The 72,089-nt window shown below is 39.5% G+C and overlaps 1 protein-coding gene across 1 annotated transcript; it reads left to right on the top strand.

The window, feature by feature from the left end:
- The first annotated feature begins 30,353 nt into the window (after positions 1-30,353).
- On the top strand, positions 30,354-31,620 carry LOC124612762 (U1 small nuclear ribonucleoprotein A-like). Its single transcript, XM_047141155.1, has one exon. The coding sequence runs from the start codon at positions 30,549-30,551 to the stop codon at positions 31,290-31,292; it is 744 nt and encodes a 247-aa protein (XP_046997111.1). The 5' UTR covers positions 30,354-30,548; the 3' UTR covers positions 31,293-31,620.
- The last annotated feature ends 40,469 nt before the right edge of the window (positions 31,621-72,089 follow it).

The raw sequence follows: 72,089 nt of genomic DNA, 5'->3' as shown, positions 1-72,089 counted from the left end.
GGATAAAATGTGTAGTTTGATTTATTTTATTACTTTAATCATTCACTTAAACGTATGTTAGTAAATTGTGGATTCTAATATTACAATAAATAATTGTTCTTAAAAATAAAATGGGATATAAAGTATGTGAATGTGTAGTACTGCACAATTTCACTTGACTGTACTATATAACTAGTACACTTGTACAATATGTAATCAACAGGACCAAATAAAAAATCAAATCATGTTTACTTTAGTGCCATTGAGGGGTGTTAATTCAGCAAGTGAACAGCATCTGAAAGAAATACAAACTGTACAAAGTAAAAATCACAACTCAAATATGAATACACTGTAGGGTACCAACAGGTATCAGATTGAAGAAGATGGCCCTTTTATGTGTTTGTCCGTGGAATCAACAGCAATGTAAGTAAATATCATCCCACTGCTTTGGGGAAATTAATGTTCACCTCAAGCTCTGAAATAAACACAAAAATCACCAATTTTATGGTTGACAGAATAGGATCCGAAGCAATCTGTCACAAGGGAGGCTTCAAATAGATTTGTGGAAGACAACACTCTACATCACAAACAGATGATAGCATATACACCAAACAACAGGACTCACAGCCAAGGAGTTATGAGAAATATAGACACTGATTTGTCAGAATATGAGCTGAAGGAAGCTATACAGTCTACAACTTCAGTTACATATGTAGTTTTATATGGGATAATCAAAGGATTAAATCACTCAGGCACAATGAGTAACATTCCTTGACAATCGTGTGTTCTCACGTTTGCATCACATTTCTTGTTATATTATGGTACAACTTATGGTATGCAATGTACAGTTACATGATACATTCGACTAACGAGGTAGTGCTTGCATATTTTAGATACGGTCACTTATTTAATCTGTATCGGGTACAGGTAACCATGAGGCAATAGAATGTATAATTCAAATAACCTGTTGTGTTGATTATAAAGGAAATCACACTTCGGAGGACAAAATCTGTCCCATGTACAGCAAATAGCAGAAGGTTGAAAAAACTTCAACTACCCTCAACAACTCATTCAAGGGAGCTGAAGAATATGTACATCACAGACCATATAATGTAATGGCAGGAAACCACTGTAGGAGTAGATTGGTCTGGGACAAGGAATTTTCTCTCCCTCACTACACACATCAAAGATTCAAGGTTTCACAGTCTAATAGACCAAAACCTACAAAGCCTATCTTGATCTATGTACGAAGGTTGGACTTAAATAGTGGCAACTGTTTATTCACAACTGATGCAAAAGAGTTACATGTTTGCACCTGTTACTGTCCTTCAAGTAGTCACCAGCATTGTGTAGAACCCGATGCCAGTGATGTGGAAGGCTCAGTACACCATTAGTAGAGCTTGTTCTGTTGATGTTGTGAATGGAGCGGTCTACGGTTGTAGTGGTTCTCGTGTATGACTGTTATGGTTTTATCCTAACGCATTATGTTCCTCCATCGCAGACCATCAATGCACAGCATCACTGCTCGTTTTTGGAGCATCACCTACTTGCGAAACAAGCGGCGACACTTTCTACACAACCCACCCATCATTTTGCACAACAACGTGTGGGCGCCTACAGTGCAAGCTGTGGCTGCTCTGTTCAGTCGTCGGGACTGGGAAGTACTGCACAATACACCATACTCCCTGGACTTAAGTCCTTGTGACTTTGATTTGATTCCAAAGATGAAGGAACCAATTCTTGGCATTCGCTTCAGAACTGTTCCAGAGATTCTACAGGCAGTAGACCACTCCATTCACACTATCAACAGAACAGGCTCTGCTAAAGTGCGCGTCATTTATGTTGGCGGCCGAGTTTAGGTTCGTTGTGCGCATCTGACGTCACAAAACACAGTCAGCCAATGAACAGAGAACAACGTTGCCACATCTCGACTGCAATGCAGAGCATGGACGAGTGTCTTCAGTTTTAGAAACGTTCAGTCATAAATAAAGTAATAGAACAAAAGCAATGTCTTGATAGCAGACATTCTTTTATAGAAAGTTTGGAAAAAGCATTCTTTATACCAATTGTTTCATATTTTATTAATTAATTAAACCAAACAAGCAATAAGACTCCTAATTCAGGCGATAGCAAGGGTAGGTGTTTGTATCGCTCTCACGAACCGCTTTTTCGCAATAAAGAACAGCGGTAATTGTTTATTTCCTATTGTACTTCGATGAGGCGTGAGTAATTCGTAGTCATACCAACAATGTTTGTCAATATTTTGCGTTACGTATTATAGTCCTCATTGCGTTATGTACTCACTCATGGCGGTATGTAGTTAGACGAGGTGCGTTAGCATAACAGTTAAGGTGTTGGGCTGCTAAGCGAAAGGTTCAACCTTGTGTGGTGCTTAATATTTTCATTGTTTAAAAACAATATCGAAGTGCCTTACTTCACGAATTATATTCGTTTGAATGCAATTTTTTGAAATTACTAGTGCTTTGTCTCTTTATTAACCCTTTCACTGCTGCAGACACGTGCTCGCCGCATTCCGCGCTGTGCGCGACTTTGTCATCACTGCACTGCTCGTCTGTGCAGACACATGGTGTTCCCACTGCATTGATACACTTATCATTCGATTTCACAAAAACTATTTGGCCCACAAATTTGATTTTTACACGTCTTCTTGACTGATACCTTCCCCCCATAAATGACTTAATTTTGTTTCGATGTTCAACGCAGTTATTATGCATCATTAAATATAGTAAACCATTGCACGAAATTTTGAAGAGTTTGCAGAGGTAGAAGTCCATAGCGTATACTTTCCGTATGGTCGATTTTAGTTGCCACAATGTTGAGAATGAAATGTGGACAAGATACCTAAATTTCATATAAAATTTACTGTATACTCTATGGACTTTTACCTCTGCAAACTCTTCAAAATTTCGTGCAATGGTTTACTATATTTAATGCTGCATAGTAACTGTGTTGAACATCGAAACAAAATTAAGTCATTTATGGGGGGAAGGTATCAGTCAAGAAGATGTGTAAAAATCTAATTTTTGGGCCAAACTGGTTTTGTGGAATCGATTGATAAGAGTGTCAAAGCAGTCGGAATACGATGTGTCTACACAGGCGAGCAGAACAGTGACAAAATCGCGCACAGCGCGGAATGCAGAGAGCACTTCTTTGTAGCAGCGAAAGGGTTAATGCGGCCGTGGTAGCTTTACTTCATGAACTGCGCGCTCCCCCCTAAACGTAAGCTTGCGAACTACGCTATACTATGGCGCTGCTTCTATTGGCGCGTGCATTGTGTGCAACTGGCAACGCAGCAATCTCCCGCGTCTGGGCGGGCATGCACGAACCGCCAAGATAAGAGAATTGAACTATAACAGATACTATGCCTTCCACATCGCTGGCAACGGGTTCTACACAACGCTGGTGACTACTTTAAAGAACAGTAACAGGTGCAAAAATGTAACTCTTTTGTATTGGTTGTGAATAAGTAGTTGACACTATTTAAGTCCCAGCCCTCGTAAATGTCCCCGCTTCTCCAGTTTCACAGAATCCTTATGCTCTATGGTCACTTGTCTCTATATCTCAAGAGTCATAAACATTTAGTCAACAGCACCGATCGAAAAGCTGCTGTTCTTGGAAATAGCGCAATGAAATAATTAATTCTCAGTACGAAAATAAAGGAACAAGGCAGCGATATTTTAACCATGTAAAACACATTACAGTATGTTGTTAAGATAACATCCCAGATTACACAAAACACTGTCATAGAGGCCCATTGAATTCTGTGGAGTACGCTTTACTGTGCACATATACACATACGAAATAAATTGTTCATGCGTCGCCAACAGATATATTAAATTTAACAACACAGTTAACTACTTCTAATAAAGACAATATAGAGTGTGCAGATAACTAGAATATAGTTGCACCAGCTTTATGCAGAAACTAAAACTGGACAACAGTCAGAGAGATGCATCTACACATCTCAAGATGGCCCTTAATATGCTGTGACGAATTGTAGGTAAATGATTTTTTATGCGGAAATCGTGGAAAAAGAACTGAATAATTATAATATCGTCACTGTGTCTATTAACAAACGTGATTCAAGACACAAACACCAGTTCATTTCAAAGGATTCAATTTAGTAAAGACAAGAGCAGCACTCTTAATTAAGAACAACTTCAGTTACAACAAAATAAAATTTAACTTAAAATCAGAGGTTTGAAGCGGCAGTGACAGAAATAGAAACCTCAAATGGTAACTTCATTATAACGTACATGTGTCAAATCTGGTAGGGCCATGACCAGTAGCAAAATCTGGCATCAATTGTTTAATGAGCTTCATCCCCCTTCCTTTTCTGTGGAGACTTTAACTCATACCACTCTGCTTGGGCTGATTCAATTGACAATGTAAGATGATGTCTCCTCTTTAGTGCAACTGGAGATCTAGATCTGATCGTTGTGAGTGAGGGATTGCTGACAGTGATAGCTTCTCCTTTTAAACAATCATCTGGAATGGACTTGAGTTCGCTCTCACCTGATCTCCATGCCATTTCTAAGTGGGAGATTTTAAGGCATCCTGTGGAATGAGACTGTTACTCAATTAAATTAGTATTGGACCTCAAAATAAGTGTGAGAAAGAGTTGTTACTCGAACAGCCCATGGATAATAAAGGAAACTTGTTGGATAAATACTAAATACTACACAGGAAGCGCTTGGAAAACAGACTACATAATGGATGCCAAGAGAAGCTTAAGTCGCACTTATGACACCCTTAGATACAGCGTGAAAAAGAAACTGCAGTACCCCCATGATGAACAGCGTTTTACTTTGCGAAATCATGTGTGAGTGCTCCAAAGCTGTGGCTAAATGAATGTTAGCCCTAGCCAAATAGCACAAGAAACAGATGCTGGAATGATTTCTGGAATACAGAAGAATAGCTGCCTACAATAGGAGATTGTTTTAAGAAAAGAAAAAGAATGCTTGGATTAACCCTATACTAGCTTAGATAAGGTCTCTAACATTTTGGAGGTCTGGAAGACAGTCGCATCTCTAAAAAATCTTAAAGAAGTTGTCTCTCCAGTAGTGGACCCCCTGTAGTTAGAAGAATTTGTGATTCTAGTGTCTCCTCTGAACTGACCTGAAATCCCAAGCTCCATTCATCAGTCATGTATTGGAAGTAGTTATGAAACTTTCTGTGAACACCTATCCAGGAACTGACCATTGTTTATTATGACATCACAAAAAACCCACCATAGGACACTTTAGTTCTACTTCTTGGAAATTAAATGAAACGTGCGGAAAAGGGGAACTTATAGAGGAATGGACTATGCAAACTATGGCTGTATTGAAACACGAGAAAGACCCCAAAATTCATACATCATATAGATAAATTAGCTTTTCCCCTTAGTGAATACTCTTAAAATATTTGTCAAAAATCGTCTTGAGCTATGGTTAGAAACTAATGAACTGGTACAATGGTCTGAATTTGGCTTTATTAATGGCTGAGGGTGATGGACAACATAAATATTCAATGCACTGACATTTTCCAAGAAAATAAATTCTTAATATCATTATTCTTATACACGATATCAGCTTTGGATAATTTCCAAGTCTCAATCCTTTAAGAAGCGCTGACTCAAATTAGACTTTCAGTCAGCTGGAGATATGGCATTAGTACTTTCCTCATGTAGGTATCAGAACCAATTTATAGAATCTTTGGTCTTTCTCAGAGACATGACCCAGGGATCAATTCTTAGCCCCTTGTTACACATAGCAATTCTTAACCCCTTGTTATACGTACTTCACTCTTGGGATCTTGCAGAAATTATTCCACCAAATATTCATATACTGAAGTATGCTGATTACATTGCTTATACTCATTGGCTTCAATGGAGAATTCCGCAACTGGAAATATGATAAGGCATTAACGAAAAAGATGATTGATCTGAAACAAAAGCCTTTAAGTCGCTACTGCAAAGACTTCAGTTACTTTTTCAAGACGACATGTGAACCATAATGAAATTTATGCAAGGAATAATTCATTCAATGTTAAAACTTCTGCCACATTGTTGAGACTATAGTTCAATATCAGGCTCAGTTGGATTCCTCACATTCAGTCCATTATTTACGCTTGTCTCCCAGTCATGAACATCAACAGATCTATAACCAGAGCCTAGTGAGGCGCCAAAAATCAAAGTTTTATTGACCATTTATCAGGCATTTATTAGAAACAAAATCGAGTATGTTTACATGGTATATGGGAATGCTAGCATAAAGGGTATCTGTAAAATGAATCCTTTACAATTCAGCTGTATCTGGATTTGTATTGTAGTGGGTGAAGTCAGCTTCATGAAATTAGTAGAGGAACTGGAAATGTCTCTTCATTTTAGGTGCCAATGGCATTCTGGCAAATATATACTGGAAAGGATAGCGGTAAATACTACTTGGAATTTGGTGTGCACAGTGGCTGCAGCCTTAAATTGATAGCCAACACATATTTCTGTGAAAAATGGAGTGAAGCTCTCCATATACACATTGATAGTTAAAGAATTGCTTCCAAACATAACATTGGGTGTGAATTCTTGTTTCCAAGAATGGGTCACTACAAACAGTATGAGCTTCCATCATCAGTCTCTTCTTATCCATTGAGAGCAGTGGTAGTCATGAAGGCCACTGATTGCTGTTTAACTCGAAACAACGAAAGGATTTAGAGAATTACCCAGTCAAAAGCATTCTCAATGCCACAGAAATCAGTAACTGGGATAAACACAACAGTAAACTTGTTATCGATATAGCTAGCGAAGTAATGGAATTCTCTGGAACAAATATACTTGAATGCACAGGATACAATCACATGCATGTAATTTGCATAACGAAACTGTAGATCAGTTTGCCAAGGAAACTGCTATAACTGGAACTTACCTATATACCCGGTTATCTCCCACCCACTCCTTACATCAAGCACAAATGGACGCCAAATCCAAGTGGGAAAGGTAATTTTGTAATATCAATTGTAAACGAAGGAAAATATTACGGTTGGAAGCAAGCTTTATGCCCTGCTTTCCTTAGTTTCACAAAATGTCAGTACTCTGCAGAGCTACTTCTGCAATCGCATGGATCTGACTCAATCAAAGCAGCTTTCCTTCTTATTTGTTTTGTCTATGGATCAGAAATTCAGATAATTGTGATTGCAATAATTCAGATGTTGGAGAAGTTAACCATTTCATCTTCGCTTGTATTAGCTTCCATCAACATAGAGGACACTTCCGGTCTAAAACTAGAAATCTTAGGGCCCCATTCCCAAGAAGCGTTACTAGTCTTCTAACAAAGAATGATAGCGCAGTTCATAGATGTCTGATAAGATGTTTTTCACTCAGCTATTTCAAATCTGACCACCAAACAGTAGAGAAGGTGCAGTTACTATTTTTAAAGAGAGTGATTTTATGAATTTGATTGTAAAACTTAATTTGTTCAGAGAAATGTAATTGTATGCTTAGAATTTTCGCTTTACATTGTAATATGTTCATTTCTATGAAACCATTTCATGGGCAGTAAAAACCTTCCCTTCCCATGTCCTCCAGGGACTTGACATTCCCACATCTAGCTGGTACTGACATCTGTACATTATAATGAGAAGTATGTTAAAAGCTCCGCTGCTGCCAGCAGTCTCATTGACAACAACTGACGGTGCTTTATGCATGCGTTGTGCTCAATATGGTGGGAGGCAGACGTCGTTTTGTTGGTACTTCATTTTATATATAAATCTGCAGCCGACTGCATTTGTAAGTAATGTCACAATATCCAGAATGAAATTTTCACAGTGCAGTGGAGTGTGCAGACATGAAACTTCCTGGCAGATTAAAATTGTGTCGCAGACCGAGACTCTAACTCAGAAACTTTGCCTTCAGCAGGCAAGTGCTCTATCGATTGAGCCACTCAAGCACGACTCGTGACGCATCCTCACAGCCAGTACCTCGTCTCCTACCTTCCAAACTTCACAGAAGCTCTTCTGTGAATCTTGCAGAACTACACTCCTGGAGGAAAGGATATTGCGGAGACATGTCTTAGCAAAACTTTGGGGGATGCTTCCAGTATCAAATTTTCACTCTACAGCTAAGTGTGTGCTGATAAGAAACTTCCTGACAGATAAAACTGTGTGCCAGACTCAGAATCGAACTCGGTCCAGAGTTTGAGCCTCGGTCTGGCATACAGTTTTAATCTTCCAGGAAGTTTCAACTCCACAGTACTTTGAAATGTTATGCAACTTTCTTAATGTTAATACATGAAAGAAAATTTATAGTAAATTCTAACACATCAAAAATATGTTGTGTATATACGGGAATATTTCTTCTGCAGTCCAGTTTCTCTATACATGTAGAATTGTTTCACACTATTTAGTATAAACAATATGACTGTCTATTGCAATGTTATTGGGCATATCCACTTAGGTTTGGTATTTCTCATTACAGAATTACTAATGCGAGAGGAAGATGCGGTAAAGTATTTTTTCTGACTTCCTGGAGATGAGGCAGTTTCCGAAATTAAATCCGAAATTGTTTCAGCAAATTAGGAACATAATATATTGAAAATCCACCCACATTCTCCTCCTGCTTTTCAAAAATAAGTGCCTTCAGTAGTAGGTAGTATTTCAGTTAAGTTAGTATGTTTAGCCTATGCAGATTTTCCTACAGATTCAACAGATATTCAAACTCTGAGTGATAAGAACGAAAGTTCTAAAACTGATTGTGATGAAACACTGAATCATTATTTTAACATTCATTCAGTTAGGGAACGTTTAACATTGTTGATGATAGCATTCACTAAAACAATGATAATTTACTTTTGTAACGGCGCAAATATGCGTCGCACAGTGTAGGGATTGTCGCATTTCATTTTATAGAAGTTATTTCTTTATTCTCTGTCATAACATAAATTACGATAAGTAGCAGGGCAGATGTAAGGACCTTTATAAAGCAGAGAATAATATGATAGAGTACCGAGGGCACATATGCCATCCAATGGTAGCAGGGTAAACAAAGGCAGCTCGCCACTGAGATGCTGCCATTAGCTTACGAAGTACGCAACCAATAAACTCTAAATGTGTTATATATGTATAGCTGTAAATAATGTTCTTCCATATTAATCTTTAAATATTGTTAAGTAGATCTTAGTTTTAAAAGTATTATCTACCTTTGTAATTAAAGGTGTAATGTGTCATTGCTTTAGGCTTAAGTTAAAATCAGAAGGGTGAAGCAGGAGGAACGTTGCAAAAAAAAGTTCCAGAACAGTCCGCGTTGTGAGTTGGAAGGACTGAGAAGTAGAGTGTTGTATGATGCCCACGTAGTGAATTGTGTGGTGACTGAAGTGAGTGTAATCATTGTTAAATGGCTTCAGATGGACGGGAAATTATCGCAACTCATAATTCCACAGAATTCAGCAGCTGTTTGTCAACCAAACAGAAGTGGAAATGTTATTACGAAGACCAGTGAGAAGTCGTTGTTTGCTGTGAAGTAGGAGACATTATACTGCAACATTACCCATTGTACCGGCAAAATATTACAATGTGAATTACGACTTGGAAGCTACTATGTAAAAGCTGCTAAACTAACCATCATTAGCAAAATCTCGACAGAGGCTGCTATACATTGCTCAATGCCACAAAAGGACTGAATATGTATTTCTGTGGTGAAGTATAGTGTATTTTAATTTTCATACTAATGGACATATTGTAAAAGTCTTGATTTGTTGTCCTCTTGTACAAGTGAATACAAGCTAAGTGTTTAAATATAACAAGCATTATCACAATGTTGTTACTTCAGTAGATGTTTAAAGTGTCCTTTTCTCATACTGTGATATTTAATCAGCAACATTTTCAGATCATAAGATGGGTATGCATAGGCACATATAAAGTTCTTAACATTACTATTGCCATTTTACACAAAGCATCAGATTGCGTACTAAATACCAGATATTTTTTATGTTGTCAAGCATAATAAAAGCAGTTGCAGAAGAAGACAACAAAATTGTATTGTGCACATTTTCATTACCACAAAAAAAGTCATTACTGTGGTCTTTAGAACATACGATTTTACTGATTCATGGCATGAGACAAGCTAAATTTGCGTTTCAACAAAAGTGCAAGAAAGTGTTTGTGTAATGTTGCATTGATGTACTATCATTTTAAAAATTCTCCACATCGACAATTATCAGTGTAAAAAACTCATTTTCATTCAATGGTCAATTCTGAAGAAAGATAATGTTAAAATAATATGTTCATTAGTTACAAAAAATTACAAATAACACCATCACAATAGCTATGTATCTTCCATGGGTTGCAAGACCTTTTCACTCAATATTTCACCGTTGTTTACCATAAAAATGTGTCAAGTTTAAAACAGATTGATTCTGTACTGATGAAAATATCTGTTCATGCTGTAACGAAAGTAATACATGAATAGGATCTATATTGTCCATATGCAGTGTATGTCGCCATTTCAAAGTGGTTATGACTTATATTGTGTGCTCTCCTCCCTCTTGTGTAGATACATGATGAAAGAGCCCCCAGATATGGTAAAGTTAAAATTTATTAAAAAGTGAAACAGCAATTACGACGGAATAAACACTGACTATAAGTGTTGGCAATGAAATTACTTATATATGAGCAGTAAAGCGCAGACAGATGACAATATAATAACATTCACTTTTTTGTACATGATTTTGTTTCACTCTCGCGTATGTAGAAGTTTGGTTAAGATGTATCACTGGGAGTATGACGGGCTCAGAGAAAGCTTTTGACAATGTTGACTCGAATACTCTCTTTCAAATTCTGAAGGTGGCAGGGGTAAAATACAGGGAGCGAAAGGCTATTTACAGTTTGTACCGAAACCAGATGGCAGCTACACGAGTCGAGGGACATGAAAGGGAAGCAGTGGTTGGGAAGGGAGTGAGTCAGGGTTTTAGCCTATCCCCGATGTTATTCAGTCTGTATAAGGAGCAAGCACTAAAGGGAACAAAAGAAAAATTCGGAGTAGGAATTAAAATCCATGGAGAAGAAGTAAAAACTTTGAGGTTAGCCAATGACATGGTAATTCTTTCAGACACAAATGGCTCTGAGCACTATGGGACTCAACTGCTGAGGTCATTAGTCCCCTAGAACTTAGAACTACTTAAACCTAACTAACCTAAGGACATCACAAACATCCATGCCCGAGGCAGGATTCGAACCTGCGACCGTAGCGGTCTTGCGGATCCAGACTACAGAGCCTTGAACCGCACGGCCACTTCGGCCGGCTTTCAGACACAGCAAAGGACCTGGAAGAGCACCTGAACGGAATGGACAGTGTCTTGAAAGGAGGATATAGGATGAACATCAACAGAAGCAAAACGAGGATAATAATGGAATGTAGTCGAATTAAATCGGGTGATACTGCGGGAGCAAAATAACTGATGATGATCGAAGTAAAGAGGAAATAAAATATAGACTGGCGATGGCAAGGAAAGCGTTTCTGAAAAAGAGAAATTTGTTAATATCGAGTATAGATTTAATTGTCAGGAAGTCGTTTCTGAAAGTATTTGTATGGAGTGTAGCCATGTATGGAAGTGAAACGTGGACAACAAATAGTTTAGACAAGAAGAGAATAGAAGCTTTCGAAATGTGGTGCTACAGAAGAATGCTGAAGATTAGATGGGTAGATCACATAACTAATGAGGAGGTATTGAATAGACTTGGAGAGAAGAGAAATTTGTGGCACAACTTGACTAGAAGAAGGGATCGGTTGGTAGGGCATATTCTGAGGCATCAAGGGATCACCAATTTAGTGTTGGAGGGCAGTGTGGAGGGTAAAAAATGTAGAGGGAGACTAAGAGATGAATGCACTAAACAGATTCAGAAGGATGTAGGTTGCAGTAGGTACTGGGAGATGAAGAAGCTTGCACAGGATAGAGTAGCATGGAGAGCTGCATTAAACCAGTCTCAGGACTGAAGCCCACAACAACAATATGATGGGCTATGAGTGATTCGTATTATATGTGTTTTGCACAAGAGAAGACTTAATAACAGCATTAAGTATTTGTATTAAAGTGAAATAAAACCAAGCTAAGAAGAATTTGTTCATATTTTATATCATCTTGAAAGGCACTGGTGTTCCCTGGAGTTGGGCGCCTGCATCTACAATTGAAATGGAGGAAAAGAAGTCCACGGTCATATTTTTGTAAAATTAACAGAGGGATAAGATTTTAGAAGATGACAAACAATTAAAATACACTCCTGGAAATGGAAAAAAGAACACATTGACACCAGTGTGTCAGACCCACCATACTTGCTCCGGACACTGCGAGAGGGCTGTACAAGCAATGATCACACGCACGGCACAGCGGACACACCAGGAACCGCGGTGTTGGCCGTCGAATCGCGCTAGCTGCGCAGCGTTTGTGCACCGCCGCCGTCAGTGTCAGCCAGTTTGCCGTGGCATACGGAGCTCCATTGCAGTCTTAAACACTGGTAGCATGCCGCGACAGCGTGGACGTGAACCGTATGTGCAGTTGACGGACTTTGAGCGAGGGCGTATACTGGGCATGCGGGAGGCCGGGTGGACATACCGCCGAATTGCTCAACACGTCGGGCGTGAGGTCTCCACAGTACATCGATGTTGTCGCCAGTGGTCGGCGGAAGGTGCACGTGCCCGTAGACCTGGGACCGGACCGCAGCGACGCACGGATGCACGCCAAGACCGTAGGATCCTACGCAGTGCCGTAGGGGACCGCACCGCCACTTCCCAGCAAATTAGGGACACTGTTGCTCCTGGGGTATCGGCGAGGACCATTCGCAACCGTCTCCATGAAGCTGGGCTACGGTCCCGCACACCGTTAGGCCGTCTTCCGCTCACGCCCCAACATCGTGCAGCCCGTCTCCAGTGGTGTCGCGCAGGCGTGAATGGAGGAACGAATGGAGACGTGTCGTCTTCAGCGATGAGAGCCGCTTCTGCCTTGGTGCCAATGATGGTCGTATGCGTGTTTTGCGCCGTGCAGGTGAGCTCCACAATCAGGACTGCATACGACCGAGGCACACAGGGCCAACACCCGGCATCATGGTGTGGGGAGCGATCTCCTACACTGGCCGTACACCACTGGTGATCGTCGAGGGGACACTGAATAGTGCACGGTACATCCAAACTGTCATCGAACCCATGGTTCTACCATTCCTAGACCGGCAAGGGAACTTGCTGTTCCAACAGGACAATGCACGTCCGCATGTATCCCGTGCCACCCAACGTGCTCTAGAAGGTGTAAGTCAACTACCCTGGCCAGCAAGATCTCCGGATCTGTCCCCCATTGAGCATGTTTGGGACTGGATGAAGCGTCGTCTCACGCGGTCTGCACGTCCAGCACGAACGCTGGTCCAACTGAGGCGCCAGGTGGAAATGGCATGGCAAGCCGTTCCACAGGACTACATCCAGCATCTCTACTATCGTCTCCATGGGAGAATAGCAGCCTGCATTGCTGCGAAAGGTGGATATACACTGTACTAGTGCCGACATTGTGCATGCTCTGTTGCCTGTGTCTATGTGCCTGTGGTTCTGTCAGTGTGATCATGTGATGTATCTGACCCCAGGAATGTGTAAATAAAGTTTCCCCTTCCTGGGACAATGAATTCACGGTGTTCTTATTTCAATTTCCAGGAGTGTATATAAGGTGATGGATGCAGAAAAAGAAACGATGCAAAGTAAAGTGAATGAACAATAACACAATTTCGTACATGCAGAACATTTCGTAACAATGCAATTGTACTAATATTCATTTTCCTTTCATTAACCATTTTTTATTACAAAACAACTGGTGACCCGTGACAGGACTTCAGGACACCGGTTGTAAGTAGGGTTTGTTAATTACTGTTTTAGTAAGAAATTTGTATGAAATTGTTATTAGTCATAAAAACTAATCACATCTATTTTCTGTTTGCATGAATCAGTACAGCGAGAAAGTAAAGGAAAAAAGCAAAAACTGAGGAAAAATTTTGGAATGTAATAAGAGTTGGTCCCAGGATACATAAAATTTTCCATAGTTAACTGGTTTGTTGGGCGCAGCAAAGGTAGGACCGCTAGACAAGTTGCTTGTATGGTTATTCTTGGTAGCGTCTCTTTTGATGTAGATAGAGACCTTTTTTCATTACTCCCTTACTTGAATTTTATTGTGGAAAATTCACAGGAATTTTCCAGTGTGATACACATTGTCATTAAAACATAAAGAATTGCAACACAATAGTTCGAGTGGCATAGTAGCTGTAAAACTGGTTATGACATAAAGTGTATTAATAGGCATATGAGATTTTTCCATCTTTTTGAAATTTTTATTTTTTGCATATTCAAATCGACGAAAAATGGGATGATGCGAAAAAGCAAGTAAAACATGAAGTACTTTCTGAAGTTAACAATAACATTACAGAGTCAATATAGAAGGTAGATTCTTTTAATGACATCATGATATAGTAGAACAACATATAAATAAAATCACAGGCATGAACACAAACATTGAAGCCACACATAACCAGCTGTGTTTGACAGTTTAAAAGGTAACCACTGTCGTTAACAAACTAAACAAAGACTATGAAGGTGTACTTCTAGCTGTAGAATAGCTTACTTTAAGGGCAGTAACATTAGAAGTTGACTCAACATGTGCTAAGAAGGAGAGAGAGAAGATTAATGAAAATCTAAGTTATACCATTAGTCAAGCTAAAGCAGATATGTTAGATAAGAGCAATACCATTACAGAGAAGTTAGTAACCGATTGTAAGTTATACACAGATGTAGCAGAAAATGCTATTCAAAAAAATAAAATGAAATGGTGAAGAAGGTAAGCATTAGTCTACAGGCCACAGAAGGTAAGTTCTGCAATCTTTTAGAAGAAAATATTAACGGATCTCGAAATATGCATGTAAATAATACACAGGCTACAGTGAACAAACCACAACCTGTCTGTATTTATACACAAATTGCCACGAGTCCTACGGCAGATACCAATGACAGATACAATGCAAAATGTAAACTTACCCACAACTCCTATACCTGAGCAATCACCAAATGGAATTACAGGTAACTACAATAACAACATTAATACGACAGAAAATGCCACGAGTCTATCAACTATTCCTGCAGATGGTTTGCTGAGACATCGACAGTTTCTTACATTCAGCACCAAAGGTAAAAGAATGAACCTAGTCGTATTTATCAGTGCTTTTCGTAATGTATTTCCATGCAGCTGGATGGAAGCACAGAAAATCACATTTGTCGTGGGATATACGCAAGGTGACGTTCTTTTATGGGCAACTGAAGTGGCCGAACGTTGCAGCATTTATGTATAATTTGAACGAGCTTTCCTCGAGAAATACTGGTCTGAGACAGTACAAGAAAGATTCAGACGCGAGGTTTTTAATCCCACTCCACTCACTGGCAAATATTGTAGTCTATGTGGATACTTTGAAAAATACCTGAACAAGACACGCTACTGGACGAACCCAATAGCACAGGTATACGTATTAAAAATTATCAAAAGCCGGTTACCATCGCACATTACAAAAAAATTAGTCACAACGCCAAAGCAAAACACTGAGTACTTTCTGTCAGTGCTTGATTCCATCGACTTAATCTATGAGGACAGACCTGTACCAAATAGAACAACAGAAAATCAGGCACAGCAACAAAATAGTTGCGTAAGTCAGTCAGTGGAACATGATCTAAACACACAGCAGGGATGGTGCATCCAACAGCAAAGTTACATACCCAGAGATAACAAGTATGGTAACAGGAACGGAAAAAACAAACGATTTAAAAGAAATTTTCGAAACAACTGGAGTAATTTCAATGCACAAGCGAATTACAATCCACTATCACAAGGCCATATGCCGAACATAAACAGAAACAGTCAACCACAGTAGTGGCCAACGCACAGCCACAATGCCATGCCTTACGCTCTATGGCAGCCGACCTTTGGGAAGCGAAAGAACGGCACACCAGCTTTTACTAGTAACAATACGAGCATTCGCGAAGGAATGTCGTGAGCAGCTTACAACACAAATTGGCGAAGTACCCACACTGTGCAACTAACTAATATTACTCCAAGCAGTGAATTAAGTCGCACTACGCCATCAGAAAACCCCAACAGGTCGTGGTTAAGTCCCATACTATTGACCTCTCAGGGAGTGGGAGCAAAGCAAATCTACAAACATGTTTCATAAGATTTGACAAACAGGGTGTCATCAAGCATGATTTTTATCAGCATTAGTTAGATACAACGAATAATATCCAGGAAGAACAAGTATAACAAATCATTAGGGTGAAAATATTTAACATTGACACACAGTTAATTTTAGATACAGATTCAACTACCAACTAATGTCAAATGCATTTTTCTGTGAATTTAAGAAGAGAGGCAAATTTCCAACATTTCCTGTCGAAAATTGCAAGGTGCAAACTGCTACAGGCAGTAAGACTCAATTGGTAAAACATTAGATACTTATTCCCTTACAAACTGAACATTTTGCGGTGAAATGCAATTTCCTTATCATTGACAATCTTATAGTTAATTGTTTTATTGGCATGGACATGTTTTTAATATACAATACACAGATCAACATAGGTAATGGTAAATGTCGGTTTTATGTGAAGGATCGGATTTTTTCCATTGATTTAGTAAAAACACCTGATAAAAGTGACAAAAACAAACCAGAGTCAAATGCAATAGTACAATATTCCTTTATAACGGTATATTTCACAAACAAATATGATACTGAACAAGAAGCAAACATCGATGCTAGTTACGAAATGGTAGAACAGAAACTAAGTGAATCACAGATACTAAATGATATGCAACGACAAGAACTTTGTTGTTTAAGTATGCAAATGTTTTCAATAAGTAGCCAAAAGTAATCAAAGACTATGAATATAAATTTGAAGTTTACCCACATGAAACACTTTCCGTAATGATATATTCTATTCCATGAGCAAAACGAGAGGCAGTAAGTGAAGAGATCAATCATACAATTAAATGGGGAATTCTGCAACCTTCATTTTCACCCTGTTGTAGTCATATATAACCGGTAACTAAACCAAACGGATCTGTAATATTAGTTATCTATGCTAGAGGTATCAATGAGATTAAATACCAGTACACATAAGACCAGACAACTTGGACGAACAGCTATTAAAATTTTACAATACCAAATACTTCAACATATTCGACCTAAAGTCGTCCTACTGGCAAATACAACTCTACGAAGAAAGTACAGCATTTGATTGTGGTGGCAGAAGTTACGAATTCTGTGTTCTACCTTTTGGACTGAACATTAGGGCAAGCATGTTTATATCTGCACTGGACGGGGTCTTAGGACTGGGACTGCTTAGTAAAGTCACTGTTTATGTAGACGACAAGGTAATTGCCACACCCACTTGGTTAGAACATATCAGGCTGATTGAACAGGTACTTTGACGATTTGCAAATTACAGATAACAGCCAATTTAAAAAAGTCTTGTTTTCGTAAGGAGCAAGTCAGATTTTTAGGACATATTGTGTCAGAACAAGGTATGTTACCTTATCCGAAAAAAACTTGATCCTATACGAACTTGTACAGCTCCAAATTCGTATCACAGCAATAGATGAACACTGACACATTACTCAACTTGCTACAAAAAAATAGGCCTCGGTTATGGGATGATAAGTATCAGGAGGACTTTAATGACATTAAGTAGGGATTAGCAAATGCAAACATTCTTAGCCACCCTGACATGTCCAAAGATTTTCGTCTAAGCACAGATGCCTTATCTCAGGGCTGGGGGCATGCTTGTTCCAGATGCGAGAGGAAGAATGTAAGGAAGTACCTAAGGTCATCATTATTAGAAGCAGAAAGGTCTTACCTTGTGTTAGAATTGGAACGTTTAACTGTAGTATGGCATTTAAAAATTATGAATGTTTTTTCTGGGGTAAGAATCTCAAAGTTTACTGTGACCATCAGTCACTGTAATTTCTTTTAAGATGCAAACTATTGCACTGTATATTAGCTAGGTGATATCTATAATTATAAGAATTCAGTTTTGAGATCATATATATTAAAGGAAGTCAAAATGTTATTGCAGATGCCTTGTCTGGGTTAAAATAAGGTTTGAATGAATTTAGTGAATTAACAGAGCAAGACGCTGAGTACAATAGTCTGATTACCATAAATTTTGTAAGCAAATGAAAATTACACAACAGCAAGATGGCAGATGGTACCTTAAGCCAGATGAAGGTGGAAAGGTAAGTAAATGGTATCAGGAGTACAAGGGCGTTTTGTTTCATAGGAAACATGAAAAATCTGATCAAAAGTAAGGGAGGTGTACGACAAGTACTGGCACATATCAAAATGTATGCCATTAAAAATGCAACAGCCACAAGTATCAGAAAAAGAATTGAGGAAGACTATTTGAGAAGAATAAGTAACCCAAAGGTACTGTTGAATGATAATGCTTCAGATTTCGGTGGGCAAAAGTGGAAACAGTGTATGACCTCACAGTGCGTAAAACATGGGTTAGTAAGCTATTTTCACCCAAAAGCAAATCCAGTTGACCGAGCCTTTGAAGAATTTAACCAGTTGATTAGGACATACGCCCTCACAAACACACTTGTATGGTAGAATACGTAACTCCTTTCACGCAAGTTGTCAAGAACCTTCCAGATTCTTCAACAGGTTTCATGCCTTATGAACTGATGTTCCAGACAAAACCAACAAATGAGTGGGAGTTGCCCATACCAAAAGTACCCTCTACAGAAATGACACTACAAGACAAAATCAAAAAAGCCATGATTACACTCGAAAACAGGGTCAAATGTAGAAAGAAAATGTATAGTAAGAAACTGAAACAGGGTACACAATTTTTTGAAGGGCAACGAGTTCTCTTACAGATGCACCCTAAATCGACAAAAATTGGCAAACTGAATAAGAAGTGGCAATTACTCTATTCAGGACAGTATATAATTTCCAAAATACGTTACCCTGGAACATACAGATTAGTCTGTGAGAAAACAGGGAGAGACAAGGGTCTCCACCCTCACAAAAATATAAAAGCCTTTATAGAATGATGAAGTAAGGAAACATTTTTCTTTCTATCAAAAGATAATTGTACAAAATGTACGTAACACTAAGAGTAACTTTTTACAGAAAGTATTTTAGGATAAAGTAATGTGTATAGGTAAAAGTAATTCTTTTGATTTGTAGAAGTAAGTATAAAATCAACAGGAATGAGAAGTAATACACCACTTCTCACAAAGTGAAAGTATAAACAGAATTAGCTTATGGCTCAGCTGTGGCTGCTCAACAATACACCTTGAGGTCAATAGTAGGAGAGGAGGCATTGACCTGTATGCATGTGTGACAGACTGGCACAAGGTGCAACCAAATAGGAATGTGATATGTACAAGTACCTAACTTAAATACAAAGTAAACGGAAATACTAAGCAATCACATCTACTGTCTAACAACTAAGGAATTTATTGATACATGTACACAGAGGTTGAATTAAATACTAATTTATATACAACATACACTCCTGGAAATGGAAAAAAGAACACATTGACACCGGTGTGTCAGACCCACCATACTTGCTCCGGACACTGCGAGAGGGCTGTACAAGCAATGATCACACGCACGGCACAGCGGACACACCAGGAACCGCGGTGTTGGCCGTCGAATGGTGCTAGCTGCGCAGCATTTGTGCACCGCCGCCGTCAGTGTCAGCCAGTTTGCCGTGGCATACGGAGCTCCATCGCAGTCTTTAACACTGGTAGCATGCCGCGACAGCGTGGACGTGAACCGTATGTGCAGTTGACGGACTTTGAGCGAGGGCGTATAGTGGGCATGCGGGAGGCCGGGTGGACGTACCGCCGAATTGCTCAACACGTGGGGCGTGAGGTCTCCACAGTACATCGATGTTGTCGCCAGTGGTCGGCGGAAGGTGCACGTGCCCGTCGACCTGGGACCGGACCGCAGCGACGCACGGATGCACGCCAAGACCGTAGGATCCTACGCAGTGCCGTAGGGGACCGCACAGCCACTTCCCAGCAAATTAGGGACACTGTTGCTCCTGGGGTATCGGCGAGGACCATTCGCAACCGTCTCCATGAAGCTGGGCTACGGTCCCGCACACCGTTAGGCCGTCTTCCGCTCACGCCCCAACATCGTGCAGCCCGCCTCCAGTGGTGTCGCGACAGGCGTGAATGGAGGGACGAATGGAGACGTGTCGTCTTCAGCGATGAGAGTCGCTTCTGCCTTGGTGCCAATGATGGTCGTATGCGTGTTTGGCGCCGTGCAGGTGAGCGCCACAATCAGGACTGCATACGACCAAGGCACACAGGGCCAACACCCGGCATCATGGTGTGGGGAGCGATCTCCTACACTGGCCGTACACCACTGGTGATCGTCGAGGGGACACTGAATAGTGCACGGTACATCCAAACCGTCATCGAACCCATCGTTCTACCATTCCTAGACCGGCAAGGGAACTTGCTGTTCCAACAGGACAATGCACGTCCGCATGTATCCCGTGCCACCCAACGTGCTCTAGAAGGTGTAAGTCAACTACCCTGGCCAGCAAGATCTCCGGATCCGTCCCCCATTGAGCATGTTTGGGACTGGATGAAGCGTCGTCTCACGCGGTCTGCACGTCCAGCACGAACGCTGGTCCAACTGAGGCGCCAGGTGGAAATGGCATGGCAAGCCGTTCCACAGGACTACATCCAGCATCTCTACGATCGTCTCCATGGGAGAATAGCAGCCTGCATTGCTGCGAAAGGTGGATATACACTGTACTAGTGCCGACATTGTGCATGCTCTGTTGCCTGTGTCTATGTGCCTGTGGTTCTGTCAGTGTGATCATGTGATGTATCTGACCCCAGGAATGTGTCAATAAAGTTTCCCCTTCCTGGGACAATGAATTCACAGTGTTCTTATTTCAATTTCCAGGAGTGTATTTAGAAGCAAAAGTAAGCATTATGAAGAAATATAAGATACGTTAACCTAAGAAGGAATGATAAAATACCGTAGGAAATGTAAAATAATGCTTTTTGCAGGGTAAATCATCATAAAGGGTAACAGAATAAACAAATGTCTATGAATTTAAACGAAGTATGGAAATATCTGCGGGCCGATGTAATAACCAACTGCATCAGAGGCCTCCAAGCTAAGTAATGCTATTAGTTTTAAGTTAGTTTAAGTTTTTTTTTTTCAGCGACCAGTGCATCGAGACGGTGCAGAATTAGAGAAACAGAGCGCATCTTGAGTAAACAATTTAGTTATAAGGATATTTATACAATGGTCATAAGGCAAATGAAAAATGAAAATACGCATTGTCACAGTATAGCTCTGTGACATTTACCAGTACCTATTTCTGCAAACTACACATGAACATTTAAGCATGTGATTTTACAAAATCAAATTAATTTGTATCGTGTCACATGAAAGCATAAATAATGACATTTCCATATATTCGAGAAAAATAAGCCTATGGTGGTTGAATCTCCTTCATAATTAACATTAAGCGACATGTGAATTGCACTAGCACATGAAGAAACAGCATGACATTACATTAATGATTAGTCGGTACACATTATTTCTTTGTAATAAGAGTTCCTTGTCAACTACTCCATTATTGTACGAGTAGCATTTCCTCATGAATCCTTGAACCAGTAGATTAGTCTTTCCTTTCTTCTCTTCCAAACAAAGGAGGCAGTGCCAAGTGTAGTTAGGCCAGCAAAGCATAATATTTAGTCCTATTTTTAATGTTTCTCTCCCTCCTCTGCCTATGGAAGAAATGAGCTCCATAAGTTATAAAAGCCTATCTATAAAATGAAGTATAAATCTATCATATGCATGTATTGTGTCATTATAATGTGTCATGTAATTAGTTTGTGTATGTGGTATGAATGAAGAAAAGATAAAACTAACAAAAAAACTGTAGTAACAGAAACCAGTTAATGAAAAATTTATGACATTTTAAAAATTAAGAAATTTATGTTCGTAGTACAAGCAATGGTTGGAATGTCAGCCATAGGTATAAGCTATCATGTTATAGATTGTTGTAACTCAATACTTGTATGGATTTTCATTGAAAACCAAACTCTATGTAAAGGAGTGAACTTTAAAGACAAGCAATTTACATAATGCTTTGAACGAGAATATGAATTAACATACACATGCAAAGAAGGAATTTCTGAGTATTGCGTATCACAATGCTTGATTTATTAATAATTGAACTATAGTTGTGCAAGCCAGTACTTACCTGAAACTTCCTGGCAGATTAAATCTGTGTGCCGGACCGAGACTCGAACTCATTCTAGAAACATCCCGCAGGCTGTGGGTAAGCCATGTCTCCGCAATATCCTTTCTTTTACAAGTGTTAGTTCTGCAAGGTTCGCAGGAGAGCTTCTGTAAAGTTTGCAAGGTAGGAGTCGAGATACTGGCAGAAGTAAAGCTGTGAGGACGGGGCGTGAGTCGTGCTTGGGTAGCTCAGTTGGTAGAACACTTGCAAGTGCCCGCGGAAGGCAAAGATCCCGAGTTCGAGTCTCGGTCCGGCACACAGTTTTAATCTGCCATGACGTTTCATATCAGCACACACTCCGCTGCAGAGTGAAAATCTCATTCCAGTACTTACCTCATCAACAGATGAGGTTGGCCAGTGTTCTCTCCGCTGAATATGCGAGTATGGATGGTAATAGTGAATCCTGGGCCATTTTAACAACAAGCACATTGCACCCAGAATGAAGACAAACGCCATGGCAATACTTTAATCTGTAAAACTCAGGTGAAAGTGTGATACTCAGTGTGAAATTAACACTAACAAAAGAGTACACGCACTTATGACGGTATCAACTAGTATGTTAACCATTAGCAGATTGTGCTTAGACGCCAAACAAACCAGTGCGCAGCCACAAAACGTGGCTACAAGGCCAAAGCAAACTGAACATTACTGTCAGTGCGCTAAAATCAAATATATATTATGTATATAATCTTTTAATTTATTGTAGGACGCTAACATGCACAGGATAAGCTAATATATCCCCTCCATTAAATAAAAGCCGACAAATAAAGGGCATCGACCTGTATTGGCAAATGTAAATGTAAGTTATGTACATGCAAAAACACTACATCTCCATACCATATCAACGAACAATGTGGGGGGAATTGTGTAGGTACATGATGAAAGACCCCCGGATATGGCAAAGTAAAAATTTATTAAAAAATGGAACAGCAATAACGACAGAATGAAAGACTATAAGCATTGGCAATGACATTAATTATGAATGAGCAGTAAAGTGTAGACAAATGACCATAAAACATCATTCACTTTTTTGTACATGATTTTGTTTCACTCTCGTCTGTAGACATTTGGTTAAGATGTATTGCTGGGAGTATGATGGGCTATGAGTGTTTTGTATTATATGTGTTTCTGAATAAGATAAGACTTAATAACAATTTTAAGTATTTGTATTAAAGTGAAATAGAACCAAGTTAAGAAGAATTCGTTCATATTTTATATCGTCTTGAGAAGCACAGGTTTTCCCTGGAGTTGGCTGCCTTCATCAACAATTGAAATGGAGGGAATTAAGTCCATAGTCATATTTTCGTAAAATTAACAGAAGGAGAAGCTTTCAGAAGACAACAAGTATAATTAAAATATATACAGTGATAGACACAGAAAAAGAATGACGCAATGAGTGAACATTAACACAATGTGGTACACGCAGAACATTTCATAATAATGCAGTTGTAAAAATATTCCTTTTTTAGTGCAAATTTCCCTTCATTTTTGTTTCATTAATTCTTTTTTATTATAGTGCACTTTTGCTTGCTTGTCAAATTACTTATCGGTTCCAACCATTCGAAATTAAAGACTGTGTGGTAAGAGCTTAGCTCTGCAGTGCTTATAGCGACTAGTAAAATCAACACTGGGGTTTTACTGCACGCAAGTGTCCACCCATTATAATTACGAGTCTGATTGCCAACCACAGTCATTTATAGATGGAAGCTGGTCGATATACGGATAGAACTAGAAGGAGGGGGCATCGCATTTTGTATCTTCAATGAAAATACATTCAGAATACTGCTGAACAAACAAACTTGTACGTATCGTAAAAGTGACAAAATTTTCGATTGAGTTCTGAGTTCTGATACATATGTAGCTGGGTTGCTCATCATCTGGACATCTACTAACTGTCTCATTTATCAAATTACTGGTGGTCAGATCCTCTTTGCATTGTGAATCAGTATACGAAAGAAACGAGTCTAAAAATGTTCAAAAATTTTAGAAAATCTTCATTTCAACGATTATTCGAAGGCATGGGAGAAAGGAGCTCCAGGATTATGATAAATTACATAAAGTGAGGTTGCTAATTGATGCCCTAATACTAATTTCTTAGAGGTGTATACACATTCAGGCATATTATCTGTTGCCAAAGCTGTGAGAGCTTTCAAGGGAAAATTGCGGATAAAACAATACATCTGCATCTACAAGCAGTATACTATTAATTCTGTATCCGAACATTACAGATGTGTTTCCCTACACATCCACATTAACTTACATTTTTCCGCATTTAGAGCTAGCTGCCATTCATCACACCAAGTAGAAATTTTGTCTCATGCACATGATGCCTTAAAAAGGAGATACAAGGCTGGCTGATGCTAAGACAGGCTATCTACTGAAGTTCAAGATCTATTGTAGAAAAGGGGAAGATAGTAATGCCAATATTCCTCTTGATGAAATGGTTTGACAACTGTGCTATTTCATATTCCTAATGAAATCACTTCTGGATAGTGGAATATAGTCTATAGAAATTCTCAGAGGCAGCAGAAAAGATCTTCCAGAAATGGTGAAGGAAATTAACGAACTTTCACAAGATAAGTTCAAGACACAGATCGAAGATTCAGTCGTTGTGATAAAATGGCAAGACCCAACAACAGTAACAGTTCTGTCTACATCAACATCTCCTAAGGACGTAACATTCGTTTCCAGAAAAGAAGAGATTAGTATTGTGTTGGCAGAAGAGCCAACACCGTGTTACCAATGGAGGCCGAAATGCACGCGTTTTAGCTCACGCAGGCTGGCGTGAGGAGGGAAGAACTATACTGACGTGAGGTCTGGAACATGACAAGGAATTAGAATTCAGAAAGCGGACATAATTAGTCTGATACTTATCTTTAATCCATTAATGATGAACGTCGCGCTTGACAGTACATGAGTCACAATATCTGTTCAGATGACATCCTTGAAGTGAACACTTATAGAATATGAATATGGCGCCTTGCTAGGCTGTAGCAAATGACGTAGCTGAAGGCTATGCTAAACTGTCGTCTCTGCAAATGAGAGCGTATGCACACAGTGAACCATCGCTAGCAAAGTCGGCTGTACAACTGGAGCGAGTGCTAGGGAGTCTCTCTAGACTAGACCTGCCGTGTGGCGGCGCGCGGTCTGCAATCACTGATAGTGGCGACACGCGGGTCCGACGTATACGGACTGCGGCCGATTTAAAAGCTACCACCTAGCAAGTGTGGTGTCTGGCGGTGACACCACAATTAGTCCATGTGCAGTTTAACTTCCGAAGTGCCACAAGTTTGTACAACAAAGTAATGGCGGTGTTGATCTCTTGGATCAGACGCAAGAATGGTATGAAGCTCGACAGTGATCACTAAAGTGCTGGCACAGAATTTTCTATTTTCTAGTTGATGGTGCCATTGTGCATACAGCAGTCACAGGAAAGGGAGAGATCCTATATTCCTTTTACAGTTAATAAGAGAATTACTATCACGCAAGGAAACGATGTAGGTACCTACTTGTATTCGTAAAAAAAAAAAAAAATAAATAAATAAAAATAAAAAAAACAGACAGCCTTGGTGTTCATCACGAACTCAAACTTTCAAATACAGGTTGACATCTGAAAAAGAATATTTTGAAATTTGGTCATTGTCATTTGTGGGTAGATGTAAAGAAGAAAATAAAAACAGGAATATCATACTGAAATTGCAATGTCGTTTTGTGTGTAGACCCTTATTTCTTACTGTTCCACAACATCCAGTTATTACAGTTATTACGTTTTTAGTAATATTTTCTCACTAAACTATCATCTACCAATCAAGTGCACTTTTTGTTATATTTTGTACTATGAATTTTCATAACAAGAAAATTCCTAAAAAAAATTATAGTATCATTTCACAGTCTATGGGAAGGTATCTTCTCGCATATATTTTCCAAAAAAACAGGTGCTTGAAAATGTTTTGTTTCTGCAAGATATGACATAGGTAGTTAATAACAAATCATTGAACCAAAAACTGTCACCTGTAATACGCTTAGAAAAACGTGCACGCAGAAGAGTTAAAGAAATGACATTTATTTTTGTAGCTATGAGGATTGGAACTTCAATAGTGGCAACTATTTATTTATTATGCTGTTCATTTTTGGAACACAGCCTACGACCAGCTTAAAGACACAAGTGATGACAATTTCTGCTGGACCTGACCATCATTTTGCAGGACAGTTCTCAAGCATGTACAGTGCAAGCTGTTATTGATTTGTTTGGCTGTTGGGGCTGATAAGTGCTATACTACCTACTGCACTCCCCCGACTTAATGCCTCGTGAGTTCAACTCGATTTTTAAACTGAAGGAAACACTTCACGATATTCGCTTCAGAACTGCTACAAAATCGCCGGGCAGTAGACCACACCGCTCGAACTGTCAACACAACTGGCACTGCTAAGAGTATCCTACAATTTCAAAATCACTGGCAATGGGTTATATGCAATGCTGGTGACTGCCTTGAAGATCAGTAAAACTCCAAAATACGTGTCTATTTTGTACCAGGTGTAACTAAATATTTGCCACTATTAAAGTTCCAACCCTCGTATTAGTGGCTATCAGTCCTCACACTGATGGCCTAATAAAAAAAAAGACTCAAAGATCTCAGATTATTGAATAAACTTTTTCTTTGACTTCTCTGTCTCGAGGTTCAACAAGTTAAGCTGGTTTCTACAGGCGTGAATTTCCTAAGCGTACATCCCCCAACACAATCCTTACGTGCACGTTAGCGTTTCCATACGGCTGAGTTGGAAACGCTACATACACGACTTTCAAGATGGCGACAACTGAAATCATTCGTACGGGACTTGGGCAGCTTTTATATGAAAAGCTTACAGTGATGCTGAAGAAGAAGACACAGACTCACAAATGTTGAATATGGAAATGGGCATGTCATAGGGATCTTTTGGGAACATTAAATACGCTAATAAGGACGTTATCTGACAAGGACGACGTTTCTTTTGAAAATCATTTCGAATGAGTAAAATCAGTTTTGAAATCTTTTTGAAATATATTTCTGGTCATGTACAAAATTCTAGTACAAGTATGCATGATGCCATGACAGCTTTCATTAAATTACAAGTTGCAATGATTATGTGGTAACTGGAGTCTCTGCAATATACGTACAGTCAAACATCGTAACTTCTTACTATTTTTAAAAAATATTGAACACGAAATAATTTACATCAAAACAGGCATTGTTACATTTTACATCTATAGTTAAAGTGAAAATGTATGATAAATACACCATATTAGAGCAAACTTTCAATTTTAATGCTGGTACAAAGTTACACTGTCATTCAGGATAACTTTAGAGCAGTATTTAAAGAAAATAATAACAATAATTTTTCCTATATCTAGTTCTCTGGGTAAATTTAGATCGTGCAGGAAATCAGATGTTAATAAGTAAAAGCAAACAGTGTTAACAAAGTTTTATGGGTTTACTTTGGAATATCAAGATATTTGAATCGATCTGGCTTTATTCAACTTTAATCTCTGTCACCAGAAGCTCACTTCTCAGCCAATGCAATTAAAGGATAATCAGAAGCCTAAAAATTTGTAGGAAGTCGGAAAGACAACTGAAATACTAACTAGAAATCACAGAGGTAATAAAACAATTTCTTTTAGCACAGAATAATACAAGCAGATGGAGCAGCAGCCATTTGAAACGAACGTGGTAAGTGGTACAAAGATACCCTGAGTGACTGATTGTGTTGCATTCTGAAGAGCACTATTTCTTAAGTTTTATGTTATCTACAGTACACTGAAGATACTTCGTTTTTTGTCTCATCAGTTTAGCTTTGCTTTTTTACTTCCAGAGTTAGCCAAGGTTATAACATAGGTTCTGTAATTATGTGTTATCTTGTAGCCAGTCTTTGAGCTACTGTGCAGAATAGTCATTGCTCAACATTAGCGCCAATTATAACACTCTTATATTTACATAGTATTTTAATTAGTGTCAATAGTAGTTTTAAATCTCTGAAGCCACAAGTAGATTTCGATTTCCTCATAATAGTTGCAATCGGTGCCGAAATAAAAAAATTCTTGTCATTATACTACAATAAACTTTTTTTTATAGTTTTTACTGTTCTGCAGTAATACAAACCTCATCAAGTTTACACTTTCAGTTGCAATACTTTTGAATCCCTTTAACCGGTTCAAACGATGTGTTCCTTCATTATAAATAAGTTCCTGAATTCTAGAATGATATCTCCATCGCACTGTTTAAGATAATTTAGCCGTTTTAGAAATTATTTATTTTTCTTATGTGATGACTGAGTCCATTATTTCGGCACGACGCTAACTTTTCATACGCATAAACAAACGATTCTAGATATGTACTGTCGAAGCAACCGTAGTAGAATGAGAGCAGATCTAACTATGAGCAGTTGCTTTAGTTCGTCGGAGAAGGCGGTGATGTGACTTCGTGCAAGAAAGTAGAATACCTCTGAACTTTCGTAATTATGCGTAAGTTGACATGACACTATGCAAATAGGTTGGTTCTATATGTAAGCTGATTTAAGCGAGTGGTGGAGACAGGTTGCACGTTTAAGAAATTCATGCCTGAGAGAACCCGCTGGGTTTACACTAGCAAGTCGCTTGCAGAAGTTATTGCTGCAAGTTATTGAGAGCCACTTGCAGCTGTGTCTACACAGCAGTGCAAGAATTATACAAGATTCTGCCGCAAGTTCTTTGGCAAGAAACATGCATCAACAACTTGCTGATACTGTTTACATGTGTTCTCAGTACCACTACGAGTATCAGCCGAAGTATAAAATGAAAAGTAGGCAGGTGCGGTATGCTGCAGCTCTTGTAACTGCAATGAAAAACGTGAAAAAGGAAAAGAGAAGTATTTGGGTTAGAGAGTGGATAATGATAAGATCACAAAATGGTGCCTACAATAACCTTTTGCAAGAACTTTGTTAGTATCGAGAGCATGCATATTTTTGAAAACTTTTGTAGAATGTCGTCAAATGATCTGGAGTGTTTGTTGACGTTAATAGCGCCCGTCATATCAAAAAGAGTCACAAACTTCCGTACTGCTATTTCAGCAAAGGAACGTTTGCTAATCACTCTACGATTTATAGCTACTGGTGAGCTACGAATAAAATACGCCTTTTCATTTATTTATGTGAAACATACAAGCAAAAAAAGTGTGAGTTTTGAAATCTTTTCTTTGTAGGAGACTAACGTACCTGTTTCATATTCCTATCAGCACGATTTCTCTGATCGTTCCCGATATATTTAGAGCCATTTTTGACGTACTGAAAAGGGAAAATTATTTGAAGGTATGTGAAAATACAACAATGAAATTAAATTATTATTGAAATAAACTGCATTTTTCACAGTGATATACTAATAAAAATGTTTTTTTTTTCTAATGCTCAAAAAATGGGAAGTGACAAGCTAATTAAATAGAACATGTAATAGTTACACATCGTCGTTTTCTAGACTCCTAAAACAACAAGCGAGTGAATGCAGGTAGCAAAGGAGTGATGCCTTCAAGTTATGCTACGTTCTCTGTACTTCTTACACAGATGTGTCGAATATCGATGAGATTTCATTTAATGCGCTCATCTTCTACACTCTGTCCTTAAAGCCCCAGTTATGCACGTTCCATATTTCGGGGTAGCTTTCCACGGCTACAGTAAAATGTTCTGTATCCTGCTTCATCCATTTCCGTTTCTTCTCCATTTCTGAAATTTGTTTGCATATAATACGTAAGATGGTTGCATAAAATTAAGTCACCACATTAAGTAAAATGTTAAATATGTGTGTTGTGCAGACAACATACTTACTATTACTTGCGCTTCCTACTTGCAGGAAATAAATCCTAAAAGCTGCAAGTTACTTGCAGATACTTTATGCGTGGTGTTCACACTGGAAGCGGAAAAAGTTCAGCAAGTTCCTCTCCGCAAGTGAGTTGCTACAATAACTTGCTAGTGTAAACCGAGCACTCTTGTTGAGAGCACAACACCATCTATGACGGAAAGTGATTTGAAGTTATTGAATCTTTGGCTTAGTGTAACTGTAAGTGTGGTTCTGTGCGTGTGAGGACGCTATTTGTTTTCGGCTTGGTTAAGAGTTTGAGTTGTGCCATTATCAAACACCGAAGTGCCTTTTCGGTAAGTGCACACGAAGCTCGAGTGAGAAATACGTTGAAGTGGCGTTTAGTGCAGTCAGCTGACGTTCGATTCAAATATGATGGACATTCGGCCAAGTCACACTATTTACATCAACAATCTGAACGAGAAGATTAAGAAAGATGATTTGAAGAAGTCATTATATGCAATTTTCTCTCAGTTTGGACAGATTCTTGACATCGTTGCATTGAAAACATTGAAAATGCGTGGACAAGCATTTGTGATATTTAAAGATATTAGTTCCGCTACAAATGCGCTTCGTTCTATGCAAGGTTTTCCATTTTACGATAAGCCGATGCGAATTCAGTATTCAAAGACTGACTCAGATATCATTGCTAAGATGAAAGGTACGTTTGCAGAGAGACCTAAGAAGGCTAAACGTGTTCCGGCAGCTGAGGAAACTCCAGACTCCAAGAAAGCTAAGCGCAAGGCAGCAAAGGAAAATGCTCGCTTGATGGGAGCGGGACCAGGAGCAGCGACTGCAGTCCCCGGGGCAGCTGGTGGTGGAGGTTACGGAGCTACTGCCGCTGCACCGCTGTCAGTGTCTACTGCCGTTCCAGAACAACCTCCAAACCAAATCCTGTTCTTGACCAACTTGCCTGATGAGACAAGTGAAATGATGTTATCGATGTTGTTCAATCAGTTCCCAGGATTCAAGGAAGTGAGACTGGTACCCAATCGTCATGATATTGCTTTTGTAGAATTTGAAAATGAATTGCAGAGTGCAGCAGCGAAGGACGCGCTGCAGGGTTTCAAAATTACTATGTCACATGCTATGAAAATCTCATTTGCTAAAAAGTAATTTTTATACGTAGTAAAATGTTTGTAATACTCCACTGTCATTTTGTAAGTTGTATTAAGACGAGCCTTTCATCATAGACCTGTATTGTGAATTGACATTAAATTTTGCCAGGGATTTGAGGCTTTGGTTTGATTACCATAGATATGTAATATTTTTCATTGGAAAAAGTGGCAAAAGGGAGTGAGTGTTTGGCTTGTGATGTTGAAGCTCTATAATACTTCAAAAGTGTGTGTGTCATTTACTGTTCAGGAGAGCATTGCAGATTTATGCAAAAGAGTCATCTGTGTTCTCGTGTAATGTGGAAAATTAAACTTTTGTGCTGGTGCAATGATTCAGTTTCATTTTACTTACCATGCGACCTTCATCCTCTAATCGCCCATAGTTCTTTCGTTAAAAGAAACTCTATCAAAATGTTGCAGCTCTGTCATTAAGTAGGCCTACTGTATTATTACACTTGCAAGATTCAAATTTTGGTTTGTGAAGAGTTTAATGTAATCTGAATATAGTTAGTTTTAAAATTTGAGATAAAATGATTGCAGCTGACACTTGTGCTGTTTTAGTGCGTTTTGTGTCACTGAGTTGGTCCATTATATTGCTTAGAGGACATAAAGTGCATTTTCAACTGTTGTCGACACTGAACTCTTTTCATTATTTATTCCTTCAATTTCTAAAGGAAGAGCACAGGAAAAGAATGTGCTTTGTCCACACTATCAGATTGTTCAGGAGAATTCCATGGGTACTAATGGATACCATTGAGTACTAAGGTAATTTGGATGCATGTGTAATATACATTGTAATTTATATAAACTGATACCTTAAATATTTAAATTGTAGTTTTGTTGGCATAATAGTTAAAAAGTAATGTCATGCATTACAAGGAAGAAACATGCCACTTGCGCGTTGCAGAACAAGTGATGTTGCAAGCAAAACTGTAATTTTTTTGTTAAAAATTGTTAGAATCTTTTTTAATGGAAAAATTGTTTGAACCGATATTGCTTCTTGTTAAGCAGTTTCTCTTCAACTTTAACTTCATGTGATGATATAATATCACATTATCCCAACAAACACTTCTCAACATAGTGTAAAAGGATGTGTCAAATGCTCTAGCTTGTCTGCGATACTCCTTCAAAACATGGAGGTCCAGATACTTTTCTTGTGATATTGCCAGATGACCTGCAAAGACATTATTGTTATTATAAAATCACTCTTAAATAATATTTTAATTCTGTAAGCAGGAGATGGGTGTTCTCCAAGCTGCTGGTCTTGAAGTTACTGTGAAACTCTCAGCACTGGTGAAACCCGAGTTTCATTATAAATTTCTTCGTGTTGAATAAGGCTGGAAGTTTTTTTAATGATGACTACCTCTCTGGTGGGCTTGTTAGAAATGGGCCTCTCCTCAAATTTTCATCTCCAGAAATGACTCCCAATTTAGTATCGTTTCTTGACCGTCCACCACAACATCAAAAGGCTTAGGTTTACATCTGGTTTCAAACACGATCTGCACCCATTCCATTGGAATTTCTGATTTTGTATTAATCAGCCCCATATTCTTATCACGTTCCATAAAAGTGTCTCCTCCAATAGAGGAAGTCACTTTCACAATAGATTCAGGTGGCTCAAAAACTAGTTAAGATACCTGGTAAGTGTAATTCTTGTTCTGGCCTGAAAACTAAGCACAAAAAACTTCAAGGTGTTCACTTTCTTGTCCAATAACACTCTCACAAAGAGATTTAAAAAGGAAACAACTTCATTGGCCCCATTTCTTCCAAAATCTTCGAGACTTTCAGCCTCTTAAATAAGAATTTCTCTTTCTGGAACAAAGTGTTTCAGCTTTGGCTTCGTGCACCTTATGGTCATCGGTGATCTGACTAATATATTTCAAGACTGTGTTCTTCATGTAATCATCTAAATTTTCAGGTAATCGTGCGTTCAACACTTCCATCTCAGCAGTGGAATTATTGCAGGTTGCGTGTGTATCACTCCTTGGATAACTAAAAGCTGTATTGACTTTGGAGTGGACCCTTGTTCTATAAGTGTCGTAAGAAATGTCAAAATTTTGATATTTTTTCTGGAACATTTCATGCATTTTTTTCACTGGAAATTCATCTGGGACAGACTTCTTGGTCTTGTCATTGCTGTATTGGCTTGATCCACCCTTAAATGAATCAGTGTGATTATAAACTGCATGATCTACCTCCTCTTAATTTTCTGTGGCCTATTTTCATGCTTAACCCTACCATCATGAAGGGAATTGCCCAACTTCAAAAATTTCTGAACTCTCATTAATTTTTGCCATGTTACCCCATTTACTGCTATGAAGGCTTTTCTGCACGTAGGAATTTCATGTACAATGTCGTCATGTTTCACTATCACTCTTAACACTGTGCTTGATCCTCAGCCTTCCGTGACCGCCTTCTGTGAACTGGAAATATTGTAATGAGTCTGTCAGATGTAATGATTGTTCATCCCAGTCTTCCATATCATTAAATTTTCTTATGATATTTAATCTTTCTTCAGCACTTACTTCCTCAAAACACTTTAATGTACAGTTGCCGTTTTCATCTAGTTCGTGCGACTGAACCCTTAATTTCTTCATGACTGTACTCATTCGCCCTCATACTTGCCTTTTCCTAGTGCTGGTAGAATCTTAAGGTCTCTGTTCTTCATCCTCAGATGAAGTATCATCATTCAGTGTAGATAATAACTTATTAACACTGGAGTGAATACACCTGTATTATTAATCAGGATGTCTCAAACTAAAGCATCAATTTTCACTAGTACCCAATAATGCACAACAACGGAAAATTCGCTCTCTCTTGATTTAATGTTGTATGACAATCTACAAGGAATCTAAAACTTTATAAACAACATTGGATAAAGCACATTTGTTACCTGTTGTGAAAGACATTACCACGTCCTTTCTCTACACGCCTAATCTAAAATGAATGTGGACTATTCATATGAGCACACTGGTTGATTAGCAGTATTGAATAACAGTGAAATGTACATCTCATAGCACACAAAACTCATTTTTGAACATAAAGTGGACAAAGCACATTCTTCTCCTGTACTTGTCAAATGTTTTCTCATTTCATGTTTATTAGATGCACGTAGGTCTAGAGGATAGAGGAATTTGTGAAGGTAAATGATTCTTTATATTGTTCTGCATACTACACTGCAGTCTATTGTTTGTTTAGAAGATTTCTAACTGAGGTTGTAACAGATGTACTATGCCTATCTGTACATCATGCAGTCACAGATACGGGAAAGGCAAATGTAGGTCTAGGTGGATATAAGATTTCAGCACATGTAAGTAGAGATATTACGGAGAGTGGAGGAGTTGCCATATATGATAAAATTTATCATACTGTGAAAAATTTCGAAACTAAAAAATTTTGGTTAGAGCAACAAATAAAAACACATGCCTGTGAGCTCAGACTAAATAATGGCACTTCTATAATTGTCGCTGTGTATAGATCCCCACATGGAAATCTTCATTTATTTCCAGAAAACTTTGCTTTTTTGTTGTGCTACCTGTACAACAGTGAGAAGCAAATTATTGTTTGTGGAGATTTCAGTGTAGATTTTCTGAAAGTCTTGATAGAAAGCATGACCTTGAAGTATTACTTTTGTCTTTGAATTTGGCATCAGTTACTGATTTTCCTACTCAGGTAGTACAGGAAAGCAGCACACTGAAAGATAATGTTTTAATAGACTAAAATAAATGTAATCCAATAAGAACTTTTCTGTTAAGAAAAGCACAGCTAGTTACGATATAGAACATGGCTCCATACAGTAATGCAAAATAGCCCTCAAAATAGTGTGTTCAGTTAATGATTTAACAGTTGCAAATATTAGGAAAAGTTTGCAACAGTTAGACTGGGATGAGATGTACAGGAAACCTGATGCCTATTTAACCTATTTCATGATACCTTTGTGAGGATATCTGAAAACAGTTTCCCTAAGAAAACAGTAAGACGTAATAGTAAGAAACCGTCTTAAAAGCCATGGCTTACTAAAGAGAGAAAAATATCTTGTAAATAGAAAAGGCAAATGTACCTTGTAACTACAAGGAAAGATCTGGAAACAGTCAAACATTATAAAAACTATTGCACTGTATTAAGAAAAGTTGTTAAAAAGTGTAGACGTATGTGAATTAACATCTGAGATGAGCAGCACTGGTAATAAAACTAAAATAATTTGGAATATTGTTAAAAGGCGAAAAAATGCAACCGAGAGCACAGGAAGACCGTATTTGATAATCAAACTCAATGAAGAGTTTAATAACAGAAAGAAATACACATTTTTTAATAATCATTTTGTTAGTGTTTTAGAGAGGATAGGATGCTACTGTTAATTCTTAAAAAAAAAAAAAAAAAAAAAAATGCAAGGCTGTATAGGGAAGAGGCAATACCTCAGCTATTTGATAATATTGAAATTCAACCGACCTCTCATTCAGAAAGTAAGAAAATAATAAATCACTCAAAAGAAAAAGCTCACATGGAATTGATGGCCTTTCCAACAGAGTATTAAAGCCTTGTTCCCAACAGATACGTAGAATTCTCGGCAACATTTGTAGTAGCTCACTGAAACAGACATTTGTCTGGATAGTCTAAAATATGGCTGTTAAACCTATGAATGAAAAGGTGGATAGGTCTGATGCTAACAACTACCACCCAATATCACTTATGATCGCTTTATCCAAATTACTTGAAAAAGCAACATATTCAAGACTAGTTTCACATATTTGTAAAAATGAAGTACTAACAAAATGTCGGTTTTAGTTTCAGAAAGGTTTTTCTACAGAAAATGCTATATGTGATTTCACTGATCAAATATTAAATGCTATGAATAGCTGAACATCACTCATTGGGATTTTTTGTGATCTCTCTAAAGTTTTTGACTGTGTGAATCATGCAATTCTTCTAAATAAGCTTAAGCATTGTGGGTTGAATGGGACAGTCCAAAACGGTTTAATTCCTATTTAGCTGGAAAAATGCAGAAAGTTGAAATTAACAGTACAGATAGTCTGCAAAGATCAGCAGAGTCCTCCAACTGAGGTGGTATCTAGAATGGTATCCCACATGGTTCAGTCTTCAGTACCTTATTGTTCTTAATATATGTAAATGATTTGCTACTCTGTATTCATGAAGATGCAAAGCTAGTTCTTTTTTCTGATAGTACAAGTATAGTAATCATATCTAACAAACAAGTTTTAGCTGAGGAAATTGTAAATAATGTCTTTCAGAAAATTATTAAGTGGTTCTCTGCAAATGGACTTTCGCTAAATTTTGAGAAAACACGGTATGTACAGTTCTGTACAGTAAATGGCATAACACCATTGATAAATATAGACTTTGAACAGAACTCTATTGTTAAGGCAGAATATTCAAAATTCCTGTGTGTATGCACTGATGAGAAATTGAATTGGAAGAAACACATTGATAATCTACTGATATATTTAGGTTCAGCTACTTGTGCTATTATGGTTATTGCAAATTTTGGTGATAAAAGATGTCAGTAAGTTATCCTAGTGGTGCTATTTTCATTCACTGCTTTCACATGGCATTATATTTTGGGGTATTTCATCATTAAAAGAAAAAGAATCCATTGCAAAAAAGTGTGTAATCAGAATAATAGCTGGAGTCTACCCAAAATCACGTAGCAGACATTTATTTAAGGAACTCGGGATATTCCCAATGCCTTTGCAATACATATATTCACTTATGAAATTCGTTATTAATAACCCATCCCAATTCAAAAATAATAGCAAATTGCATAGTTACAACACTAAAGGATGATTGTCACTACTTTGGGTTATATCTGATTTTGGCACAGAAAGGGGTGAATGCTGCCACGAAAATCTTTGGTCATTTACCAAATAACATCAAAATTCTGACAGATAGCCAATCAGCATTTAAAAACAATATAATTAAATAATAAGCAACTGGTTGCATGAAAGAAATTTAATTTCCTTGCCAGTTTTGGGCACTTAGTGCCTTTCTTCAGAAGGTTATACCTATTCCAAAGAAAGGTTGCGTATTATTCCATTAAATACAACTACAGTTGCTGAAGATGAATAAAATACTAAATTTAAAAACAAATTAAAAGAATTTCTGAATGCCAACTCCTCCTACTCAATAGATGATTTTTTCGATATGGAGTTGTCACTTGTAATAGCTGTTGCAAGTTGTTCATGTTAACCACTGTGAACATTTTCACTGAATTCAGGCAGTTTTCAATTTAAGTGTGCGAATAACTATTTGTTTGTACGTTTAAATTTTAGATATTTGTCATGTATTTTTTGTATATATATTATCTCATTTAGTTCTTGTGTATGGTTGTGTAGATCACATTGTTTACTAGACCCTCTCTCTCTCTCTCTCTCTCTCTCTCTCTCTCTCTCTCTCTCGCAGACGACAACCATGCCTCCATCCTTGCTACCCTCCCTGTTTTCCTTTCCCTGTTGCTTCATAACCTGGGTTGTGAGTAACTGAATCCACTTTCCCTTCTTCCCTTTCTTTCCCCTCTCTCCTCCCTGATGAAGGAACATTTGTTCCGAAAGCTAGGAACGTAAATTTTCGGTTCTGTTTTTTGTGTATCTATCGGCTGTACTGAGCTGAGGTAAGTACTGGCCAGCCCCTCTATCTCTTTGTTAGTATTTGTTTCACATCTTTATATGAGATTTTCCATTAATCATGTAGTATAACTTTAGATGGATGTAAATGAGGCTTATTGTCCTATGCTCACTGCATTTCGTAGTTCCTTGTTTCTCTGTGACTGGAAGCATTACTGCTGTTAGAAAGTCCTATTGCCATTCATCAATGCCATGTATGACTTAAATATTTCTCTTACTCTTCCTTGCTTCAAACATTTTAGTATTTCTCCTTATATTGTATCTATACATACTGCTTTCTCATTTTTCATTGTAGCTATTGTGTTCTTTACTTGTTCCATTATAGTTGTTGGTACTTCCTCATCACCCTCACAATTCAGGTTTCAGAGTTGTTAGTTTGTGATCTGTGTCATATAGTTTTTTAAAATAGTCTTCCCCTCTCTGGAAGCTGTTCTCACATAATTTGTAGCTTACGTTTTTTCTCTGAGAAAGTTCATAGGAGCACTTCCTGGTTCATCTTGGTCCCATTCTTTTGTATTTACTGCTGCACATTATATCATAGCTCTCCAGCTCAGCTAATTCACATTCCTCGTTTAGATTTTTTTTGTATCCAATTGTTTCTGTACATAATTTGTTATTCAGCTGTCAGTACATATTTCTTGCATCTTTTTTTCTTTCCCTCTCCTCAGTCTTTGACATCATTTCCTGTGTAACATACAGTTTTTTCACCCCTTTCCACACATACTTGCCCTATACTTTTCTGCCCTGCATTTATGACTCCTTCTTTCAGCATATTCCAGTACTCATTGGCAGTATCATGTGGTTCTGTGCCTCTTAATGTGGTAGTAAACTCCAATGATAGCATTTTTGTAATTCTTTCTTTCCTGGGTATTATTTTTCTAGTTCTCACTTAATAAGCAAACTGTAGCAACTGTTAATGGATAATGGATAATGTATGCAACTTCTTGAATTCATTTTCATCCCTTTCTTCTACCAGTATAAAATCATTTTGATTTCTATATTTACCTCTTGGTGATTTCAAAGCGTAGATCCTCGTATAGTCTTTGAACCACATATTTGTGAATCCTAGCTGTGTATTCTTGCTGAAGTCCTTCCAAGTTCATGACTGCATACTATGTGCCCCTCCTCCTGTTCTCCCACAATAGTATTCCAATCACCCTTTCCTATTTTATATCATCCTTGATTACCATCCATTATTTTCTCTGTTATGTTTCATGTTCCTCCTATGGGCTGGTGATCATATTCTGAAATGGGAATATGTACCTTCATCATCTGATATCTTTTTGTGAGTCTTTTCAGCCTTAGACTAAATATAAATTTTCCACACATTTAGCCAATTCCTGTGTCATAATCGCTTCTAATTCATTCCTTCAGTTTATTTGTGCTTCTGAGTAGTACAATAGGTACTCATCAGACTGCAGTTCTCCCTGTCCATTGTATCTTACTTCAGCAACTGCTACTAGGTTCATATTATTCATTTCCTTGTCTCTTTTAAGGTAATATAATTTTCCTGCTTGTAACAATGTTCAGTCATCCCAGTCCTTGTTTTGATATCGTGCCACTGTTCAAGATGTAGCTGTCTCTCCTCCCAACCCCCCATGCCACCCCTCTCACCAGGCATCTGAGTGATGGACTATTTTACCTCCAGATATTGATTTAATGTGAGAGGAAGCCATATGTGGCATATAAAATGGAGACTGCGTTTTGCAGGGAATATAAACCATGGTGGTATTCTGTTGGCTTACCGAAATTCATGTGACGCCCCCCCCCCCCCCCCCCCCCCAGCATGGGTGCAGCCTGTCCTGGATCAGGTGCTACTTACCTGTTGGCGTACAGGAGGCATTGCAATATTTCCCTCCTACCACCCATATTTGGGGAGCATTCCCCTGATCCACCACCTGGGGATGCATGCACACATGTGAATTCTTTTAACATGACAGGAGAGAAAAGATTGGTACGGACCAGTACCACTTATCAGCTGTGAATTAGAGTATCATCAAGATCAACAGCTAAACTATATCTGTTTCTGTTTTGTTTTCCCCTCAAGTATTTTACTCAGTCCATTGCTTCTGTAGGTGACCAATCTTCCTTCTTCCTGGTTGGCTTGTACTTAAACAGTGACTTTGGTGTACTATTTTCCTGCAGTAATTTTATATACTATTTCCATTTGCCACTTCCCTTCAGTATTTCTTCATTAATATAAATTTTATTTAACGCTTGCCTGGTATCTTCATTTAGCTCCCTATCAAGTACACGTACAGCCAGCTGTCTCAGGAATCTCATCTCTACAGTTTCTAGCCTGTCACTTACTAAATGTCCATCATTCACATTCATACAACACTGGTTCTGCCATTATTTTATATGTCGTTTAAGTATTGTACCTCACCTGCTACTTCATATGCCACACAGATATTGGAATTTTTATAGCTTTATACTACAATAAAGTATTTGTTAAATTGCTCTGATCAAAATGATAGATTATGCTATCCATTGAAATTCAGTATGTACCACAGCAAGAATTATTGTTAATCTCATGAGATCACATTTGTCAGTTTTTGTCTACTCCCCACCTGTCAACTTTGAATCTAACCGGGACCTCAGACTATAGTACAGATCAGTTTGTTACAACTAAGATTATATCCATGTTTGTTGTCTTCATCACCTCACGACGATTCACGTCTCATAACCTACAACATGTGCTAAGCTACAGATCACTGTCTCCACAACCTCCATTCCAAAAAGGATACAGAAACTAAATATCATCAGTGCTCTGTTCTATTTTTGTTTGTACATCACACTCACCATATAATTGGATCGAGGGGGAAAGCCAATGCTTGATATCAGTAGGTTTAGTTGACCTACTTGTGGCACTGTCTGGCACAAGAGGATAAGAAACTATTTTAGGATATGGCTCCAACATTATTTATATACTGCACTTGCATAATTTAGCTGTAGAATAATATGAATCAATACAGGGTGATCAGAAACAGTCTGAGAAGCTTGTAAGAGTGTTGTAGGGTAGGCTGTGCTGAGAAATAATTGTTAAGAAAAAGTATTCTGTACATTGCATCATTTCCAAGTTAATTAAAATTGAAGTTAGTCAGTCAGACCGTTGCATGCACAAATTCAAGTGGCCCTCCACAGATGGTATCACCAAACATGTTCTTTGTTTGGTTTCCAAAAACCAAACAAGAGGGAGATACAAAAATTGGACATGCAATGGTAGTAAGAATTGAACCCGAGTCATAGGCTGACCCGTTTCGCGTGCTATCACCTATGCTATGTTAATAATTGAGACTAATACTATCTGGTGGGCCAATGGAATTTTGCATCACAGTGGCCTGATTGGCTAACTTCAATGCTACTGAAGTTGGAAATAGTGCATACGTGTCAAATTTTTATCTTAACAATTATTTCTCAACATTACCCACTCTGCAACATCCTTACAAGCTTTTCAGACTATATTTTCCAATGGTGCTTTTGTGGATAATACAATTTTATTTATAGATAACTCCGCAGCTTCAGAAGACAACTGTGCAAATCTACCCGACATACAGTTTTCAACTCACATTACAGGTGCTCATTATAGGCACCATTTGAGATCTGTCAAACATCAATATTTATGTGCAATTCACTGAAGTGACTTACACAATTTGCTTGGGAAGGCACAACAACAGCTCACTTTGGAAAGCTGTTCATTGGGTTGCCTACCTGCAGGCATGACGTAATGCGGTGTGACATTACAGAGCAAATGATTTGTCTGTGTGTTCTTCCTTGCCCGCCCTTAATGCAACTACCTCATGGTAAGTACTGAGAGTTAAAACTTGGCGTCATGTTCTATCTGGTAGTCTGTGTTGTTGTTTTTCTGTATATCTTGTTATTTTTGTGCAGTCCACTTCTGAAACTGTGGTATTAATGAATAACCCTATATATTTACATGATACATATTAAACAAATATTGTTTTGCAAGCTAACATGTGCAAAAAGTGTATGGTGTAATTATGCTGCAAACAGTGGCAAATGTTATGACATGTTTTATTATTATAAAATAATAAGAACATAAAATGTTACATGATTTTAATACTTTAGTCAACTGTTAAAAACAGTTAATACTATTTTGGATGTTGTTATTTTTGTCGTTCAAAACTGGATCAGATTGATGTATACATAAACAATCATCTCTGCAGACCTCAGTGAAGCTTATGCTGGAGGATATTCCTCATTGTATGACATATTATAATAGTGTATATGTGGTCACTACAGAACAGTGCATAAGGGGCATAGTATAGTATGTACCTATAATTGGTTCTAGAACCTTTAGATTAGATTCATTTTTCGTTCCATAGATCCGTGCTGAGGAGAAAAAGCTGAAATAACAACACTAATAGTATGAGTGTATACAATACATCATTTGTTTCTTTAAAAAATTCGCCAATGGAGTAGGAGGAGTTGGCCACTAGTAAGTCTTTCAGGTTCCTTTTAAACTAATCTTTATTTGTAACTAAATTTTTTATGTTTGCTGGCAAATTATTGAAGATGAGTGTTCCTGAGTAGTGGACCCCTTTTTGAACTAAAGTAAGTGCTTTTAAGTCCTTGTGCAGATCATTTTTGTTCCTGGTATTTTATGTATGAACTGAGTTGTTGGAAAAAGAGTTATATTATTTAGGACAAATTTCATTAAGGAGTAAATATACTGAGAGGCAGTAGTTGGTATACCCAGTTCTTTGAAGAGGTTTCTACAGGACGCCTGTGAATTTACTCCACAAATAATATGTATTACATGCTTTTGGACTCTGAAAATTTTTGTTTGACTTGAAGAGTTACCCCAAAATATTATACCATATGACATTATGGAATGAAAGTATGCAAGCTTTTTCATTTTTATGTTGCCTATGTCTGCTAACACTCAAATTGCAAATACGGATTTGTTAAGGCGTTTCTGCAGTTCTGTGGTGTGCTCCTCCCAACTGAATTTATTATCAGGTTGTAATCCCAGGAATTTAAGACTGACAACCTCTTCTATCTGCTCTCCTTCATACTTTATGCATATGCTGGGTTCTGAATTGCATATAGTGAGTCTTTTCGAAGTTTAATGTCAGTGAGTTGGCTTTAAACCATTTATTAATATCCATGAAAATATCATTAGCAGATCTTTCTAGAACTACACTTGACATACTATTTATTGCAATACTTGTGTCATCTGCAAACAAAACGAACTCTGCTTCTGGCAGTGTAACTGATGAGAGATCATTAACGTACACAAGAAAAAGCAATGGCCCTAAGATGGATCCCTGTGGGACACCATATGTAATTTCTTCCCATTCTGATGATGACTTAATTCACTAGTCCCTTGCACTGACACCCTTTGTTTCCTGTAAGCAAGGTGACTTGAACCATTTTGCAGCACTGCCCGTGACACCATAGAATTCTAATTTATTTAAAAGGATGTTGTGGTTTACACAATCAAATGCCTTTGACAAATCACAGAAAATACCTGCTGCTTGTAATTTGTTATTTAATGAATTAAGTACATTTTACCTGTAGGTGTAAATAGCGTTTTCAATATCAGAACCTTTCAAAAATCTGATCTGTGTTCTTGATAATATGTTATTTGTGGTCAAATGATTAAGAAGCTGCCTGTACATTACTTTTTCTAAAATTTTTGAGAATTCTGGCAAAAGTGAAATCGGTGTGTAGTTTGATGGTATCTCTTTATCCCCGTTCTTGATTAGAGGCTTAACATCTGTATATTTTAGCCAGTCAGGAAATGTCCCAGTTGTAATTGAGTGGTTACACAAGTAACTTAGAATTGTACTAAACTCACAAGAACATGCCTTAATTAACTTTATTGATATTTCATCGTAACCACTAGAATGCTTTGTTTTTAAAGATTTTATTATGGAAGTTATTTATTTTGGTGAAGTGAGTGACATATTCATGTACCTGAAGCTGTTTGTAAAGGCTAGTTTAAGATATTCAAGGGTATTATTTACTGATCCTGACAATCCCATTCTATCAGTAACGGATATAAGTAAGTAGGCTTCTGGAATAGTTGGCGTTTATCTTCTATTATCAGTCAGTTCAGGATTTTCAGCATTTCTGTGACAGTCTTCCATTAGTAGCACAAGTACTGCGTACTTTGAGCTCTAGTCCTTGACGTGCCACACAAGTATTTTGTTTGCAGTGTCATTTGTAGACTGACTGTATTTTCCCAGTACCCTTCCAGTGAAGACAAGCTTGCCGAAAACAATGTCTAAATTTCAAACTAAAAGTCCAACACAATGAAAATATTATTTTCATAGATGACGCTTAGCAGAAAACTTTGAACACACAAAATTCCTTGGAATAATATAGGATGGAAACGTAGATTAAGATATTCACATAAACTACACAGGGTGCCCCAGGAGGAATGGCAGTATTCAGGAATATGACAGAAATGATAATTTGAAGCAAAAAACTTAAAATGGATATATGCCCTATTATGAATAGTTTCTGAGATAGAACACTGTTGAATGTACACTGTCATTTTTTGTATTATTCAATAATTTGTCTATTTTACACATGTACAACAGTTGTAAACATTACAACATGTGTTTTACAAATTATCAGTTGAAAAATGTGCTGGAAACTATGGTAAACACTCTGTGAACAGGAATTTGATGTCAGAAAGTGCTGACAGTATTGTTCAACAGCAGAAGTGACACTACCATTGCAGAAGCCATAAACATACACCATATCTTGGATATTCTTCATTAGTGTAGATGTGTGGCATTCTAGCGAGCACATATACAAACACAGTTAACTGATGCTTGTCTTTGAAACACCCTCAGTCCCTGACACTACTTCACTCAACACATACCATGTACAATAAAACACACCATGGACAACTGTGTGTTCAATGGACTAATTTCAGGTGAGAGAGGCATCCCAAGCAAAGAGGTAGAAATCAACAACACAGTTATGGCTACAATAAACTTCAAAGAGATGGGGTAGGTAAGAGACATATGAGCTTACCACTAGCCTAAAACCAAATTTACATCTTGAAAACCATTTGGAATAAAGCCTATGTTCATATGAAGTTTTGTGCTTTAAATAACCATTCCTGTGTGGCACCGATGAGGTCGACACCAGTATCGATCTGAGTATCGTCTTTGAACTAAGGTAAACATTATCTTTGTGCAGTTCCGCCGTCCAGTTCTGTGTAAGCCTTGCTTTTGTAAAGAGTTGAATAAATGAACTGTAAAATGGGAGTGTTGTTTGGTGTAACTGACCCGAGCATCATCCTCACTGGTGACCCTGAGTTGTAACCTCTTCCGTTTTCGCTGTTTTACTGTGTCCGCGGCCTCCGCATTGGTTATTTTCGCTTGTATTACATCAACACAACATTCGAACATTGACTTCGGCCCAACGCCTAAAGCCGGATTTTGTGATCGACATGCATCGTGCTGCGGGCGATGTACTCCCGCCAGGACTGCAACACGATGCCTCTCACTCGCCGATTTCACCGGACGTTTTCGACCCTGCAACAATAAGTGAGGTTAGGAGTGTACATGACTCCAGCTATCAACTGCCTTTGTTCCCTCCACATGTGCCCTCCCTCATCGATTGTGCAGTTACCTTTTACGGATCTCTGTGCAGTGCGGGACCAATGCCGATTTCTGCAAATGCTTCGTTGGACAACCTACCACCACCAGGACAACGATTTGCTACGCCGCTATCCACGCCGTACCACGCAGATACCTGCCACGTGGCCGGAACTGCTTCGTTCAAAGGTCAACCTCCTCAGCATCCGCCCACACCCGCACCTCCCTCAGTTCAGCATCAGCACATGCCTTCCTACTTCGATACGAACAATAACTTGTTATCTGTGCCTGACCTCCACCTCCTTCCCACTGCAACGCCTCAGTGTTTTGTGCCACGACATTCACCCTATCCGCACACCGTTTTGAGTGGAGTGACTATGTATGAACAGTGAACAATCGCACATTCCGTCCTACGTTCGACATCATTTCCCACACTGTGCTTCTGGACAGCCCGCACCTCCGCAGCCTCCCTACAACACAGGTGGCCCTGGCTCTGATCAAACGTCGAGCTTTCCGCGGACTAAAACTTTGAACTTTTTCTCACCTGTCACCCGCGCCGACTCCAGTCGAGCTTCTGCTACCGTTCTCGGCACATCTCGGTGCCTCATGCACCTCGGTCTTCCGCGATGCGCCAATTCGAGCACACCCACAATGTGTTGAGCTCCCAAAACCACAGTCGACACATTACGGTGTCTCACCCACGTCAGCGTTCCGCGTTGCGATGGATCGCACTCAACCACAATGTGTCACCTTCACGCTGCCACACGAACAGCCATCATTGCCACATCCCTTGGAGGCACACTCTCCTGGAATACTACAGCATCAACAGCTCGATTCAGGCAGTGCCCCGACGAACTCAATTCAACCTGTTCTTCCGAACATTCTACAAAACTTACCAACGCTGCCACCGTTTAATCCCGACAGAGCAACAAACTGGTTCAAAATTGTGGATGAAGTGTTTGACCTTTACAAACTCGACGAGTCAACCAAGTTTCTGTGCCTCATTACCCACCTGCATGACCAGGAGGACTTGATTACTGACCTGGTCGACGCCCGGGACTCATCTACCCGGTACACTCTAGCCAAAGAGACAGTTCTATGTTGGCTTACACACTTAACTGAGGCAGCAATACGGCAAGTGCTCCATGTCGAGTAACTAGGCAACAACAAACCTTCCCAGCTCTGGAGACGGCTACGTGGCCTGGTCAGCGCCGATCTATTCTCTGACACAGCTCTCCTCGCCTTCTGGTCATATAGACTATCTCCTCACATCCACTTTGCTCTGGCTCAAAGGCCTCCTGAACCTGTCGAGCAAAGAATGACGATTGCTGACAAGCTACACGATGCATCACTGCTCCATTTCACCAGCCACTGCCTGCCTGACAAGTCTCAGGTTCAGGCTCATCGCCCTGCCGACGGGGCCATACTGTTCCGACTGTTCCACTCGCCCCGGGAAGCAGTAAACAAGCAACTGGGACGTCACCAGCTCTTCCCGCGGTCACGCCCCCTCCCGTAACTGAACCTCGGCCACCGCCACTGGCAACGAACTTTCCGCAGGAAATGCAACCGCACTACCCCTACTGTTACTTCCACACACAATTTGGTGAGGTGGCACTGAACTGCAGACCACCCTGCTACTTTCCAAACGCCAATTGCAGGTAGGTTTGGGTGCCACCTCCTGTGCACAACATGACAGGCACCTCCCAGTGCTCCATTCTGTCCGGGAATGACTGGATAATTGTGGACAACTTTACATTAAAGACATTTCGTAGGGATACCTTTTCCTAGTGGACACAGATGCCGATGTTTCACTGCTGCCCACATCCTTAGCGTCGTCGAACATCCGCCCTCATCATACTCCACTGCAAGCCATGAATTCCACTAAACTACAGTGCTCAGGATCAACCTCACACGTTGTCTCACTCTCCGCAAACTGCAAACTCGAGTGGACTTTTTTAGTGTGTGAAATTGACAAACCTATACTAGGCATTGACTTCTTACGACACCACAAACTTTCACCGGACCTAGAGCGAAACACTGTGTTTCACCATCCGTCCAAGACTCACTTCCTCTGTGCTCCGTCGAGCAACCCACCCTGTGACACATTGGTCCGGGCTCATCTCATCCGTACATGCTTGTCTCTGTAGACGACGTTACATGAAACCACACATAAGTGCCTTGTGAAGCTTGAACACGTCGCTTGCCTATGCAAGGAAAACTTTGAGCTCTCCCTCCGGCTGCACGAAACACAGCTCCAGCTCTCTGATGCAGCAAAGGAATTACAGACACTACAGCAAGGACAAAGCAAGTCCAGTAAGTGTGCCGAATCTGCTTGCAATCCCAGCAATCGAGCTTCCGTGTGTTTACCTCCCACTACCCCTCGCAACTGTGCTATCAAGACTGCCATAACATGTACTGACAGTTCCGCAGGACCACATCCTCCTAACATGGCAGCGTTTGACACTCGGCCGGACACAAGTGTGCATGCGCGACGAGTCTCACGTGTTCCCGAACTGACAGCTCCTACCCAGCCCCTCGTGGACAGCACCTCAAACAATGCAACTTCGGGTCCTGCGCACCGCCGTGCAACCGCCACTGACAACACAAACAGTGCACTCGCGCCAAGCATTTTGCCTACGACCGTGCTGCCACAGGCCTCGCCCTCGGACAATGGACTCACTAACGCTTCACGAGCTCTCCCGACCACGGTGCCACTGCTTCAGGCCGGCGGCCATCTTGTCACATTGACTCCTGGTACACTTCGCCGCCTCGGCTTCTGTCGGATCCGTCGAGTGGCTCCAAACATCACACCCTCACCTCTGCCCAGCCCGCCACACATTGTAAACAAACCGCCTCCCTTGCCGCCGGCAACATTTCCGTCACCACCAATGGCACGGTTCACAAGCTTCGCCCTGTGCCAGGCCCCTCGATCTCGAGTAAACCACGTCGACTTTGTCCCGAGCGCCTCTCCGACCTTATTAAGCAGATTTCTGAACTTCTAAGCTCCGGCATCATTGAACCCTCTGCCAATAGCTGGTCTACGCCCATTCATATTACACCCAAGAAAGACGGGTCCTGGTGCATGTGCAGAGACTACCGTCGACTAAACGCATGAAAAATTATGGACACATACCCCATACCAAACATTGCCGACTTTACCAGTTCCCTCGCAGGTGCGACTACGTTCTCTGTCATTGATTGCAAACGGGCCTACCACCAGATCCCCATGGCTCCTGAAGACATCAAGAAGACAGCAATCACCACCCAAATCGAGTTATTTCAGTTTCGATTCATGCCCTTCGGTCTGAAAAACGCAACCCAGACCTGGCAACGCTTCATCAACGAAGTGCTATTCGAACTAAAATTCTGCTTTGCATATCTTGATGACATTCTAGTGTTCAGCTCCTCCGTCGAGGACAACATTCGACATGTGCAAACTGTTATGAACACTCTCGCGCAGCAGGCATCGAGACCAACCAGGACAAATTGAGCTACATCAACCCACTGTCACTTTTCTTGGTTTTCGGGTCTCTGCCGATGGCATTTCACTGCCCCCTGAGAAAGTACAAACAATACTAAACCTACCCAGACCTTCGTCATTCAAAGAGCTCTGGCGCTTTCTGGGAATGGTTAATTATTATCGCCGTCATCTACCTCAGGCTGCGGAGATTTAGGCTCCACTGATGGACACCTTGGCAGGCACCAACACTTCTGGATCTCGGCCTGCTCCATGGACCCCTGCTATGACTGACTCTTTCACTGCCCTCAAAAATCTGCTTGCCGAAGCCTGCACCATTGTGCATCCTCATCCCAGTGCACAGCTTTTCATCACCACAGCTGCGAGCGATACTACCATCGGCGCTGTTCTTCGCCAGCCAGTCGATGGCCAGACTTCACCTCTGCAGTTCTTCTCGCGCAAGCTCACCAATGCACAACGGAAATATTCTGCGTTTGACAGGGAGTTGCTCGCAGTGTACGAAGCGATCAAGCATTTTAAGACTGACGTTAAGGGACGCCCTTTCTATGTTTTCACAGACCACAAACCCCTGGCTGTGGCCATTACAAATCTGCCAGCTGACCTGCCTCCTCGCGGCTGCAGATACATGGACTTCATATCAATTCACCACCGATGTCAGACACATAAAGGGTGCTGACAATATAGTTGTTGATTTCCTTTCACGAGTCGACACCGTTCATTCGCTGTTAGGCCTCTCTGAACTGCCTAACCTCCAACCTGCTGACGAGGACACAAAAAACCTGATTTCAGACTCTACCTCTTCACTTCACTTCATCCGCACCAACTTCCCTGGCATTTCTGGTGAGATCTGGTGCGACGACAGTACGGGCACATTACGCCCCCTCATCCCAACCACACTCCGTCGAGCTGTCTTCAACACACTGCATAATTTAGCCCACCCTGGTGTTCGTGTGTCCGCCCACCTCGTAGCGGAGTGCTTTGTGTAGATAAATGTCAACAAGGACTGCCAGCAATGGGCATGCTCCTGCAACGTGTGCCAACGCTGCAAAGTACACAAGCACACTTCACCCCCCTCGGCGCCTTTTCAATCCCTCCTGGGCATTTCCAGCATATTCATATTGACACTGTCGGCGGCTCCCCCCTATGTAGCGGCTTTCATTATGTTCTCTGGTCTATCGACCGAACAACTCGCTGGGTCGGGGCTGTCCCCCTCCCCAGTATCATGGCAGAAACTGTTGCTCGAGCTTTCGTCGAGTCATGGGTATCGCGTTTCGGATGTCCAGCTATCATCACGACTGACCAGAGCGGACAATTTGAGTTGGCCCTGTTCCAGGAGATTTGTAACATTTGCGGCATCCGGCACATCCATACTACAGCATATAAGCTGCAAAGTAACGGGCTAGTTGAGCGCTGGCACTGCACTTATGAAGGCAGCTCTTTGATGCCACAACTCTCTATGGACGGAGGCCCTTCCCCTTGTGCTACTCAGCATTCGTGCAATCATGGACGGAGGCCCTTCCCCTTGTGCTACTCAGCATTTGTGCAATCTATAAGGACGACCTCAAAGGCACAATAGCCGAGTTCGTATATGGCCAGTACATTGTTCTCCCTGGCGAACTTGTGAGCCCTTCCGCTTCTCTTCCTCCGTCTGACTTACCTTCCTTTGTGGACAGCGTCAGACGCCACGTCATCAACCTCCACATCCCTGTGCCTGCCAGCCATTCCCGCCCTAAGGTTCACATCCCGAAATCTCTGAATTGCGAGTACATCATGCTCCGAGATGACACTGTCCATGCTCCCCTCCAACCTCCATATACTGGCCCGTACCGAGTTTTCCGGTGCTCAGCCAACACCTATGACATCCAGATAAAAGATTCAGCTGTTACAGTCTCTCTCAACAGACTTAAGCCTGCTCATGTCGAGCCTGCTTCTACCCCCCTTCAGGTCACGACCATGCCACTCACTGTCGTGGCTCACGACGCTCCGACCACTCCCTCCACGTCGGACTTACACACTCAGTTGAGTGACTTCCAGATCCAATCGTTGAGCTCTCCTCCGACCTCGCCCTCTACTCCAGTCTCACACACTCTGTCGAGTGATCACATGCTCCCCCCGTCGAGCTTACCTACGATCACGCCCTCGCCACCGAGCGCCGGGCCCTTCTACCTCTCCCCCTTCACCTGCCTTGCCCTGTCGAGGTTTCTCCCCCCCCTCCCATCTAGAACGTGCCCTCGCTCGAGGTGTTTGTGGCTGTACCCCCAGACATAATCCATGACATCTCTATAATACTATGCGATGACACACTGTTCGTTATGTGTTTCCCTTCATCCAGTGCTCATGACACAACCTGCGACCTGGTGAAATGTGTTCCCCTCCCACCTGACGTCGACCTGGACGTGCTTCGTGTGTTCGCCACACCCACTGGAGACATCGTCGTCATTGCTCTGTTCCTCCCGCAAACCGCCGGCTTACCTGTCGCCGCACGACCAGTATGCCCAGTACGACGCCCAGCGCACTTCGACTTCCACGTTCGGTGGCCGGACCTTCCTTCACGACATCTACCCACACAGCTCCCCGCCGACGCTGTTGAGCTGACCTTGGACCACCCCTGCCAACACCATAGTCACCCCCACCCCCCCTGGCCTCTCAAGAGTACTCCATATTGCAGGGTGGCGGGCGGGGGGGGTGGGGAGCTATGTGACGCTGATGAGGTCGACACCAGTATCTATCTGAGTATCGTCTTTGAACTAAGCTAAACATTATCTTTATGCAGTTCTGCCATCCAGTTCTGTGTAAGCCTTGCTTGTGTAAAGAGGTGAATAAATGAACCACTGTAAAATGGGAGTGTTGTTTGGTGTCACCGACCCGAGCATCCTCCTCACCTGTAATATCTCTGAATATTCCTCGTGGGACACCCTGTACATGTGGAAAACTTAGCTCAAATGTATATGCACTGTGCAAACTCTGTCTGAACCTATGTGATTATTAGATTTCATGTCCCCACAAATAAATACGAGTTGACTGATTCCATTTTGACTCAGTTGGTTACGTGTTACATTGATCAATCTTGTGGTAACTGTTTTGATGTGGAATGTGTCAAGTGCATAGGAAATGCACAGATAAAAATCTAGGTTTATTTTGCTATTGTATTTATAAAATACTACATTTGTATGTCTTATGAAGCGCACAACTTGATATTTGTGAAGATTTTAGCTAGTTTCCACTATTTGCATCACTTTGAAATCTGATCATAATCTGACTGAATACTTGTGGAATTATTTTCAGATAATGTTTCACTGTAACTGTATTATCTACAAATAATCTTAGGTTACTATTAATATTGTCTGTCAAGCCATTGTCAGAAAGGGTCCGGTACACTTGCCTGTGGCACTCCTGAACTTACTTGTAAATCTGTTGATGACTTTCCCACCAGATTAACATTGGCATTCTCCATACAAAGAAATCCAGTCTCAGATTTCATTTGATATCCCGTATGATCATAATATTGTCAATTAGTGTGAAAGTGGTGCTGAGTCCAATGCCTTTCAGAAGTCGGTAAATAGTATCTTAAAGCATGGCTTTCAGAATGTAATGTGAGAAAAGTGTGATTTGCATTGGACACGACTTATGTTTTTGGAATTAGTGGTGGTTCTTATGGAGAAGATTGTTATGTTTTGATCTCTGAATATTTTATAAAGGTGAATGTCAGTGATGTTGGATGGTAGTTTTGTGGATCACTTCTACTATGACTTGAATAAAATAACTTTGCGACTGACATATGTCATTGGTGGGGGGTGGCATTGCCAGTTACTCTGCTGTCTTCACTTCATTTGACCTGTCTCACTTGGCAAGATTTTGCACATATTTGCAAAATGTAGCAAGCATGCAGGCACCCAGTTGGCTGACGTCTGGCCCCTGTGACTCGACTCGCTGAAATTTTCATCATGCGAGTTATTTTAATCAAGGTATACAATTTTTAGATAGATATAAACTGTGTTTTCTTTGAACTGCTGGGGGTAAGGACATGGAGCATATTGTAGATAAATGAGGGAGCACCTCGGCCTCACATTCTGTGAAGAACGTGACAGGAATTCCATCTGGCTCTGGGACATTATTCAATTGCAATGATTTTAGCTGAATCTCAACATCATTGATACTAATATTTAAGTTACATATCTTTGCAGTGGTATGGGAATTAAACTGGGTAGTGCTCTTGGATCTTACTTCGTGAAGGAACAGTTGAAAATTGAGTTCCACATTTCCTGTGCTGCCCATGTGCGTTGGACAGTAAAACTGGTGCCACTGACAGTCTTAACATGTGACTTTAATTTCTTGGGTCCTTGTGAGATCTTTTTACAAAAGTCTGCTACAGTAATTACTGAAGGCTTCATGAATCATTCTTTTTTTATTTATTGGATCTGTAGACAAAACACATTGTACGGCTTGGATGAAATATTGCTACATTTACATTACATGTATTGTTTACTAACTGTCATTTATCAGTGTATGGTTTTATGAAATAATATTGTAGTCCTATTTCATATCAAATTACAGTTTTTTTGTGATGACTTTGATTTGTGTTTCATGGTGTTGTGTATTGGCTTCTGGAAGAGGTTCCATTTCCTTGGGTTCTGTGTTGTTATCTTTAATATTTGGAGTATATTTGAATTCTGACCTGTATAGGAGTCTGTAGCGGTATATGCTAGGTAGTGTAAGTATCTTAAGATTTTGAATGGTGGCCTACATGATTTTCTCCCTCTAAGGTAGATTATCATTCTAATTGCTCTTTTTTCTGTCATTTGAATATTCTATTAACGTTTATTTTAAAGGTATAACCCCACAAAATTATGTCATAGCTTAATGTCAAATGGATTAGTGTTCAGTATATCATTTTCATAATATTTTATATCTTTTTTTTTTTAGGTAGCCCAGTTTGTGCAGAGCATAAAGTTTCAACTGAGTTTTTCACATATACAGGATGTCCCCTGAGGAATGGCCAGTATTCAGGGATATGATAGGAACCTCATTTAAAGCAAAAATCTTCATATGGACGTACGTCCTGTTCCAAGTGGTTTTTTGAGGGAAAACACATCTAATGTACATTTGGTTTTGGGGCAGTGGTGCGCATGTATGTATCTTACGTACACAACCCATTTGAGGTTTTATTTTAGCCCAACCTATGTTGCTTTCAACCTCTTTGCTTGGGATGTTGTTTGTTAAGTGAAGTAGTGTGAGGAATTGAGAGTGTTTCAAAGAGCACTTACCCTGTCTTTGTACACATGCTGGCTAAAATTTCATACATCTGCACTAGTGAAGAATACGCAGATAGCCTTCTGTGGTGGTAGTGTCCCTGCTGTTGTCACAGAATACTGTTGACTCTTTCCAAGATGTTGAATTCCTGTTCATAGAGTGTTTACCAGAGTTTTCAGCATGTTCTCAATTGATACGTTGTAAAACACATGTTATAGTATTTGTAACTATTGTATGTATGTAAACTTGACAGAGTATTGAATAATACAAAAATAAATAACAATGTACATTACATTGTGTTTTATCTTAGAAACCATTCTCAGAAATCATTCATAATAGGACGTATGTCCATAAGAAGCTTTTCTGCTTCAAATGATTATTTCTGTCATATCCCTGAATATTGGCTACTCCTTGAGCACCCTGTATGTTCTACGTGCTTATCATAATTTACGTTTTCATCTATTAGTATCCCAAGGAATTACACGTGTTTCAGGATTTCTGCTAAGCAGTTATCTATCCAAGTGTTAATACTTCCATTGTGTTGGGGATTTAGTTTTAAATGTAGACAGTATTTTATTAGTGTGTGTCAACTTTAATTCAGTAAAATCGTAATAATATTAAATATTATACGCAATTTGCCGTTGCTGCAGTTTTATTGCAATGATATGTTCTCTGTAGTCCAACTGTTACCTTGTAGTACACAATTTGTCATTATAGCTCTTTATAAAAAGTATGGGTAATATAAGAATTATCCTGAGAAACAGTTTTATGACTAATGAAAAGTATTTACATTTATTTTACAACTAATTATGCAGGCAAAGCATTCATATTGCTCTAGATCCACATACAGAATGTTTTTTGGTTTAAACTGCCAAACAGTGCCACAGTTTACCCAAAACAATCTTATGTACCAGTTGTGTATATACTGTTAAGTTAAATGAAACAAACCGATGATGAAAGTAATGAGCCTTTGAACCACACAGAAAACTGATCAATAAAAGTTGAAATCAGTTAGCTAATTCCATGTTCCATAGACAATTGGCACAGTTTCTATTGATATGTTTAAGAATGAGGCAGGTACTAAGCTATTACGATTCCTATGTATTTTTATGTGTTGATATTTGTTTGTATTTTATATTAGTCATGTGTAATGGGAAACGTACTCAAACATAACAACAGAAATAAACATCTTTGATACAAGGTAATAATTTTTTATTATAAATTGACCAGTAGAACAGTGATCCAGAGGAAATTATTTCAGAACTGGTTTGATATCACTCAGATATTTTGCTGTCAGATGCTCCCAGAGTTTTCTGGCTATGTATCGAACATCTTTCTGCGCCAGTGACACCTGTAATAATGAGTAGTGATAATTTTTTCTTTTTGTGGTAGTGGGTATTGCTGTTCCATTCAATTCACGATTGTGATGAATTTCATTATTGTACATAGAAGCATCTTCATGATGGCTGTGTGAAGATCATATGTCATCATGGAGTAGAATCTTCAGGAATATGCAAAAGTCAAGCAACACATTAAAAATACAAACAAAAGTGGGAAGCTAATTGTGTAACCACAAAAGAATACTCCAGCTTGCAAATTCTTTTAAAATAAAAAGCTCCAATTGACATGAAGAAACTTATGTAGACAACATTAACAGACAGCAGTAGTCAGCATTATGCTATATATCATTAATGATGTTTGGGGGAAAAATGTGTGTGAGGGTACACATCTCCCCAACCACCCTCCCCCACCCCAGCCGTCTTTCAAAATCTGGGTTGTGGTGGCAGACTGATATCAGTTGTGTAGCCAGAGGTCTAGTTTAAGTTTGTTTGTTAATATGAATTAATGGTTGAAGTAATAGACTAATCAGTAGTATAGCCCAAGGTGTAGTTTCATGATAGGCAACATTCGTTCCATATTAAAAAATTTCTGTTATGCGAGGTGAATACTGTTATGTGACTGATTGAGTCATTTGTAATTTCAGACAGAATCAATCATTACCAGTATTTGTTCTTTATTTAATGCATTTTTCTTCATAACCATATAAAATTAAAATGGTAATTCATAAATATATACCAAGCAAAGTGGCGCAGTCGTTGGCACACTGGACTCGCATTCAGGATGACGATCGTTCAAAAATTCGCGTCTGGCCAACCTGATTTAGGTTTTCTGTGATTTCCCTAAATTGCTTCAGGCAAATGCCGGGATGGTTCCTTTGCCAGGGCACGATCGACTTCCTTCCCCATCCTTCTCTAATCCAATGACCTCGCTGTTTGGTACCTTTCCCCAAATCAACCATTCAACCATAAATATATTACATGATAGAAAAATCTGTGATGTGTGTTTTGATGTTATGTGCATATACTGTACTCATATACAAAAAAGTACCAGAGGGGGCATAACATAGCTTACTATACCCATACAAAAACATCGTCTACAATCAGCAGAAAAGTTTGTACAACTCTGACAAAAACTTTTGCCATCCCAGTTTGTATTTACATGTAATTCATCCAATGCTGCACTTATAGTTTTTACACTGGCAATCATCATTAGGCAACATTTACATTTTGTAAGAATAAAGACCTGCTTAAAACGAATAGCGTTGACCACCATAGAACAAACAGATTTTCTTTTCGCAAGTCTGTAGAATCAGATCATGGAATATAGAGCCCAATGTCCTTGTAACTTACTTTTACATCTGCAATTATTCTCAGACTCTTGCCTTGCACCAGCGGGTTCCTTATTAAGGGCTTTAACCCTAGGTGAAGAACAAATTCTGTATGAAAATTGTTTTGGTGTCTCTCAAGGAATGTATCACTTCATCTTGGTGTGTAACAAGTTGTTCTACCTCTTCTTCGCAATCAGATGAAAAATGTTTGTGTAAAAAAAAAGCTACATTATTAGCATCAAGAGATTCTGCACCATGTGCACTTTGTGCTGAAATATATACAGAGATTATGAAAGAAGCATTGGCACAGAACATTGGCAAGGTGTGACGGCGATCGAGCATCTCCACTTGCTGTGAAGAGGTCACTTGTGCTTTGGCATTGTGGCTTGACAGAGGTTTGGAAGGCAAAAGAGTTCATTAAAAGGCAGTTATGCCATTTCATAGCTTGAAGATTATAGAGCTCTCTTACAGAATTTGACCAGATGGCAAAGAAGTCTCATGGTACAAGTAGTGGCACTGTGTAGCAGGTCCATGGCATCAAGAAATTACAGGAAGATGACCGTAGACCTTAAATAAGGTAAAAGTGCTCATGAACAACATCAGGGTGACAGATCATTAGTGAAGTTGTTGATTCTGTTACAATCCATAACCAGAACCTGTAACACTCCAGTCTGTAACATATTTTTATTATTTGGTGTCCATCTCCATAGCTGAGTGGTCAGTGTGGTTAGTGTGTGTCAGAATGGCATGCGAGGGACCTGAGTTTGATTCCTGGCTGGATCAGAGAGTTTCTACACTGGGGGACTGGGTGGTCATCGACACACAAGTTGCCAAAGTTGAGTCAACTAATAAGATCTGCACCCGGCAACTGGTCTATTGACGGGAGGCTGTAGGCACATGCACATTTCATTTAATTTATTATTTGGTATAGATGCACTTCAAAACTAGATCTAATTTGAAGTGAATACAAGGGTAAGACATGACCATATGGAGTATCTTCACATATATATCTGATTGGCTCAGCGAAATAGTTGACTCACAGAACCCAGTATAGTCAACAAAAACAAAAGTAACATCAGTAACGCCCCAGGAAGCATAATAGGACCTTTGATTTTCTCAATATACAGAAACTATTTATCAGAGCGGATCAACAGCACTTACAAATTGTTTCCAGATAATGGTGTTGCCTACAGCAAACTATTTTCATTGGAAAACTGTGAGGAAATTCAGAATACCTTGGACAAAATTTCCACTTGATGTAATGAATGGCAGATCTCTTTCAATGTGGATAAATGGCTGTAACAATGAGAAAGAACTTGATATCAGTTTACAAGATCAATGGTGCATATCTTGAGCATGTCATATACATGTTGTCCCAGGAGGAATTGCCAGTATTCCAGGATATCCCAGGAATGCTCATTCGAAGCTAAAAACTACATACACATATAAGCCCTGTTCTGAATGGTTACTGACATAGAACACACTTAACCTGATGACTGCCACACCCTTAGTGATCGTTGTATCAGAGCCAGGGCAGGCATGTGGTGTTAGGTGAGGGGCATTGCTGTGCATTGCTGTGGCCACTGCCAGCCACACAGTGCCAAGTTTGTGGTTCTGATGTGGCTGGCAGTGACCCCATGTTAGTCAACCTGTTCATGTACATTTGTTTTCGGGGTAGCGGCACACATATGTTTCTTACTCATCCAACCACTGTGACATTTTGATCGAGTCCAACCTATCATGATGCCTTCAACCTCTTGTGTCTTCCCCCTCCGATCTCTTTTGACATTTTGATCTAGCCCAACCTATCTCAATGCTTTCAACCTTTCTTCTCGAGATCTTTTTCTGCTGTTAAACAAACCCATTCAATGAAAGTTGAATATGCAAGATGAACTGCTTGGTTGCATCATGGACACTGCCGCTATCATTAAGGAACGTGTGGAGGCACTCAGAAAAGCACCACAGTCTCCCAAGAGTGCACAAATGCACTGAAGTTTATGGTGGAATATTTGAACATTTATTGTGAACAGTGCAACAACTGTAATGTAGTGTGTATGGTTATCCTTAGAGCTAATGTGTCAAAATATGTATTTTTCCTTTGATATTTTGTAAAACACATGTTGTAATGTTTACTAACTGTTGTACATCTGCAAGCTTGAAACTGTATTGAATAATACAGAAAATAAATAATGATATCCATTAAATGTGTTCTATCTTGGAAACCATTAGGAATAGGGATATTTCTATGGGAAGTTTTGTTCTTCAAATGATAGTTTCTGTCATAATCCTGAATATTGACCATTCCTCCTGGGTCACACTGTGTAAGTATTTAGAGATAAAACTAAGAAGTCATATGAAAATGCAGAAACAGATAGAATGGAGAGTGAAGTACAGAAAATTTAGGGCAAATTGACTAAGGAAGGAATCTCTGAAGAGGCACATAATCTAAGTGTTGATACTGCGGCCTATATAGATATGTTGAGGAAGCAACAGGAGGCTATTAGTGCTCTAATGATGGAAGGTTTTGAAGTAACAAATTCTTGTGCAGTATATTTTAGGCAACATTTATGTGTCTGTAGCAGTTTAAGTATACTATGCTTGGAAACCTAGCTTTGAAAGGTACTTAAACTGTAATGAGCATGCTGATGGAGATTTAAGCATTGAATGCAGTCTGTGTCAGGAGAGGTGAGATATGTGTGGATGGACCAGACCATATTGTGGTTTTTATAGTTATTGTGAAAAGTATCTGAAAAGCAATAAGCATTGGAATATACATTTTTACATAAACTATATCTAAAAACAAAGATGATGAGACTTACCAAACAAAAGCGCTGGCAGGTCGATAGACACACAAACAAACACAAACATACACACAAAATTCAAGCTTTCGCAACAAACGGTTGCTTCATCAGGAAAGAGGGAAGGAGAGGGAAAGACGAAAGGATGTGGGTTTTAAGGGAGAGGGTAAGGAGTCATTCCAATCCCGGGAGCGGAAAGACTTACCTTAGGGGGAAAAAAGGACAGGTATACACTCGCGCGCACACACATATCCATCCACACATTCCGCACATACACAGACACAAGCAGACATTTGTAAAGGCAAAGAGTTTGGGCAGAGATGTCAGTCGAGGCGGAAGTAAAGAGGCAAAGATGTTGTTGAAAGACAGGTGAGGTATGAGTGGCGGCAACTTGAAATTAGCGGAGGTTGAGGCCTGGCGGATAACGAGAAGAGAGGATATACTGAAGGGCAAGTTCCCATCTCCGGAGTTCTGACAGGTTGGTGTTAGTGGGAAGTATCCAGATAACCCATACGGTGTAACACTGTGCCAAGATGTGCTGGCCGTGCACCAAGGCATGTTTAGCCACAGGGTGATCTTCATTACCAACAAACACTGTCTGCCTGTGTCCATTCATGCGAATGGACAGTTTGTTGCTGGTCATTCCCACATAGAAAGCTTCACAGTGTAGGCAGGTCAGTTGGTAAATCACGTGGGTGTTTTCACACGTGGCCCTGCCTTTGATAGTGTACACCTTCCGGGTTACAGGACTGGAGTAGGTGGTGGTGGGAGGGTGCATGGGACAGGTTTTACACTGGGGGCGGTTACAAGGGTAGGAGCCAGAGGGTACTCTTACGTGTGGAGGCAGTAAGGTTTATTAATAGCATGTCCTGTTTAATTTTAGGCCTCCTAATTTGTGTATACACTTCGTGCTGAATAGCAAGAAATGTATTGTTCAGTGAAGAAGTCATAAGCCTAGGTTTAACATGTGTCCGTCGGCAAAAATCGTGGAGGTGATTCAGTTATTTTATGCTGAGGACACTATAGGACACATGTGATGCCATGTGCCTGCCAAAAACCAGAATCTGAACTGGGAACATTATTATTTAGTTTAAGATTTTGGTTGAGATTTTTACAATTTTATTCTCTTACTTACTTACCCAAGGCCCTGGCATTATCTATACAGTTATTTGTTTATTGTTGGAGGCGGAGATTAGTGTCCAGTATACAAAACTGCAGCCAACAAGTGACAAAGTTTCATTACTTTAAAAATTTATGCAAAGAAATAAAAAGGTACTAAGAAATTGTGATCTTCATCAGAACGTTAAAGAAAGTACTGGACAAAAATGTTGGTCTAAATATATGAAGCTATATCCCATTAAGTTAGCAAATGCAACCATAATCAATTGCACAAGAGATTATTTTATGGACACAAGCAAGCCAAACTGCTTATGCAGCAATAGTGGAACTCAATTTATAAGTAATATATTCTGAGAATTTTTAGCAAGGGAATGTGTAAAACATGTGCTTATTTCAAAATATCACCCAGAATCCAACCATTCTGAATGAATTATGAAGGAGAGAGGAAGATTATCTCGTGTGTAATGTTCTGTGAAACACGCAACTCGGGCACAGGTGGTTGCAGAGTTTCAGGTTGTCCTTAATGAATTACTTCACTCGTTAACTGGACTTTCTGAAGTAGAGTTGTTGAATAAAAAGTTCATAGAAGAACAACACTTAAAATTTTTTTCACGGCCTGAAACAGAAGATGTACGAATCAGCGATTTACATGAAAAGATAGCGAGGACTGTAAATAGACATGCACAGTGCAGAGTGCAAGAACATAACTTAAAAGGGAGTGTCCCTAACTTTAAACTCAATGATGGTGCTAATGAAAATCTTTCATCACAATTAAAGAAAAGAAAAAGCAAGATTTTCCATCATTATGAAAGTCCATACAAAATTACAGGAATTCTACATCCAATGGCTGTTTTCTTTGTAGATCCTTTGAGTGGAAAAGAAAAGCTTTCCATAATATAGATATGATCAAAAGATATGTGTGATAAGAAACAGTTGCAGTGACAAAGATGGCACCAGTAGGATACTGTGGTGAAAGGATGCTCCAAATTCAGTTGAAATTAAATGGTTCTTCGTGCAGAAGGTGTAAAAAACATGTAGTCAAAGGAATTCAGTGCATTAGCTGTAACTTTTGGTTACACAAGAAGTGCGCAAACGTATGTCTGAAATTTATAAATGATGATATTCAGTGGACATGCCTCGACTGTATAAGTGACGAAAATGAGCAATTAACATCCGCACTAAGTTCTAAGGACAAAATTATTTGTCTTCTTCAAAGTGCCATTGATGCTCTGAAAGCAGAACTGACGTTGCTTAAGCAAGAAAATATTGCATTGAAACATGAAAAGTGTTGTGTATGTGAAAGAACTCCAGTACGGTATTAGATGGACCTACTACAGTAAATATGTGGAGTTATACAACTGACAAACCACAAAAAAATGCAGCTGCCATTATGAAAGAAAAAGAAACTAAAGATACGGAAGAACCAAACACATATAAGTGGACCTGCATAACGCACATAAAAGACAGAAGGAAGCATTATAATAAGACAGAAAGTGAATTCTGTATTATAGGCTACTCATTGTTGAAAAACAATTGTTCCAAACTCCAATATTGGTGTTCGACCTGGAATCAGGAAGCATCAGTTGCATACACACCTAAACAATGTCTCAAACTCAGGGGAGAACGCAGCAGATAAGTATAGCAGAAATCCAAAATGTGTTTTTATCCATGTGGGAACAAATTCTCTTCAAAACAACAATGAGGAAGAAACTGTAAACCACACAAGGGACCTCATCCAAACGGTCAGAAGACTACTTGAATTCCAGAATAATAGCAAGTGGCATTGTGTACAAAAGGTTGGTGAGTGACAGCTATGTCCAAAGAAAAAAATGGTAGTATTAAAGAACAGTGCAATAAACTAGGAGTCGTTTTCATTGATCCCAACAAATTTCTAGTTGCAAAGTGTCTTGCCAAAGATGGTCTACATCTGAACAGGTTTGGCTCAAAAATATTCAGTTAGATGTTAATAGATACTTGCCAGGTCATAAAAAATAAGGGAAATGGTCATAAAAAATAAGGGAAACTGATAAGTAGTGATGAGGGTAAAAAAACATGTGTAGCATTAATGAAGACAAAACCAAACCATTTAAACAATTATGCTTCAAACAATAAAAGCTCCAAAATAGATGAATTGGAAATCATTCTGTCAGAATATGCAAATATTAGAGTTGTTTGTTTAACTGAGCACTGGTTTACTGAGGACACACACAAAATTCTAAACAAACTAGGGAATTTCAAATTAGCAAGTAGCTTTTGCAGAAGAAACAATTCATGTGAAGACTCATGCATACTTCTACATAGTGATATAAATGATGAGACCAGAAACTGTTTTAATTATTTAAATGAAGAATGTGTGTTTGAGAGCTGTTGTGTAGAAATAGTGGACTCACTAGCAAATGTTATAATAATCTTAATATACAGAATTCCAGGGATGTCAACAACAGAACTATTCCTATCTAAGCTTCAAATTCTTCTAGAAGACCTTTGTAGATAAAAAAATGTAATAGCTGCTGATTTTAATATTGATACCACATGTGATAGCAGCCATGCTTCAAGATTCACTGACTTAGTAAAGAAATACGGTTTCAGATTGAATTTCTTTGAATCTACCAGAGACAGTGGGCAATCAGCAACATGTATTGACAAAGTTCTAACTAATTATGTATATGAAGATGTGTATAAATTTTGTCTAGATCTAGGTATTTCAGATCACTGTGCAGTGTTCATTGAGCTGCCACAGACAGACAGGAACATTTCACAGATCAGAACCGAAATGAGCAGGAACTTTAACAAAGAAAACTTGCTAACATTTAGTGAGAAGATAAAAGAGAAAACATGGCCTTTTGATTGTTGTAACTCAAGTGACAAAAACTTTGAGAATTTCCTAAATAGTTTTCTTGGTGTCTTTAATGAAACATGTCAACCTAGACTCTGCAGCAATAAAATAACAAATGAAGTAAAGTGGATTACCCAGGGCATAAAAATTTTCAGTGTAACGAAAAGGCAACTGCACAGAGAACTAAAATATAATAAAGATATTGGTTTCATGAAATATGTTAGACTCTATAAAACCATATTTAAAAGAGTTGTCAGGGAAGCAAAACAAATGGTAAATAACAGGCTGATTTTAAATCATAAAATAAAACAAAGGCTGTGTGGTCTGTCATTAAATCAGGTGTTAAAGCCTGTAACCAAGAAACTTCAAAAATTGTCACTGAAGGAAATACTATTGTAAATCAACTCAAGTATCAGAGTACTTTAATGAATTCTTTATAAACGCAGCAAAGTCTGTGTAGATGTAACAGATTATCACAACATAGTAAACCCCTTTGGCCTAGGTGAAACCTCTGAAAACTTTACAAAATTCTTAAAAGTTTCTGTGGAGACTGTAGAAAATGCTACTCTAACATTAATAAACAAAAAAATCTGCAGGTTTGGATGGAATATCCACCAAATTTATTAAAGTGGTTCGTAATAGAATTGCAAACCCACTAGCCCAAATAAAAAATCATTGTTTTGAAGAGGGCCGTTTGCCAGAGGTACTGAAATATGCTGAAGTCAAACCATTCTTCAGGAAGGGATCAAGAGCGATCATGGGAAATTATTGTCCTATCTCGATTCTCCCAGTCCTATCTAAAATATTTGAAAAACTTGATGTTGCACATATCCAAAACTTCAAAAATATTCTGTTATTCTAAACAATCAATTTGGTTTTCAGCAGGAGGAAAAAACCATAGATGCAGTAAACAGTTTCACTGAGAAAATAAGTACATTATTAGGCAAGAGAAATAAGGTGGCAGGAATTTTCTGCGACCTCACAAAGGCGTTTGATTCTGTAAACCTTGCATTGCTTGTTTACAAACTTGAAAAGTATGGCATTAGCGGCAGTGCCCTACAATGGCTTAAATCCTACTTATCCAACAGAAAGCAAAGAGTTAGCATCTCTTCAAATGGTACATATTATTTTTCTGACTAGAAAAAAATATCTCAGGGTGTTCCACAAAGCCCCATATTAGGCTCAGTCCTATTTCTCATCTATGTTAATGACTTACCATTAAATATCAGCTCCGCATCAGTTCTGTTCACAGATGATACTTCTGACTTAGTTGAAGATCAGGATTCGGAAAAAATTCTCAAATCTGTGATCTGTAACTTAGAAACTTGGTTTCAGCTAAATGGGTTGAATCTAAATATATCTACGATTCACGTGATGCAGTTCAAAACCAAACAGTCAAAATGTGAGTAGATTAAGATTGTACACAACAACCAAGACATAGAAGAAGTTGAGTCAGTCGAATTCTTAGGTTTAAGTGGAGATAAAAATTTGAGCTGGCAGGCACACATTGAATACCTGGAAAACTAACTGAGCTGCTTTGTATATATTATCAACTGCAACAGACATGGACAAACAAAAAGTAACATATACAAGCTACTTCAAACCCGTTATTAGGTATGGTATTGTTTTTTGGGGTAACTTGACAAACATAGTGCAGATACTAAAAATACAGAAAAAAAATCATTCAAAATATGTGCACTGTAAGTCACAAAGAACCATGTTGACCATTATTTAGAAAACTTAAAATATTAACCCTGCCATCATTTTACATATATGAGATTATTATATTTTTGTACACTAGATGTGAATTATTTGAGGGGAACTACACTCCTGGAAATTGAAATAAGAACACCATGAATTCATTGTCCCAGGAAGGGGAAACTTTATTGACACATTCCTGGGGTCAGATACATCACATGATCACACTGACAGAACCACAGGCACATAGACACAGGCAACAGAGCATGCACAATGTCGGCACTAGTACAGTGTATATCCACCTTTCGCAGCAATGCAGGCTGCTATTCTCCCATGGAGACGATCGTAGAGATGCTGGATGTAGTCCTGTGGAACGGCTTGCCATGCCATTTCCACCTGGCGCCTCAGTTGGACCAGCGTTCGTGCTGGACGTGCAGACCGCGTGAGACGACGCTTCATCCAGTCCCAAACATGCTCAATGGGGGACAGATCCGGAGATCTTGTGGCCAGGGTAGTTGACTTACACCTTCTAGAGCACGTTGTGTGGCACGGGATACATGCGGACGTGCATTGTCCTGTTGGAACAGCAAGTTCCCTTGCCGGTCTAGGAATGGTAGAACGATGGGTTCGATGACGGTTTGGATGTACCGTGCACTATTCAGTGTCCCCTCGACGATCACCAGTGGTGTACGGCCAGTGTAGGAGATCGCTCCCCACACCATGATGCCGGGTGTTGGCCCTGTGTGCCTTGGTCGTATGCAGTCCTGATTGTGGCGCTCACCTGCACGGCGCCAAACACGCATACGACCATCATTGGCACCAAGGCAGAAGCGACTCTCATCGCTGAAGACGACACGTCTCCATTCGTCCCTCCATTCACGCCTGTCGCGACACCACTGGAGGTGGGCTGCACGATGTTGGGGCGTGAGCGGAAGACGGCCTAACGGTGTGCGGGACCGTAGCCCAGCTTCATGGAGACGGTTGCAAATGGTCCTCGCCGATACCCCAGGAGCAACAGTGTCCCTAATTTGCTGGGAAGTGGCGATGCGGTCCCCTACGGCACTGCGTAGGATCCTACGGTCTTGGCGTGCATCCGTGCGTCGCTGCGGTCCGGTCCCAGGTCGACGGGCACGTGCACCTTCCGCCGACCACTGGCGACAACATCGATGTACTGTGGAGACCTCACGCCCCACGTGTTGAGCAATTCGGCGGTACGCCCACCCGGCCTCCCGCATGCCCACTATACGCCCTCGCTCAAAGTCCGTCAACTGCACATACGGTTCACGTCCATGCTGTCGCGGCATGCTACCAGTGTTAAAGACTGCGATGGAGCTCCGTATGCCACGGCAAACTGGCTGACACTGACGGCGGCGGTGCACAAATGCTGCGCAGCTAGCGCCATTCGACGGCCAACACAGCGGTTCCTGGTGTGTCCGCTGTGCCGTGCGTGTGATCATTGCTTGTACAGCCCTCTCGCAGTGTCCGGAGTAAGTATGGTGGGTCTGACACACCGGTGTCAATGTGTTCTTTTTTCCATTTCCAGGAGTGTATTTTGTCCATTCACGTGATACTAGAAACAAAGAAAATTTTATGCTCCCCACCCACTGGCTCAGGCTGTATGCCCAGGGACCTCAATACATGGGAATGAAAATTTGTAATAAATTAAAAGGGAACAAGTTGATGCAGGTGAATTTAGGTTCTCTTGAAAGAAAGCTATATGAGGTACTGACACTGAAGTGTTATTACTCAGTGGATGAATTCATACAGGACAAACTGGAAATTTGAGCTGGATACAATGTGTTACACATTCCAAGAAATATCATTATAGTGTTATTATTTATTGTAGTGCTGTTATTTATTAATGTAAAATTATTGTAACTGTATTATAAATTTTTGACATGTCTCCTTTATGCAAACCAAATAGATTGCAAATGTTTGTCTTGAGATGACTAAAACACAATTCACACAATTTAAAATAAAAAAAAAATCATCGCTTTACACCTAAGATAGTTTTACATTAGTATTTATTTATTTATTTATGTCCTGAATCTTTGAGGTACATATACTATACCCTAGATGTTCGACGAAATGACATTACATTAGTATACTGTTACATTGATTGTATACATTACATTTATAAATTGTTACATTGTTATATTGCTATTTGTTACATTACATTTTTATCTTGTTACAACAGAAATTAACTTATTTTTCAAGATACTGCATTACTGAGTAGAAACAGTTTTCCAAATGATATGAAGTTACAGATTTTTTAAAGCTATGGATTTTGCTTATGGCCTTTAAGTTACTTGGCTGCTTATTAAACAAATGTGAACCTGAGTGATATACATCTTTCTTGCACAGTGTGGTATAACAATGATGTCTGTGTATGTCACTATTTTCCCTTGTATGGTGTTCATGTACAGATTTATTTTGAATAAATACATTTCCATTTTTAGCATTTTTTAGGTACATGACAACTTCTAGTATATAGATACACGGTAGGGGTAGAATCCCCAGTTCTTTAAAGAATGGTTTGCTTGATTTTTGGCTGTTAGCATTTTTCATTATCCTCACAATCTTTTTTTGTTTCCGGAATGTTGTTATGCTATGAGGAGAATTTCCCCAGAATATGATGCCATATCTCAATAGGGAGTGTATGCAAGCGTAATACACCACTCTAACTGTTTCAGGACTTGTGTTGTTCCATATAATCCTCACCGTATAAGTAATTTTTGGTAGTTTAGAATTTAATGATGTGATGTGGGAATTCCATTTATGATTGTCTTGTAAGTAGATGCCAAGAAATTTTGTTTCAGTGACACTGTTAATTCTTTGGTTTTCCATGGACATGTTTGGTTTTAATGGGTTTTTATTTTGTTGTGTATGGAAGTGTAAGATGACTGTTTTTTGAGGGTTTATCAGTAATTTATTCCTCATAAACCACTCTGTGACATTTTCATTTGTGACTTGAGCATTTAAACTTAGAGCCATTTCGTTTTCACCTTCAATTAATATGCTCATGTCATCTGCAAATAGCACTGGTTCGGAGTGTTGAACGTGTAGGGGGAAGTCGTTTATGAAAATTAAGAAGAGAAAAGGACCTAAAATTGAGCCTTGTGGTACACCATGTATGTGGCAAGTAATAGAAATTAACAAGCTTTGGCCATCAAATAGACTGCAGAATCTAGATGTGTTATATTCCTTTTTCTAAGTGTATTATAGTCCTTTTTCTAAGTGGAGCTGGATGTTAACTCTGTTATTTTTGACAGTAGAAATCAAGGGGTATTCCCTTAGCTGTGAACTGTCAACACGATGGGCCAACATGCAGGTACAATTGTTGAACCATATAGTAGGAGGGCATTCAGAGTTACTGTAGTGAGTGAGTATGTGCAGAGGAGTAAAATAAATATAGCACAAAAGACAGATTAAATACCAGGTGTGTAAATATGGACTATGGTAGGAGTAAGTAAGTTCAGTATATATATGCATAAAAGGAAAAGGTAGAGTTGTAAATGCTATTAACAGTCAGTGGCTTTTGACTGGCAGATTTTAGACAGCAGGTCAAGTAAATGGAGACTCTGGCCACATGGTCAGAAAAATCCAGCTGTTGATGTGAAACATGGAATGGTATCCACCAATGCCAAATTGAGTGGCCAAAACAAATATCAGATAAGACTAAATGTAATAAAAACTAAACTCAACTAGTGACAGAGAAGACAGTAACATGGTTACAAGGACATAATTAGGACGAGTACATGAGAAAGAATTTCTCTTGATACAAGGTGTAATTTATTTTAAATGTTTTATATATATTATGAACTATGAAAATTAATATCTCAACAACTCTTCAACTGATTCTTACAAACAACATGTCTATAGATTGGTCTCAATGAGCCCTATCATACTGTAATACTGTTTTTTTTTTGTTTTTTTTTTTAAATATAAATATTACCTGCTTTAAATTATGGGCCAGAATGTACATTCTGTGCGTAAAAACTTAAATTTTCCTGTAAATAAGATGTGAATCATTGAAAGTAGTGGAAGTGTAATGAAGCAAACATAATTAGGGATGTACGAGTTTATGTAGTTTTAATCGTTTATATTTATTAGTAGCATAACAATGCAAATTAGCATTTACTTGAATGAAACTGTTACTTATGAATGAACTATTTAAGTTAGAGAAAAGAATGGCATTAGAAAGCTGAAGAAATTTCCATGCAAATTCATAAATGATACATGTATTTAGCAATAAATTTATATTTTTGAGTATATGTCAGAAGTTGAAAGTGTGTGCCCTTGATTCACATCAAAGCCAGTGTTCAAATAGCAGCGGCCATTTTTATGCAGGGCTTTTTGGCATTTATCCTGCAGCTGGGGTTGAGGTCTGGAACAAACAGTACATATGTGTGGCATTAGGTCAACTCATGAGCGAATTGGGGTATTTCTAATATTTGGTCATGGACTTTTGATATTCGCGAGTTTCGATAGTGAGCACTCTCAAATATTTTTGACTTGGGGACTTTCAATATTTCACATTGTGCGATATATTCTGAACTTTAAAACTTTTCTGTAGTTAGCTTTGAGAGTGAACTGCACTCGGAATTTAGTTAGTTTGCAATTGTGGAACTTTAACTGTAGACTTGCACTAAAGGAACTTTAATATTTTTCCATGACTTATTCGAAGTTTATGCGAACATAATATACTGTTCTAATTCATTTAAACGCTTGCTCATTGGATCATTATTCCAATAATGAACAATTATTAATTGTGAAAAGTGTTACTTTTGTGGGAACAACTATGTTGTTGACCAGCGAGAGGTATGATGCAGACTCTCTCCAACTCAGAAGTTTGGCCTGTGACTTTGTTACGTTGTGTATTTTTATATGTATCATGTGCTTAGTAAATGCATTTTGTACTCCATAACTACAGTGTTATTTACTATCCATCACCATTACATATTGGAGTTCCAGAATTGGTGATCCCAGCTACCATGTGCCGTTCATTCATGTGAATTCATTTATTCCTTGCCAACAATGTGACCTTCCTGCACCCACTGTGTCATGAACACTATGAATTGTGACGCTATTCCATGTTGTTCGCTAACAGCAAATACAGGCACCGAGCGAGGTGGTGCAGTGGTTAGGACACTGGACTCGCATTCGGTAGGATAATGGTTCAAACCCACATCTGGCCATCCTGATTTAGGTTTTCCGTGATTTCCCTAAATCACTTTAGGCAAATGCCAGGATTGTTCATTTGAAAGGGCACGGCCGACTTCCTTCCCCATCCTTCTGTAACCTGATGGGACCGATGACACCACTGTTTGGTCCCCTCCTCCGAATCAACCAACCAACCAACCAACAGACAGTGTACCTTGTGCTTCATCATTGATAAAAAGTGACAGTGAAACTCTACATACTGATGTTTCACTAATGAATGTGACTGCACAAGAGAGGTGTACAGTGGATGATCCTCTTATTGACTTTGCTGCAGAATCCACATGTGTTATGACTTCTACAGCCTCACATGAACATGTTTCCATTTACACACACTTAACTCATATGTGCTCATCATGCTTCATAGTCTGACTGTACCACGTGATGCATCGTTTGGTCCATGTTGCATGCAGCCATTTGCATTACTAGCTGCCACATTGGCTGTATGTCAAGATTCACCACATACCCATCCAGATTGCACAGCCTTGCTGATGCTACATCGTCTAGGAGAACAACATGTTGCATAACACCTCAAGCTTGCATGTCTTCCCTCACTGCATACAGATAAATTAACACACTCATCCGGGAACCGTGCGACCGTTATGGTCGCAGGTTCGAATCCTGCCTCGGGCATGGGTGTGTGTGATGTCCTTAGGTTAGTTAGGTTTAAGTAGTTCAAAGTTCTAGGGGACTGATGACCTCAGATGTTAAGTCCCATAGTGCTCAGAGCCATTTGAACCATTTTTTTTAACACACTCATCTTCCAGATGTTCTGTCAAGGTAATCTGTGAGCCTGCCACCTCGACAGCATATTGAGAGGACAGCAACCTGTGACCAGAACGTGCAACTCAAACATCTTCCACTGCGAAGTACCTATGACAATGTGTCAATTGCATCAGATGCATTCAGGACATCCACCTACTCAACATGGACACTGGGGTTGCAAGGGCTCAGCTCCAGAATGACAACGAGATACTTTGCCACCATTCTGCACAGCAGAGGATGAACTTTCTGAGACATGCCATCTCCTTGACCACCTCCGTTCTTCAACTCTCACTGATACCCTCAGACCTAAGCCAGCCACAGGCCAACATGAGTTGCCTGACATACCAGCTGCACCAGCTGAGGTGCTACATGTTAGTGACACGTGTGCACTGCCCCCTTTCTCTCAGCAGCACTCTCCTTGGGGCTTGTTTGTTGTTTCTGCAATTAAGAATGGAACACCACACCAAATCAACACAGCTGCTAGGCTCCCAGTGAGCCAACAGTCTCGCAGATGAAACCTTGATCATCTCCATATGACAAAGTCCGCAGTGGATGAACTTCTTTAGCTGGGCATTGTACGTCCTTTCAACAGCCGTTGAGAATCTCCACTCTGCCTTGTCCCCAAAAAAGACAGTTCAGTCAGACTGTGTGGTGATTATCATGCCCTTGATGCTCCCACCGTCATAGACAATTACCCTGTACCTCACACTCAGGATTTCACGCACTACCTTGCTGGTGTTACAAT

The sequence above is a fragment of the Schistocerca americana genome, chromosome 4 (genome assembly GCF_021461395.2).
Source record: "Schistocerca americana isolate TAMUIC-IGC-003095 chromosome 4, iqSchAmer2.1, whole genome shotgun sequence".
NCBI classification, from domain to species: Eukaryota; Metazoa; Arthropoda; class Insecta; order Orthoptera; family Acrididae; genus Schistocerca; species Schistocerca americana.
The sequence above is the reverse complement of the archived record's forward strand: the minus strand, read 5'-3'. Positions and strand labels throughout refer to the sequence as shown.

Bases quoted from the DNA above. Each gene is read 5' to 3' on its own strand.
- LOC124612762 (XM_047141155.1), top strand. From the start codon at position 30,549: ATGATGGACATTCGGCCAAGTCACACTATTTACATCAACAATCTGAAC.